This window comes from Drosophila arizonae, chromosome 3 (assembly GCF_054131065.1).
Source record: "Drosophila arizonae isolate 15081-1271.41 chromosome 3, UAZ_ARI_1.0, whole genome shotgun sequence".
Lineage (NCBI taxonomy): Eukaryota > Metazoa > Arthropoda > Insecta > Diptera > Drosophilidae > Drosophila > Drosophila arizonae.
The window spans coordinates 19,581,327-19,649,943 of NC_142923.1; the positions used below are offsets into that span (position 1 = coordinate 19,581,327).

The window sequence follows — 68,617 nt, forward strand, 5'->3', positions numbered from 1 at the left end:
TTATTTTTATTTTTATTTTATTTTCCAGCTGCTGATTTACATAAAAGACAGTGTCAGTCGGACCACTAGTATATTTGAATTTCATTAGCTACGAATTTTATATTAATTTAATTAGCACTTTTGGCTCTTAATTTCTTCTCTTACTTGGTTCTTTACAGGATAATAATTTAATGAAAAGTAATTGCAGCACGTGCGAACATATCCAAACATGGCTGTTGCAACTTAAAGCTGCCGCAAAATGTGGCACACGATATTGGCCAACAGACCAGGACCAGGCATTCATTTGCGTGTTAATTGTCGAAATGATTCGTCGCCTGACGACTTTAAAAATTGCATGTAAAATATTGTAAATTGTTGCGGTTTGCAGTCAACTCTGAGGGAAATACTCTACATAGCATGAATAAGCGACGATTGTAAAGATGCTTTGAGTTGTAGGCAAAGGATTGTTCAAAAGAAGTTTTCATAAAATTCCAGTTATTATAGAGTAGCAAATGAAGAACGACGATTCTTTTTTTTATAAAATTTTAAATATATATATATTTTTGTTATATAAATTGTTTTAATTTCATTTAATATTTTTTTTTATTAGTTTTAATTTCTATACAATTTTCATATTTTAACTATATGTATATCATAATTAATTTATTTTTTAAATATATAAAAATTAATTTGCTATTTTATTTTATATTTTTATGTTTTTTTAAATTTTTAAATATTAATTTACTATGACGCTCAGCGAAATTGTCGAGTTTCTTTTTTTTTATAAAATTTTAAATATATATATATTTTTGTTATATAAATTGTTTTAATTTAATTTATTATTATTTTTATTAGTTTTAATTTCTATACAATTTTCATATTTTAACTATATGTTTATCATAATTAATTTATTTCTTAAATATATAAAAATTAATTTGCTATTTTATTTTATATTTTTATGTTTTTTTTTTAATTTTTAAATATTAATTTACTATTTTTTATTTTTTTGTTTTTAATTATCATAAATTATTTTAATGTTTATCTATATTCTATATTATTTTAAGAACTATTTCCGCATTATGAGACCACACTAAATATTTTTATTTAATGACTCCCCACTGTAGAGCATTAAAGTTTCGTTGCCTTGCAACACATTAACCCAATTATTTGCTGGCATTAAATTTCACAAAAATGTCGCATATTGTTTTTATTACCATTATTGCCAGAGCTCTGTGGAGAGTTTGTTGTTTTTTTTTTTTTTTGTTTTTTTTTTTTCGCTCTGCCTCTTTTGCTTCTGTTGTTGTTAAAACATTTATTGAACAATCGTCGCGCGCCATGTTAATTTTTCCGGCATTGTTTTTTAATTTATTTTTCAGTTTATATATTATAATTACATAAATACATATTACATGTGTTTTCCTGATGGTTTTTTGGTTAAATTATTGTTTATTTATTGGCTGATTAGATTTAATGATTTTATAACAAAGCAAATAGATTTAATTACAATTTGATTATTTAATCGTCAAAGCTTATTGGTGGAACGGCATTTATTTCATATTTATTTCAGCAGCATAAATCCGCTCTGAACCCATTCAAATGGCAATTCAGGGTATATTAGTTATGTTACAATTTATGTAACGGGCAGAAGAAAGAAGAGTATATATTTTTCTTATCAAAATGACGAACTGAGTCGGTCTTTCTATTGGTTTTTATACATGTATGAAGATCATTATTATTATAAATATACTTTGTATTTTCCTTTTAACTTTTATTTCTCTTAAACTGTCGTATTCATTCGCATAAGGTCCATTATACCCTACGTTTTCCTCTGACTTTCAGGATACAATAAAATTATCATTCAACTGTCATCAGCAGACGCGTCGTCGCCCGTGACAATGAAAAAAATGCTAATGCAAATAAAAGCCAGATAAAAAGATGGCTGAATCGCTTTCGGCCAGCAGCTGAACATCATTATTCACATGGCAAAAGTGAGCATTATCATGTCCAGCAGAAGTAACAAAAAATATGAATAGATAAAATGCCAGCGAGTCAAAGCATTAAATAAGTGAAAGTGGACACACACAAAAAGGCAACGAATAATTATGGCAAAGTACGAATAAAACCAGGCACATACAAAAAAGGCAGAAAATGCTTTACCTGAAGAAGCAGAGGAAGGTAGCTAAAGCCACTTGAGATGGCAAATGACAAGCCGCACTTTCATCACAATATATATACATATATATTTATTTTTTTGTAGTCGTCTTAAATGCGCTTTGTTTGTTCTTGTTGTTGCTGGACATTCGAAACTTAAATGGCTTAGGTTGGCACTTAAAGTCTTTGATAAATGATGTTTAGCTACTGCAAGATAAAGTCAACTTGCTAAGGCTTGAGCCACAAAAATGAACAGAAAATATTGACTTAAATATCTTTAAATAATCTCATGGGATTTTGTATTAAAAAAATATTTAAGGAGATTAAAAGATTTGCATTTAATTTAGTTTTGCAACATCCTGTATCTGTATATTAAAAGCAAAATCTGTATATTTAGTCTTCAAATTTTACTCGGTAGAGTACTCTACAATTATATATTTCATTTTTATTTAAATATGGTTGCAGAGTTTATAAGAATTTCTCTTGAATTAGTTTTGCAGCATGTTACAGACATATAAATATATATAAGGGAGTTATTAAATTTTTTTTAAGGAAATACTAGTCAAAGGGTGCTCGATATATAATTTACTAATTTTCAACAAATATCAAATTATAAAAGTTTTCTATTTCCCTCTTCTTTTATATAGTTCGTATTTCGACATCACCAATAATTCGATATGCAAGTTTTAGCTCTTCAGATACTTTGACTATCTTGCCTTTAAGCTTATACAACTCCTAAGGCCATAAAGCAGCATTAAGCCCAACTGGCGGCAACTGCAGCTAATGCCAACCCAAATAGGACAGCTACAATGCCAACAAATTATCAGTTTCACATTTCACTTTGTGCAATCAGTGAGTGACCACAACAACAACTCACAACTCGAGGTTAACACTTGCACCAACAACAACAACAACAATCGTCCGGACAACATCGTAAATGACGCTCAGCGAAATTGTCGAGTTTGCAGTTGGCCAAGCCAAATGTAATGCAATTAATTGATATCATTAATATGGCTTAAACGTGGCCAAGATATACACACAGCTATAGCTATACATACCTTATATACCTTATATACTATATACCGTAAACTACTAAATATGTAAGTGTATGCATATATATCTGCCTTATCGGCTTGCGTGTTAGCTAAGCTGCTAACTTGTGGCATAAGCGAAGTGAAACGCAAGGGAAAATTAAAGTTTTGGTATGCGACTGCTTTTCTCTTCCTTTTTTTTTTTTTTTTTTTTTAATTAATAAGTGCGACCTCTTAAAGTTTCGACCACAGAAATTTAAATGCAATTAAACTTTAATCAATCGCCAAGCAAGCTGCGATCAATGCATCAACACGAACCAGCGGCCACCCCGATTGCCCCCTGGCCGCTCCTCGGGCTGCTGCCAGCGAGCACAACAACTCACACTCGCTCGCTGGCTGACTGACAATGCGAGCGACGGCCACAAATAACCGCAGGATAACTTCATTTGCATGCAACACACACACATGCCCACACGCACACACACACACACACACACACACACACTCTGTGTGTATATGTATTTGTACTTATACGTTACATGGCCAACACTTTTCATTGCATACTTTTGTGCACTGCCGCGGCAACGCGCATAAAATGTTTTTCATCTGCATATAAGTATATGATATTTATATATCTATAAATTCACACATATGTATAAACGTGTATATATGCACATATATGTTTTATCTGTTGTCTGCATTTACATTCAAAGAATTTTTATTATTGTTGTTCACTGCGTGTATTACAAGCCGACGCATATATGAGAAAAAAGTTGAGTCTTTTATTAACAGATAGTTAAATATGCAAAATGTAAAATGAAAAGTGCATTGAGGAAGACGAATAGCAAATGCTCTATATAAATAAAGAAATTGCCTATAAATTTATAATGCTCTAGAAATAGTAGAAAATTTGTTATGAAAGAAGACGAATATCAAAAGTTCTTTAAAACTTTATTATTAATAAAAAAAATATGAAATGCTCTTAAAATATATATATATACTATTCAACTAAAATAACTATAAATAAAATAAAATCCTATTCAGCTTAAAAAAAGTCTTTTTTTTTACTTTTGATTTATAAAATAAATATAATAATTTTTAATAAAGTATAATATAAATATAAATATTTGAAAAAGCGTAGTAAAAAATTAAATCCACTTTTATTCGCTTTATTCACAAACAGAAAATAATAATTAATATTTATATAATTTTTTTTAGGAAATATATCCTTTAAAATGCCTCAATATAAATATTATGCTTTTCGCCTCCAATAAACTTTTTCTCTCAATATTTTTCATAGACTTAATCACGTAACTAACCAACTTCATTTTGTTGTTCAGCCTCGAGTATTTATGCACTGGCGCTGGCAGCAAATAAAATGCTTGCAAATGAATAAATAAATACAAATTAAATAAAAATTGTGAACTTTTTACAATAACAACGTCACATAATTGATGTCCAGTTCATTCGTAGAGGATGTGCAAACATATAAGGAAAATAAATAAAAAGTAAGCAACGGCAAAAGTTTAATGAATCAGCCGCGTAATGAAGCGTCTTAAAGAGAAAATCCACATAAATATGATGTGAGCAGAAAATTTGCATAGAATTGACCAAAAATTGACCATTAATAAATAAACTGTTGTTGTATTTGGCATTTTCGAAAAAGAAACGAAAAGGGTTCTCGGGACCATACGATTTGCATGGAACTCTCATAAATTAGACACTAACTGCCCCTTTCGGCTGGGTTAATGGGCAAACGTGCGATATATGGCCCAAGCGGACGTCAAATAAAGACAGAGACTGCAAACTCGAGTCCGTTGTCCTTAAACTTCAGCTTAAAGGCGAAGGGGGTTGCCGCCACTGGTGCTGCCACTGCCGCCTGTTATATGTCACATCATTATCGACATTAACAACAAAAAGCACTTTATTGCCTTCATCAGGCGGCAGGTGCAGCAGCAGGCGCTGCTTGGCTGCCAGGGCAACCCAAGATGCAGCTGGTGGCGGGGTGGGGGTAGCCTGAACTCAACTCAACTCAGCTCAGTTCAGTTCGGCTCTGCTCAGATCGGTTCACTCAAGCCTATAACGGTCTATTCGCAGAGATAACGGCTCTGGAAACCGCCTGCCAGCGGCTGAGTCACGGCAATCAATAGCAGCAGCAACAGCAGCAGCAGCAGAAACAACAATTCGCTGCAACTATACACTGATAATAATTGCCACGCCCATAACGCCTTTTGCGGTGAATAGCTGGCGCCTGCAATGTGCATGTGTGTGGCTAAAGCAATATATCTGAATGTGTGTGTGTGTGTGTGTGTGTGTGTGTGTGTGGCACATGCAACACTGTGTAATAGGGGTCCACTGCTCAAAAGGTCTGCGGTGTCTATGTGTCTGTCAGTGTGTGTGTGCGGCTGCTATGTAGCAGCACGAATGACTTTCAGTGTGATTAAACTTGAAGAGAGAGTGAGAGGGAGAGACAGAGCCCTAGAACTTGAAGGTAGCCAGCGTCAATAGCAACTACTTAATGCAAATTACGAGACATCAGCTGATAGCAGCTCTATAACAATTTGCAGCTTAATACTAAGCTAAAATATGTTGCCTAACGCTTAACCTGGCATTAAGTATATTTAATTTTCTAAAATTAACCTTTGCTTTGTGTACCAGGATTGGTTAACGTAGAGCAAAATGTGTTGGTCTATGTGATAAGAGTGTGAATTAATGCTTCTATTTAAGGAATTCGTTTTCAAATAATTCTTGCCAATATTGCTGTCCATCTTCTCTTTTTCTCTCGCTCATTCTGTTTTCCCTATGTCTGTTACTCTCTATTTATTCCACTCTCTCTCTCTCTCTCTCTCTCTCTGCCTATCTCACTGTCCCTCTCCCTATCTCCTTCTCTCTTGATGTCATTATCAATATTTCTATTCATCTCTCCCTGTCTCCATTTTCTCCCTTACTCTCTCTCTCTGTCTCTCTCCATTTTTCTCTCTCACTCTCTCTCTCTCTCTCAGCTTCGTTGCGTTACTCTTTTTCTCTATCCCACAGAATTTAAAAGCTTAATTATTTTAAATAGATTTTTGTCTGTCCACTTGACCTCGACAAATTTAATATTCAATATTGTTTTTCTCAACCCAGGCATAGATTGCCCATTGAAAAATGATCTAGTAAAACCGGACGAGTTGCGCATATTAAAAACTCTTTTTCTACATTTAACCCAAGCGGCAACAAGAAAAAAAAAAAAAATATGACTGTCTGCTGCACATGTTTGTAAATCAGTTTACAAAATGCTGCTAGCCTTCACATCAAAGCCATAAAAAGACAGAGAGAGAGAGAGAGAGAGAGAGAGAGAGAGAGAAAAGTAAAAAAAAAAAATAATAAAAAAAAGAAATGAGCCCGAGTCATAAACGGAAATCAAGTGAAAAGGTCAAAATACAAAATACTCGCAATTTGCCAGGCTCGCTCACTTGCCATGCAAAATGCTGCCCACAATGCGACCTTTGGCCCCTGTCAGCCGCTCCAGCTCCGCCCGCTGCTGAGCCCCTGACCTGGCGTTAATTTATTTGTCGGTTGATTACAACGCGCTTCCGGCAGACGACAGCGGCGGCAAAAAAGCAAATTAATTTTTATGTCTCTATGTTTGGGGCGCTGCAAACGTTTTGAGTAATGTGACGGGCACCTCCTAAGCGGAAGTGTATTAATTTCCGACCCACACAGCAAACGTGAGACCTGAACAAGAAAAAAAGTTGAGCATGCACGTAGTATGCCTGCCAAATCGTCAACAACAACAAATCAGAATATTATAAATGAATGAAATGGATGAGCTGGACAGAATTTTCAAATGCAATTTGATAATATTTCAAATTTAAATATAGAAAATCGATTAACAAATACCGAAAATAGCTGCCAAATGAGAGTTATAAATATCTGTTTGAGATGAATGACTTTGTGCATAAATTAGCAATGGCTGTGAGGAAATTACTATTAAAATCGAAAAGTATTTAATTAAAGACAGATAATTGGAGTGAGCAGAATAAGCTAAGGTAACTGTGGCTGGGATAAGATTTTCATTAACGTTAATTACTTTTACTAATGAAATGTATTGTAAATTGAAAGATTTTGTTTAATACATTTTATGGTTCAAGTTTATGGTTTAATATGATAATGCACTCTGTTAATCAGGCTTAAATACAATAGGAATAAAGAGATCTTAGATATTGTTGCAGATGTCAAAATTATTTATTCATTTATTTGAGACAATGGAGATTTTTTATAGAAATTTGTTGATTAAACTAAAGTCATTAATTTCTTAATGAAGCATAAATAACTGTGACAGATTATTGACAATGTGATAGAAACGAATGCAAAATATAAATTGAAACGTGTAGAAATATAAATTGTTAATTAAACAGTTTAAATATGAGTAATAGAAAAAGTACAGTAAAATAAAGTCTGCATACAACAAATATTTACAGATTCAGGAATGGTCAACGAGGACTTGCACTGCAGCCTACTCAGAAGATTAAAATTGCTCGTCGTCCTCATAACGTATATTTTTAAAAAGGGATCCGTCACGATATATAATTATAATAATATAATAACAGATGTAATTAATAATTTTACTTATAACGAAACATATAAAAATATATGCAATAAAATAAATAATTATAATAATAATAATAAATAGTATAAAATAATAGCTGAAAGTTTTCTACATATATATAGCTTTCGCCTTTATTTGCAAACAATTCTTAAATTTAAATTTGTTAAGCAAAATAAAACATATGTATATTAACATAAAAAATGAATTTTTTTTCAAGAAATTTCCACTTAAAAAATTACATTTTCAAGAAAGCCTTAAAGCTTTTTAAAAAACATTCCCGAGTACTTAGTCTCTGTAGAGAATATTTGCTTACATCATATATGAGTGTATATGTGTATATATACATACATTTTTTATTCGGTAGAAATCAATCATTCGCTGTGATTAGCTACATACTGCTGTCTTTCCGCATCGAATTCACAAAGGAATTGCACGTCTGCTCTTTACGATGCCCAAGGAGCCACGTAAAGTGACTTTATAACACACTCAAACGCAGGAAAACATACGCACACATACAGACTCTCTCCCACTCTGACTGTCTCTCTGCGGAGACTTTTAATGCGCCAGCTATAAATGTCAAGTCCCGTGGGTAGAAGGTCATGACAAAGAGGCAAACGTTAAACCACAGCAGCGCACAAAGCGCCAAAAGAAAACAATAATAAACAACAACAAGCACAACAATAGCAGCAGCAGCAACAACAATAACAATAATAACAAAGCAAATGATACACACGCACACACACACATACGTAGAGAGAGAGGCACAACAGCGCAACATTAAGAAATTTGTTGAAACGAATGCGTTTTATTTAATTTTTATTGCTGCCGACGACGCTTGGGCTAAGCATGTGTGTGTGTGCGCTAAGTGTGTGTGTAAGTGTGTTTGTGTTTGCCATAAAGCATTTAAGAATTATGAGCAGCAACAAGCAACAAGCTGCAGCAACCGCAGCACCACCATGGTGGTGGTGGTGCACCAGCAGCAGCAGCAGAGCAGAGAAACAATTAGCTGCCGCCGCACAAAAGTATGCTACGAAAAATAACTGAATGCCTGCAGGAAAGGCTGCTAGTACATGAGTGTGTGTGTGTGTGTGTGTGGCAGTGCAAAGTGCGCAGATTGAGACGTGATGCCATTAAAGTGCATGAGCGTGACCTGCCAAAGCAGCAGCCACGCCTCCCTCGCCTCAAGCGTTAAGGCTTATGATTAATGTTGGCAATAAGGCGGACACAAACAATAAGTGGGCGAGACAGAGAGAGAGTAAAAGAACGAGATAGAGTGAGTGAGAGAGAGATAGAGGGGTCAGCTGACTTAGACTACAGCTGCGTGAAAAACCGCACAGGATGCAAAGGATGTTGCGCATGTTGAGGCCAAGCCGACAAAGTTTTGCATGTGGCAATAGCAACAGCAACAACAGCAGCAACCGAGCAACAGCTACACCGACAACAACAGCAACAACAATACCAACAGCAGGCAGCAAGTGCCAACTGCACATGTGCTGCAGCCGGTCTCTGCCGCTAGAAAATCCCTCGGCTCGCTGTATGACCGTTGGGCTTCAAATTAAAGCGCAACATTTGCCGCAACGCTGCGTCATGCAACTGAAGTATTTGGCCGCAACAGCAACAGCAACAGCAACAGTAGCTCTATCCCTCTCTCTTTGTGTGTGTGTGTGTGTGTGTGTGTGTGTGTGTGCCTCTCATCTATGACATTGGTGGGCGTGGCGCTGTTGGCAGTTTTGGTCATTTCATTCGCTTGGGTTTGTCTGTTTGCTTCTAATTAAGCTTAATGTGCTCACATGCTGAACATTTAAAGCAAGTATTTGTTTGCCAGCTTGTTGCCGCTCTTGTTGTTGTTGTTGCTGGTGTTGTTGTTGCTGATGTTGGTCATGTTGTTGCGTGCAGGTTTTGGCTTATTTAAACTGTTTTGGATTTCGCTTTCGGGCTTAGCCCTGCCCCACAGCACACAATTAACGCAAAACTTTAAAGCGGACCTAAGCCAAACAAAAATTCCAAAAAGAATTTCGCATACATTTTATGTGCGTCAGTGAGTTAGTCAAAGGGTTTGGCCACAGAGACCAACACAACAAAAGAACTAGAAAACAGAAATGAAAAACAGTGGAAATCTATCGCCAAAGAACTTGCCATGAAAATACTATCGTGAGGAGATGTAAATTAAAGCAAATTAATATGTGAGCAATAATATGATAAGTAAAATAAAATATTAAAATTGCTAGAAATTATTTTAATTAATATTTTATGCATTATAGTATTGCATGACTGTGACTTTTATACTTTTTTTTTTAAATTCCTTTTAATTGTATATAATCTAATAAAATATTTAATCTACTTTTATATTTTTGTTTAATTTGAATGAAGGTTTTATGAATTTTATAAAATTATTATTTGTATTTTTATTTCTTTCTCATAATTTTTTTATTATGTATATTCATGTGTATGTATATTCAATAGTATCAATATACATTTTTTATGTATTTATATACGAAATTATTCTAATATTTATTTTTGCAGATTTTTAGCGAAAAAATCTATCATTCTTTGATTGTTTTATTTTTAGCTTACGATACATACGAATATTTCAATAAAATAGTTTATTTATATGAATGTTTCTGTTCATATGGAAAATATAATAAATATTGTGTTAGGGTGTTGTTTGCCCTCTACTAATTATAGTTATACTAAAATATAAATTTTGTATATAATAATTTGGGAAATAATATATATAACAACTTTTATAACAAGGCTCATGGACACGTGCACTATAAATCTACTTCTCAAATATTACATCTCTACAGTTCCTAATAAACTGCAACTTACTTTTTTTTAGTATTTTCAAGCTGAAAGAACTTTTGCAGCGCAAATGATGCGGACAAAAAAATAAACAGAAACAAAAACATTCCAGCATAAAACTTGAAGGCGTCACAACTTACGCGAATTTCACGCGAGTTCAGCAATGCCACGCCCACTCCTACCGCAAAAGTTTCGTGTCTAAACAGCAGAAAGGCAACGCCGTCCAAAAAAAAAATATATCCCGAAAACAACGAGGGCGTGACAACGGCGAAGAGCAGAAGAAAATAAAGAACAAACTCAAACAAGTCTCGAGTTGAAATTTTATTCTCTGTGCGACATGAAAACCTATTAAAAAATTGTGGTCTCATTTCTTGAGGTGCACCGGAATGGGCGGAGCACGTTTTTTACGAGTGCACTGACCCGAAAGCGAAAGTTACACAATTGGCATAAACAAACGGAAGTATGCTCAACAAGATGACGTCTAGGAAATTCAATTTTGATATATGACAAGGTCGAGGATCTGAAAAGTTAAAATACTAATGAATATAGAATGTGCGTAAAGCGAAAAGTTTAAATGATAATAAAGAAATATGTGTATAAAATGAAAGAAATTTATGTGGCAGAAGTGTCCATCACGGTATGTCTATAGCGACAAATAGAGAAAGAAAGTATATGTGTGTGAGAGAGAGAGAAAGAGATAATATGAGGGATAAATAACAAATAAAAAGAAAGTTAGATAAATAAATAAAAGACGACAGACGCGGTGAGAGAGAAAGAAAGAAGGAATGAGTGAGAGATAGAGTGAATAAGGCAGAGGGAGCTTGAGAGTGAAAGAGAGAGATAAAGAGATAAAGTTAGGGAGAGATTGAGAGAACGAGATATTTAGAGTGAGAGAGGGAGAGGCAGGAAGAGATTGAGAGAAAAAAATTTAAAGATCTAGAGAAAGTGAGAGTGATAGGGAGTAAGAGAGTACATAGAAGAAGAAAAGAAGCGTGCGAGAGACAGAAATAGATGGCATCACGGAAAAAGAAGAAGTAGAGATAAAATAAGCATGCATGGCAATAAATACTACAATTATAATGTAGGGATAATATTAGAGTAGGCCCCATGTTAAGAGCACACTTCTTATTGCACTCCAATGGGTATGAGAGTGAGACAAACATGGCTGTGGCTGAACTTGATCTCGGGTGTTGCTGGGAGAGAATGAGATAGCAGGTAGACCTCTTGTCGAAAAGAAATTGTGAGTTGATGTAATAATAAGCGGGTAAGTGAAGTACATCAGAAGTACTGGGAGCTATAGAGCATATCTATACAGGGGTATAAATATGGAAAATCGTCAGAGCAACCTTCAAGATATTTGACTTCTTAGATTACACAAACAAATTGCAATTTAAATTTTAAAGATTCATAAATTTACTTATTCAAGAATCTAAGATGTGTGTGTGTGTGTGTGTGTGTGAATGTGAATGATTGAATGTGTGGGAGTGTCCGTGTGTGTGTTAATTAAAACCGAATGCGGCTTTTAATTGAAATTAACCTGGCGATGGATGCGATTGCAATGCGCATTTGTCTGACAAATGTGTATGCGGTTCAAAATGCAACACATAAATCACAAAATGGCGGTAATAATCAGACAATGCGCACAGACACAATGACACATAGAATCGTGTGCATAAAGTGTGTGTAATGTGTGCTTGCGTGTGTGCTTGGATTTCAATCTCTCAAGCCAATTGACAATTGCCACAATTCAATTGAAAATCTGCGCGATTTCCGTTAACGAGAGTTGAAAAGGCGCCCGGCAACAAAACGCATAAATAACTTGGCATAAATACTTAAAATTTATGCTGTGAGTACACACACACACGCACCCACACACACACACACACACACAGACACTGCCATACTCCCACACAAATTGCACACAATTACAAAATGCAATGGAAATTGATTTATCACGCAGACAACATTTACGGTCACGCATCCAACATAAATTTTCATTCGCTGTCTTTTTGGGGGGGGGGGGGGGGGCAGAGCCGAAAATCTTTGTTGTTGTTGTTGCTGTTGTGAAATTGTTTTGTGCCGAGCATTAAATGGCAATTTCATATAGAAACCTTGCTCTATATATATAAATAAATGTATATATGGCAGCTACTATATGGCCCTTACACTGCGAGAAAACAAAAAATAGACAGTTGTCTGTGCGTAACCCCAAATTAAATAACAATAAAATTTATAAAATATATTTTTCGAGTAATTTGCGGTCAAGCACGGCAGCAATTAAAGTCACATTAATTGTTTGCTACACATTTTTTGCGTGACATTTAGCCAAGTATTTAGCAAATTTTGTGGCGAGCACATTTTAAATTTATTATAATTAAAATATAATATTAAATAAATTTAGTGTTTGTAAGCGACTTTTGGGTTTTTCTCTTTTTTTTTTGGGTTTTGCTAATTGCTTCAGTTGCGGTAATAAATACTACATTTAAATACAATCAACAATTTCCATTTAGTTTATTAGCATTTTTAGTATATTTTGGAATATGAAGTGTGAATATATGAATTAAATAATTAAAATAAAGAAATAAATTATTTTAGGCTAAATAAAATATACAAAATTAATTTTTTTGTAATTTTTATATTTATTAAAAAGTCTACCAACTTCCTGATAATTGAAATTAAAGTTTCTTATAATTCATATGCTAGCATACGATTAATCTGATCAAGTATGGAATTTTAAAAAGTAATAATTAAGACTAATTTATCATAATAAATGAAATTAAAATTATTTAATATTTTTCAAAGAGGTAAGGCTCGCAGTTTTATTGCGTCTATGTTATATGGAAAATAATTTTAAAGATAACATATATTCTACACTGCGAACATAGAATATAATGAGCATATGAATATATATTCCACCCAAGCCAAAAATATAATTTTCCTTATAATATTTAAATATTCGCCTAATAGGACTAGCCTTTTCATTTCATTTAATGCATTTTATCTTTAGCATATTTCACATATTTAGCATTTAGCTTATCATACATATTTTAAGATTTCAAATTTTTTCTTGGTTCTATTATATGTAAATATTTTTAGTTTATTTTAGCTTCAGTTTATTTAAATTTATATAAAAATATTTAAAATAGTCAAGAGTTTTTACAATTTTGCTTACATTTTGCATATTTAATTTTTTTTAGAGAAATGTGAACCTTTTCAGGTACTAGTTTCAAAGCTTAAAGTCCCGCACAATTTAGGCGTGGACCCCACTTAAAGTTTACGCTTCATTACAGCTCGTTGACTCCTGCTGCAGTTGATTTTCGCAAGTCAATTTGAAAAGTGAGTACAAACATTTTGACTGTCGCTCAAACCTGTCGCAGCAACAACAACAACAACAGTAACAGCGCAGGTGAGAGAGAGAGACCCTCAATTGCGCACATTACATGCGAGATTTACATGCCAAAAATTCATTAGCACTTAAACAATGACAATTTATGTAATACATATATAAAGGCACGTCGTTTATTGTTTCCGAAGGGAGAAGGCCGACTCAACTAGGCCTCAATGAAGTTTGCATATATGTATGCATGAGTGCATGCATATGTATGCTTGTAAGACCTGTGTGTGTGTCTGGTAAATCTAGACGGATATTAGATTACATTCTGTTCATAATTATTGCATCCTGAGGTAACAATGCGCATTGCATTATGCATTTTAGATGGCCAAAACTGTGAGAATTCAATTTGAAGCAGTTGAATGATTCATTGTAAGATTCATACACACCAGTTCGCTCATTCATTTATGCAGCTGCTTGTGTTTACATTGCTGACATTCTCCACATTGGTATTGCTGCCTGAGGTATGAATACGCATTGTAATGTGCCAGACGAACAGAAGAATTCAATTTGAATGAATTAAATGATTTGAGCAAGTCATTAAACTCTTTCAGTGATTCATTCATTCATTCATTCGGTTATTCACTCACTTCTTGCTGTGTGCTCATTGTCTGCGTTTAATTCGTTTTTAAATGACTCTGTCGCAGTGTCGCCTCGCCGCATAAATCAGTGTGCCAGATATTAAGTATACGCCGTGCGGCACAAGGCTTGCTTTCGACACTTTTCCATTTTCAAATGTCTCCCAAGACGCCACTAAACAAATTAGCGTTAATTTAATGACAGACATTCGCCCATTTTGCGACAAACATGCAATTTATTGGCTTCCTCGAAAGAGAACCAGGAAAGAGAATTCTGTTGAAACGTTTTCTAGCCCTCCGAGCGAGCGAGCATTGTGAATTGTGAACTCTGTTCGTTTTGTTTGGGCTGTCCATAAATTTTATTAGGCTTCCAGATGTGCGGGCGGGCAATGTCAGCAGCAACTGTTGCACAGGCGTGGCTAAGCGACTGAACGAATAAATGAATGACTGAATGAGTATATTAGCCAACCCCTAGTGAATAAGGCCACCGATCAACGAGATTGTGTGCGTTGAGCTGCTGCGCTCCCTTTGCCTTAAAGAGATTCCCACTTGGGTAAATTTAACAAAAGTTGTAGAATACAAAGATATGTATTTATAATATAGGATAGCCCAATAGAACTATTTTATAAATATTTTATATTATATATACTGATATAGACTGTAATATAATATTTTAATATATTACTTTACAAGCTATAGTTATACATATGTATTTACCCACATGTCATGGAAGTCGATTGGCTCACGTGACTTTAGAGCAATTTGTATCCGAATGTAGCATCATGTGGCAGTTGCACAGCTCCATTGCAACTGAATAATAAATCTTACTCACTCTCTCTCTCTCTCTCTCTCTCTCTCTCTCTCTCTCTATCTCACTCTCTCTCGCTCTCACACAGCTTGCACTCCCACTCTCGCTCACCTTTTAGAGCAGGTCATGCACCAGACAGCCAACAACCTGCCAGACTGGCTGAATTTTCGATGCTGCTCTACTTAGGAATCGTGACTGGTCTACAATAGCTTTTACAATTTACATGCATATTTTCAACTTTGGTTGAGCTGCCAGAAAATTTAATCATACCAACGAAAAAAAAAAAATTGCTAACACGGAGAAAATATGAAAATTGAAATGCAGGCAACAGCGAAGACGCTACTTTGCCAAAACTATTCAACAACTTCCAATGTCGAGAAATTATTAACAACAGCAACAACACAATGGAGGGGAAAAGAGAAGTTTAAAGATGCAATTACCCGACTGATTGATACACTGTTGAACTTGAGTTGTACAAATGAAATCGCTTACTATTTACTGAATAACGTTATTATTGAATTGAAACTCAAGCCATTTGTAGATTCTGATATATATAAATTTGTATATCAGAGAGAGTGAGAAAGAGAGAGAGACAGAGAGAGAGAAAAAAAAACATTTGCTTGAACAGGTCTCTCAGAAAAGTATTGTAAATTAAATTAAATGAATTTATTAAAATTCATAAGTAATATTTATGACAGTTGGCCTAGGTATACCTCATATTTGGCACATAGTGCTCCACTTCTATTAAAACTAATTTCCCGATTTCCATGTCCAACCGTCATGCAAACCCAACCTGTATATTTTAACTTTATAAATCAAGTTAAAGACAATTAAAAAATTTAAAATTGAGAAGATTAAAAAACAAAAAATTAAATTTCAGTATGTAATACCACAACAAATATACCCCAAGTAAATGCAAAACAGGGTATTAAAAAAATGAGCAAGAAAAATAATTTGAACCAAGAAAATGCATCGAAGTTTTTGAAAGCATTTTTCGCACAGGTGTGCACAAATTCTCGCACCTTTTTGCGGGCTGGCTCTCAGCTCTCAGCTCTCCGCCCGCAATGCGCTGTAGTGTTTCGGCCTGTTGGGCTACAGGTCCTGGAGCCAGCTGACTGTCAAGCATGCTCTACAAATTTCTATTTGTTGGGCTGCTGTACATAAGTTCAGCTGGTCTCCTTACCCGCATTCCCCCACCCCATTCCCCTCTTTCAGTGCAAGGTGCATTGCTTCGGCAGCTCCTTTTTCATACCTTTTGGCAAAGTGCAAACTTTTGCATACAACTAATGTGCACTTCCGCTTTGCACGCCATTTTGTTTTCTTGCAAAACTTGTGCTAAAAATGCGATGTTCTTCGATATTATTTTCTGTGCTTCGAAATTTCCAATGGGTCGCATTGAGGAACTACCAAGAACTGAGCTCTTACGGGTGGTCGCTGAGCTATGCGCATTGTGTATTGTAAAAGTTTTGCCCTTTTTTTTTTTATTTGGAAAAATAATAACAATAAAAACATAATACATAAATTTTTAACAGAAGGCGACCTTTAAGGCTGTTATACTATTTTCAATAAATTCATTTTATGTCATTTATTACTACAATATTGCAAGTAATTTTAATTAGTAAGTAATCTGGCTGTCTCCCCGTCTATCTAATAGTCTGTCTCTCCATCTGTCTCTGTCTGTATCTCTGTCTGTCTGCCCAGCAACAGCAAGGAACGAATAAGAACTACAGAAGATCATTAATGATTTTTATATTTACATATTATTCATTCATTTGGTATTAGTATTTGAGTAAAACGAAGCTAGAATACCTAAAGCAGCAGAGAGTGTTCCCCCACTTGAAGATCGACTGCAACAATCCTGACGCCTCGTTCAACAATCGAGAGCGACTTACTGTTCGAGTGAAAGTCACCCTATATAAAGAGCAGCAGCTGTAGCACTTCTTCAGTCAGTGGGGATCAGTCGTGCAGTACAATAAAGTGTTGTGAATTCTATATCGGTCAGCTGAGCATTAAAGTTTTGGAGAACATACTGAGAGGAAATATTTAGACGAAATACCTAACGGAAATACTGAGAAAAAGTAATACTGAGATGAAATACTTAGAGGATATACTGAGAAGAAATACTTGGAAGATATAGAATAAATATTTGGAGAAAATACTTAGAGGAAATACTAATAGAGAACCCTCAAGGTTTTCTCTTTACCAGTGACCTTGAGGCGTCAAAGATCGATGCGTTCATTCATGCGGACGGAAGGACAGACGGATGGAGAGACAGACGAACAGCTCGTCGCCCTGATCCAGAATATATATTCTTTGTGGGGTCTGCCACGCCTCCTTCTGTCTATTACATACTTTTAACAAAACTATTATACCCGGACTTCCCATAGAAAATGGATTCAGAGCAAAATTAATGTTAGCTTTCTATAAATTCATCTATCCAAACAAAATCTTAGACATAAATTCATAATAGTTCAAACTCCAATAAATGCATTCGAAATCACATTTGTGAGCCGTAACAATTACTTTATAGCCTCAATGCTTACTTATATAGCTTAACAATCATAAGCTATTGTTGCTGTTGCGGCTGCTGTTGCAGTTGTTGGATAGCACAGAGTCTTTAGTTTTGCATAGATTTATAACGGATTTAAGCGTAAGTTAAATTGCATAATCAGGCTCACAAGATGTGCTCAAAATGTGCTGACCTTTTAGCATGAATGCAACTGAAGATATTTGATGGTTCTACACTCAGCCGCAATGCGTAATTATACACATATGCACACCGACATACACACACACACGCACACATAAATCATAAGCATAATTGCAACACTCGAGCAATATATGAGCTGTTGGGCCAGACCAAGCCAACCGTTGGAAATGCTTTGGCAGCTAGTCGAGCGCTTTACCATTGCTTAATTAAGCGACGCCATGCGGCGCAAATGGCAGCGACTATGACTGCAGACACACACAGACACACACACGCACACACATAGATGTACATACATATATTCACACACATATGCACACAATCACACTCGGCCTTACAATTATTAGCTCGACTATAATAACAGTTTTTATTTCATTGCCACAAAAACAAGCAGCGTGAAATTAACACGAAGGCATCGAATGTGTCTAAAACAGTGACTGTGAAAGCTGTGACTGCGATCGTTGCCGTGACTACATTGTATGCGATAATTGAACTCAGAAAATGTAGTCACATTGTGTGTGATAATAGAACTTATTGAAGATAACATTAAATATATATTTAGAGAAAATTACAAAATAATAAAATAATAATAATACAAAAAAATACATATATTTATATATCTACATAATTAATTCAAAATGTAAAAGAAAGTGATTTCTTCTAATTTTAAGATAATATTACAAAATAAATAAAGCTTATTTCTATGCCAATAATACATTTTTAAGATCTGAGGCTTTGTCAACAAAGTTTTCTACACTCACACGATTTTAAGGCTCGACTATTAGATTGTTCCTTTTATTTTGCTCTTCTACATTTTTCCCACCATTTAATACATAAATGCTTTTCCTAAAAAATCTATTCTCGGCCTTTTCCAGTCTCTGTTTTGCCATCAAGCCTCACTTCTTGCGGTAGGCCTTGCGTCTACATTTCATATTTTGCTTTAAGCTCGACTTAGACAGGGCACTTATGCAGCAGGAGAGTGAAAAATGTTCACTGAGAGGAAAAAGTTGCCATTTTTTTTTTTTTTGTATTAAAAAATATACATTTTTTCCTTATTGCTATTTTGTATTCTTTTTCTGTAGCTCGCATCTGTCTCGGGTAGAGTTTTTTTTTTTTTTTTTTTTGTTTGCCATGTTGCAAGTCCCCTTGGACTTTTATTGACACTGATAAGTGTGCCCAGAGCACAGCAAAAGGTAAGCAAAGCTGGCAATTTAAATTGAAATTGTTTGCCGCATCGCAACAGCAGCATACACACTCACTCACACACACACCGCATAAAAGAAGAAAAAATAGTACAAAATCTAGGAAAATGCTGGAGAAAAAATCGGCAGCAGAAAAAAAAACCTGCCAGAGAAAAATTAAGTGAGACAAAGTGTTTTGTGACAATGCAGCAACAGCAACAACAACAACAACAACAACAGCAATGCAAGCCTCGACAAAACCCGTAGACCAAGCGAACGTCTAAAGTTTCGTATGGGGTACCGAAAGGGTTGCAAGTGGGGGCCCTGTGCGTGTTAATTCCCTTTGGGCAACAGTTTTATTGACTGACCGCACACGCACACACACACACACACGCAACATTGAGATCCATTCAGATGCGAATCGATGCCTTCGATATGCGTGTCCTGATTGTTTTTGTTTAACATGCAGCTGCATCTACATCCATCTGCATCCAGCAATTGAATATACCCAAACATATACTCGCAGCCAAGCTGACAGATATACATTTATCTATACATATACATACATATGTTTATCTATATATATATTGGAGCTCGCATTGAGTTGTTAACCAATTTCGGACATTCCCTGCATTTCTTCGTTGAAAATAAATGTCTACCATTTCCAGGACTTTTTTGTTTTTGGTTGTAGTGCAAAGATTTTTTCGAGAGTTCAAATTTTTTCGTTTGTAAGAATTAAACGAGATACTTGAAAGAAGTGTATCAGAGAGCTGTAAACACCATTCATGGACTTTATTCGCTATTAATACAATCGATCATTTAAGCGGATAGCATGAACAATGTATAAAATTTAACTTTTTTTCAATTTTTAAAAGAGACAGCACATGCTAAAATATAAGACGGTCTCAATATATTAATTTTCTTCTTAAAAAAAAATCCATGGATGATGGCAGATTAAGCCCAACTTGGTTTAAAAATGAAGCCATTTAATTTTAAAAAATGAATTCAATAGTTTAGTAGTAATAAAAAGTTGATTTATTTATTTTTATCAATTTGGCAATCTAATATGTAAATCAATATTCAACAGGCAAATAAATTCAAAAGCAAACAGATAGTGGAATGGCAGAAAAAATGGAATATTTATAGAAAAAAGAAAATCCATAAACATTCCCCATAAAGATAAATAAAGTAGAAAAGTCAAGCCTGATTTTATGCATTTCGATTAGCAAAGACAAAAGAACGTCAAGTCGTAATACAAACATATATCTATAAAAAAAAAAAAAATCTAAATAAAACAAACTCGTACATATTCTCTTCATATTTAATTAAAAACCATAAATACAAGCTCCACAGATATTTGACTGTTTATTTGATCGATTCGACTGCAAGACATAGCAATCTATGAAAGTTAGTGAACCCAGCGTATTGGGGCCAAAGGTTTTAATAAAATGCCTGGACATGAAGAGCTTGTGAGGCCAACAAGGCATAGCTCTCCCACTGAGCTGCCACATAGCCTTGTTTGTCTACTTTTGTGAACATGTCATAAATAAAAAGAAAATGAATCCAAAATGCAATGACTTAAACTATGGGCGGTCATAGTTCAGACAGCATCGAACAGCATTTGCCATGGGACAGAACAGACTCATATGACGAGTCTCAACCATTGGCAAAAAAAAAAAAAAAAAAAAAAAAAAATTGAAGCCAGAGCAAAACTAAAATATACCAACTGCTCATAATGAAAAAATTTTGTAAAGCCGAAGATTATGTGGGGAAAATAAACAAAACGAGAAATGTAATGCGAGTGCAATATGGATAGATAGCTACAACTAGAAAGAAAAGCGACTTATGGAATACTTATAGCAGATGAATTAATGTTAGTTTATTTATTTATTTTTATTTTATTTTATTTTTATTTTTATTTTATTATTATTTTTTTTTCTTATTTAATGTTGGAATGTATACCAAAAGTCAATACTTAATTCAGTCCAGTTGTTAAATAATTTAATGTAATTTTTTGTTAATAGTCAAATATTTTTTGTTCAATTTATAATATTTTTTTTAAGCCCACAATCATTTTTTTTTTTAACTCTCCTACTTTTTGCTATGAATAGAAATATTAAAAAATAGGAAATAAATAAAATAGACCAAATATATTTATATTTATTTATGTTATATTTTGCTTTAAACTTTGGCTATGAGCGAGCATTGGATGACTTTTCACCAACCTCAAAAAAAAATTGATGTTAATAGAGACAGTTATTAGCTATGCCAGGGACCGCATAAAAATAGTTAAAATATTTTTTGTGAAGGAAAAAGATATTATTTCATTGTAAGCGGAGTGCGTCTACGGATAATAAATTGTTATAAAATGCGTCCCTCTTTCGAGTAAGGCTAAGCTCAGTTTTGCACAGCAGGCATAAGGCGGCTGTGCCCGAATAATGTATACTCTACATTTAGTCCATCTACTATGATAAATAATTGGCTGAGAATCTTGGCAGTAGATTATATGCAGGGCCGTATGACAATACATTAGAAAGTTCCTTTAAAAGGAGCTCAAACTTAATTACAAATAATACTTATAGTAGAAGAAAATAGAATATGATATGATAAACTTGATCAACACAAAATCGCATTCCTAAGAACTAAATTTTTAACTAATATTTTTCTTAAAAAACTTGAAAACTTTATAATATCAAGAAGTTGATAAAAATTCAACGCCGTTATTATTTGCTTAAGAAACAAATATAAAGGAAATACAGTAATATATAACACATTCTAATATATATTTACGTCTTGATATTTAGCAAAGTCCTTGAAAGAAAAAGCTTTAAATATGACGTACAGAGAAATAACGTAAGGGAAAAGAGAGAGAGAGAAAGAGAAATCGGTATAGAGTCAGAGCGAAAATCACATTTTTAGCACAATTTTCAGATTGCAACACAAATTAATTTCCTTTGAGAATTGCCCCTTGCGCAAGTTTATCGAGTGTCCAGGCCAAACGGCTGCAGTCGTAGCTGCAGCAGCTGCAGCAGCTGCAGCTGGCTGGCATTGCCACAGTTGCTGCAACTGGCAGAGCTACTGCTGCAGCAACGTTTATGTATATTGTTGCAGCTAGTAGAGCAGCTCCGCTCGGTCGCCTTTCATTCGATAGCCGAGTCGGAGAGGTTTCAACCATGTCAGTGCTTGACTTCATACATTTTGGAAAAATTACGAACTTTAACATGCTGTTGGACTTGCCTGCAACTTATAATGATCTCCGTGAGGACTTGAGCTGTTTGAGTGTGTCTGTTAGTTAGGTTATTTAAATGCAATTAGTTTGGCCATTGCAGGCAAATAAAAACTCGTGAATATCTGCGTGTGTGCAAAAGTTGTAATTAATTATGTAGTTAACAACGCGCATACGCAGCGTGGTACCAAGCAAGTTAATGCTGAAATTACGCTGCACCGGCATTCACTCTAAATGCCTTTCAGCATTTTCAAAACATATTCTGAATATACAAATTACGCTTTATTTATGCATTACCTTTTTAATACACTTTCCATGCGGCAGGCAGTCTGCTTAGGGTATGCCAGTTGAGTTAACTTTGGAAAGGAAGATGAGAAAAATTAGCTGAAAGTAAAGTAAAGAGATTCTATATTCCAAATTGCATAAATAAAAAATTATTATATAAACTGTAAACTTTAAACAAAGTAATAAATCATCATATTAATAATACTAATAAATAAAAGTATTGATAATAATTAATTATAATAAAAATGTTGATCAGGCAATATTAACATACTGAAGCCACATGGCTGTTAATATTTGATCGAAAATTGATTTAGCTCATTCAGTCAAAGCCCAAAGCTTGACAAAAACTTCTTCTAATATGATGGAATATATAGCAAAAGCTATAGATTTTTCCAGGACTCAGTTGCGCTGATAGGGATCTCCCTTTGGATCAACATTGTCTTTAATGTTCTTCATTGATTTTATTTGTAATGCTCAATCATGAATCTGGAAGTTGCGACTATGCTCAGCAAACGTCGTGGGCGTCATAACAAATTAGAAAATTTATTTGAGGACGAAAAGCGTTATTAAATTCTAAGAAGAATGTTCCTGGTTGATAAGAAATTTAAATAAGAGGCTTCGCTTTTCGGAGCAACAAGCAGTTAGGCAGCTCAAACAGCAAACATCAATTAAACAAGGCGGTACTGAGAAGCTTGATTACCTTCTTAAGGTCATTTTAAGGCTATGTCATTGATTTAATCAACAGTTATTGCTATGCATTACTGAGTCTTCTTTTAGTCTATGATAATATAGACGTATATAATAATATAATAAGCAAATTTGAAGAGATATATAGTGAAAGGGACGCAAGGAGAAGCTAGACAGTTACCGCGCATCCATGTATTTATCAGTATAACCCTTTAGATGGTAAGAGAGAGAGAGAGAGAGAGAGATAGAGAGAGAGAGATAGAGAGAGAGATAGAGAGAGATAGAGAGTGAGAGATAGAGAGAGATAGAGAGAGAGATAGAGAGAGATAGAGAGAGAGATAGAGAGAGAGAGAGAGAGAGAAAGAGAGGGAAAGATTGAAAGACATAAAGAGAATGAGAGAGAGAGAGAAAGAGAGAGATGGAAAGATTGAAAGACATAGAGAGAATGAGAGAGAGAGAGAGAGAGAAAATAAAAGCATATAAAACCTTTATTCAACAATACAAAAAAAAGAAAAAATTAAAAAAAAAATAAAATTGATAAAATAAAAATAATCTAATATATAAATAATAATATTTATTTAATTATATATATAATTTATAATTAAATAATCCAATATATATTTTTTAATTATATCACCGATGATGAAAGGCCTTCTAGGCCTTTAACTGCAGCTAATCAGCAAATCAGAGAGCAACACAATAAATGATAATCTATTATTCAAGCCATACTTAACTATTCTCTATTTAACTCTCAGAAGTATACACTATATATATCATGTATATATTGTAACAATTAGCAAAGAGTATTCACATTTCGTTGTATCTGATTTGAGAGTTCATCTTTATGCTTGTTTTTTGTTGTATCATTAACATGTGCATAATTATATGCAACCAGATGCCAAGTGGCTTGTCGGCGGCACAAAGACAATCTGTGAGTCGTTTCCTGTTGGCCCCATTTATTGTTGTTGTTTGTTCGTTTGTTTGTTTGCCTGCCTGCCTGCTTGCTTGTTGTTGTTGCTGTTGCCTGGTGCTGCTTACAAGTTCAACTCCTGTAAATATGCTCCACATACACACACACACACACACATACAGAGTGGGAGAGACAGTCTCGCAGAGCGACAGACAAAAGTTGGTCTGGCTTTGGGTCGGCATTCTACCGACAAAATCATACATAAATATTGTTTTTATATGTTTATGTGAGCTCTCTCTCGCACTCCCTCTCCCTCCCTCCCTCTTTGTCACTCTGTATGTGTGACTGTGTTTGTGGGTATTGCCATTTAGATTTTGCTGCGCTGTTGTTGTTTTAGTTGGTAATTATGAAAGTTTTTTGTGCATGCTACACAGATTTAAACAGGCAGCCCCCAGGCAATCGGAAGACAGGTATATGAAAATATGATTATTATTATAGTCGCCCAAAAAACATATGCACATATATACAAATATACACATATGTATATATACATATGTATGTATATGTGTGGCTGTTCATTAAATTAATTAACCTCAGGTAGCGGCCCAAAGACTTTACTTAATATATTAATGGTGCTTAATATCAATGTAAGCTAGTTAAGTCTATTAATTATTTAATAATGTAATAGCTTAATAGTATCATAGCCCTTTGCAATGGAAAGGCTAAAAATTAAGGGATAGGTTAGGTTCCTATTAAAAAAGCTTAGCGAACGAAAAGCTTTTAAGGCGTCCCATAGGGTTGGTGTTCTGTTATGTGCTAAAAACTTGCTCTGCTTTGTGCTTTCGAAAGCTAAAGCCAAAACGAGAGCGAGAGGGATATACTCTTTTTTGCACTAGATATAAAACTTATTTCATTTACTTGGCTACGATTTTTGTTACCATAAATGAATATTTATATAAACCCATACAGATTAGGTTGGGATTATAAATGTTTTATAAAAGAAAATTTTGGCTAAAAAAAAAAAATAAATAAATAAATAAAGTGAATGTAGAAGAAGAAATCAAAAAAGTATAGAGAGAAAATGAGAATGGAATATATTTTAATAATATATAATAAATATATACAATAAATACAAATATACAATAAAAATGTCGATAAAGTAGAAACAGAAAGCACATTAAGCAATATAATGAGAATGAGTTCGAGAGAGAAAGATAGAGAGAGACATACACTGAAAAAGCGTTAGCTGAGTGAAAAGCGTTAGCTGAATGATTTATTGGCATGAGCTAAGCTGGTCGACTTATCTAGATATTCGCTAAAATATAAATATTAGATTGAATTCCACTCAAGGGAGTCAAGGAAGACAGAAACACGAAAAGACAGAGGAATAAAAAAAGTGAGAAAGAATGAGAGATTGGTGAAGAGGTGGTAAGTGAGGAAAACAAAAAGATCGATAGTCATTCAAGGACATTTCGACAAACTACTCAGCTTACATATCTATAATGTCCTTCATAAAGAACAAATAATATTTAATGCTTTATTGAAAATGAAGAACTTTTACAACTTCTTCATAAAAATTGATTTGATAAATCACCTAAATAATACCGATTTTCAGCATATACCAAATAATTACTAAAAGAGGAGCAACGAAAAGATCTCGCCCCATCAACTGACAGTTCTCGGCTGATCGTTGGCGTTATTTGGTCTGTTGGCTCGGCGCATTCGCGTTCTCCCAACCGCCGCGCAACGCGCCCGTGTGTGTGTTCAGATTTATTTTTAAGCTACACACACAAAAAGTATATGCTCTGTGCGGGTGAAGTGAAAAGAAGGAAAGAAAAATAGCAAAAATTATACATTATTAAGTTAAACGGGATTTTCCGAACCAACAAAATTGAGTCACATTTTGGTAAATCAATTTCAAATTCAATTTCAACTGAGCAATACTATAAAATCGATCCAAAAAGTTTCAAGTGTTTCATAAAGCAGTGATCTATATGTATATATAGATGTAATATATTTATACTAAGCATATGCAGTGCGCTGTCATAATCACATATATAAAATATTTTGGCAAGCATTAAAAATAATTCAATAATTATTCATATTTTGTGGTTTTGTTCAAATTGCAACACAATTGTTAATTTATAATATTACAGTGAAGAAAAATCAATTTCTTAGCTAGCGAAAAATCAAAAAGAAATCATCAGTTCACATAAAAATAAAAAATTAAAAAAAAATACAAAATACAAAATAAAGAAGAATACGTAGAGTTAAAAATATCAACGCCACGTATGCTGTGTGCTGGCCCATGCCTTTGGCTCGGATTTGTATTTGGACGGACAGCCGAATAAATTCTTTTGTTGTTATTGCTGCCACGAGGGAGTGAATTGATATCGTGTAAGTAAAATGTAGAACATGCGAACAGCTATTTACATTATATGTATCTATTATATATTTAATGTACTTATTTGGAATGCAGCATCTGTTTGGTCTCACCGAATATTCGAATATCTTGTTTAGCGCTTGCAATGCATTTATGAATTTTCGGTTCAATAATTCTTAATAGTTTTAGTTGTCGTTGTTGTTGTTGTTGTTGTTATGCTTGTTGGCCTAAAGGCAATTCAATTAAGCTAAATTTAATTTCATTGCCTGCTGGCTACTGAGAATCGGGGCCAACAACAATAACAACAATGGCAACAACAAGACGATCGCATCGACAGATCCAACTACGTGTGCTTGATCTAAATATAGAAGTGCGGGCAAGGAGAGCAGCAAGCAGCATCATGCCCAAGCAAACTAAATGAATTACCCCACTAACGCCGGCCCCAACCGTTCCCATATACTCCCCCCTTCCCACCCATCAGCCACCACACCTCTTTGCGTCCCCTGCCTGTCATTTGCTGGCAGCTCACAGGCGTTTTTCTGTTGTTTTCAATAATATTTAGCAACACATTTTTCATTCAAACAAGCGAAGCGTCGCACACACAATAGCCACAGTTTCTTCGATACAGTTACTAAGCCAAAAATGCCGCTAAATCAAATTCTTTTTGCTATATGGCCGCATAAAATTTGATATACAATTAAATTATTATTATTATTTGGCTATAGCTTCAAAACTGTTCAAAATCTGTGCGAATATTTTTAAAAAATATATAAGATATTAAAATGTTTTTTATTTGATGAAAGTATATATAACACATATAAGTAATAAATTTATAATATAAATATGTTTGAAATATAGTATTAATGTATTAATGTATGCAAAACAATTTTATTTTGAATAATTAAAAATGTTTAATATAATTACAAGTACAAATAGAAAAAATATATGGAACAATTAATTAAATATACATCAAATTAATTAATTTATTTAATTATTACACAGAATTAATTCTAAACAATTTAGATTAAGGCCAGAGCAACATAATATTAAGATTGATTAAAAATTTAATAAAAACATATAGGCCAATTTAAGATAATAATACATAAACTTGCAATTATATTAACGAAATTTGTTGTGGAGCCATTCTCTTTTTTTTTGTATTGGAATATTTTAAATTATTCCGCAACAGTTATAAATTTGAGAATAACCAAAACAATAATGATTAAAATTAATAATTTAATTAATAATATAAGGTAGTTTTAGTCATGTAAGTTAAATACAATATATTTCTCTAAGTTATACATATATACTTTGTCTAATTTAATTCAATTTTAGTTTTCTGACTTTACCCTAAATATATGCTGTCTACAACTAAATATATATTTCATTTTATTTACAACTAAATATACAAATGTTTAATGCTGTTTTTAGAAAACCTGCATTGAGCAGTGTTAACGGATAGAATAGCAAATACTGTGTACAAAGCCAAAAAGCAATTACACTTAAACATTCAACAGCTTGGTCTATGAAAATTTCTTAAACAAATTCGCTGACTGCTCAACAAATTGCTTACACGCTCGAACATAACGTTAAAAATATTAATGGCGAAAACTGAATTGTTTCTGCAGATTTGTTAACATTTGTTTTCCTTAATTCACACTAATAAAAAAAAGGGAGAAGAAAACTGTAGGAAGTCTGATCCGCACCTAATTTCCAGCCGGATGTGGCTCATTAGCAAATTTTGTAGAAACCGCACGATTTATTGCCAAGTGTCAAGGAAACTGCGCTGATGACTCAGCTGTGAAAGGCGAAAGGCGAAAGCTAGAAGCAAAAAGAAAAATAATCAACGAAATTTCTTTTTGAGACCCCAAAAGTGTCAAACACAATTTGACGATAGCAAGCGCTCTCTCTCTCTCTCTCTCTCTCATACTTTTTCCCTCTTAATCTCTCTCTCTCTCTCAGCAACTGTCAAAGCAACTAGCAAAGCTTGCGGCGCATGCGTCGCTCACGAACAGCTGTTCACTTCGCATTTAACAACAAATGCAAGTGCGAGCGAGAGAGTTAGATACATATATCAGAGCATTTTATTATATACGTATGTATATAAAAACTGGCATAAAAGTGTTTGAAAACGAAAATCATTCTGAAACAAACATGAATATGTGGGAGTAATATTTGGTGTGCATGTTTTTTATATTATCGCAATTTGTTTGTAAACAAAGCTCGTTGTTTTGATCGAGCATCTGAATTCTTTTGATTTTTTTGTGTTTGTTTTTTTTTTTTTTTTTTTTTTTTTTGTGTTTTTGTTATATCTTTAGAATAAAAAAAGGCCATGTGTTGAATTGAAATTGTTATGTTTCTAGTATAGATTTTATATTATCAAATGAGTTTATAAATTGCGCTGCTATGGACTGGATCAGTTAGATGAATGAAAATTAAAATTAAAATATCCAGGGTTTCGGGAATAAAACTTGTATCTTATGAAAAGAAAAATAAAAAAAAAAAACACGCCTGATTAAATTATATCTTTAGACTGTTTATACTCTTTCACCTTCATTTAAATGCCTTGAATTTAAATAAATATTTAAATATTTATGTATATATCTCTCTCTACTTTTCTATTATATATTCCATCTAAAAATAATTTCAATAGCTCGAACTCAAAGTCTGAATTCAAAACAGCTGCTCCTAAATATCCTTATCAGCTACAGCAACCCCTCAAGTGACTGCCTGAACCCAGCTGCCTAAGCCAACGGGCAATTCGACAGCAATCGATAAAGTGAAAGTTCTCGGAGCTTGCGAAAGCTCAGCTCGTTGTATATCAACACATTTTTACGGTTGCCACGTGAAAAGCTAACAAAGGCTGCACAGTGTGCTTTTGTGTGCGATTCCTTAAACGCGTTCACGTTGCTGTTGGGTTCAGTTGGCCTGCGTGGAGACCACAGAAGAAAAATAATAATACAAATACTAAACTAATAATAATACGATTCGTGACTAGATAATGCAAATGTAAAGCCCCGTTAAGAATGCTCAAAGATAAAGCCAAACTCAAGTGTTAAACGGCTGCTGTGAAGAAAGAATGAAAAAAGAAAAAAAAAAAAACGACGAACTGCGTCTGAAATTTTTCACACGTGTGTGTGTGTGTGTGCGAGTGTGTGTGTGTGTGTGTGTTGTGCATGTGCATGTTTCAGTCTGACTGTGTGTGTGCGTGTGAGTGCTTATTACATATGCCTGGGTAGGTCAATCGGTCAGCATTTGCTGTTCCAGGAAAATGCTTGCGGGCGTTGAAAACTGTGCTATGCATTTTTCCCCAGCGACTCATTAGATAAACGCGCAAATTAGTTTATAGCCGCGCGCACTTGACCCCGATACGACTAAATGCCAAACGACAAGCCACTACGCCCCCGTCGGCCGTCGGAGGCGGCATTTTAAGCAACTTGAATTTCAGTGACGAATGCCAGGACGGCTCGTGGCGGGGCGGGCGGAGTGGGCGGGGCAGTAGAGCACTGGAGTAGCTGTCATTCAATGAAAGCCAACAGAGACAATAAAAAGCCTTCGTTTGGCATTTGCCTAGAAACTTTTTGGATGGCTGCTGCAAAGCTTGACGGTGCTTTTGCTGCAAAGAGAGTGACAGCCAGAGAGCGAGAGAGAAAGAGAAGTCAGAGCGAGTGTTTGTGTGTGTGCGTGCGTGAGAGAGCCTTGTAAAGTTGATTGCCCATTTGACAGTTCAGTTTGGCCAAAAAATTGTTGCGACAACAAAGAAAATGTAAACATTGCGTATGTTTTTGTTTTGATGCGCATGCACACACACACACACACACACACACACACACACACACACACGCACACATGGACTGACTGTGTCAAGGGTTTCCATTTTATATATAGAGCGCCAATCAATGATAAGTTATCAGCCAGCATTAAAGGCAATGCCATTCGCCTGGAACTAAACAAAATTCGATAATTCTAATGAATATGCTGATAAGGCGGAACAGGCCACAGGGAAATAAATCAATAATTAAAATAAAGCATTAATCAACTGCACCGAACCCCCTCCCACAAAAATACAAAACTGATAACAGACTTCAACAAATGCCAAATTTTAAATAATTTAGTAAACAATTTAAAGCAACAACAAGAACACAAAACGTCCAAAACGCAACAAATGCACCACCGTCTAAAATAAATAATAAAAAAACATTAATAATAATAATAATAATAAATAATACATAATAATCATAATAAAAGAAGGAAATAAAGTAAATAAAACCAACGGAAAGCTGTTGCGCCGCTGAAGCATGAGTGTGAGCCAGCTACAGTGAGCGAGCACGTGAGTGAGAGAGAAAGACCAAGAGAGACAGAGAAGGAGAGAGTGAGAGAGCACACCATTTGCATGCGGGCATATGTCAATGGAAGACTGAGACTTGGCACACCTGTTGGACGGCTGTTGTTGACCGCATTTGTATAGAGTCGTTCTAGCCAGCAAAGTGAATGAAAGCAAAAATCAATTTTGTCGTGGGAAGGAAACTTCAAATATGAATACAGGTACCAAATGACATGGCTTATGCGTAATATTCACATTTCACATTTCCACTCGCCCCATCGACTATCGAATCGCCCAACACATACATCAAACTTTGTCAATTGACAATCGTTCATTAAACACAATCGAAGATTGATATGTTCGTTGAGGGCATTGAATGACGCTGATAAGCAGTTTATATGTAAACTATCTAGAAAATTCATTTCCATATTTGTTTTAAAGTAGAATAGGGTATTGATAGTTAATTATGCAAAATTAACTAATAAAGCTGATAGAAAATGTATGTAAATATACATATTTTTATAAAAATTGATAGCTTTTCAGCATAACTTTAGCGCATTATATTTATGTTCAGATTTGTTGTTTATTTGGAAGTATTTTTTTCTAAAAGACACCTGAACGATAAATCTAATAGCGAATTAAAAAGAAATTGTACAAAAAATAGAGCACAAAATAAAAATAATAAAATAGAAAACCATTTGTTTAAATAATTCATATTTTGTAAGATTCCTTAAATAATTTTTATAAAAAAACAATCAATTGAATACGTAATACTTTTTTATATTTCTTTTTTTATTTTGTCAATAATTTTTAAAATTAAATCTCTTAAAAAAAAAAAAAAAAAAAAAAAAAAAAAACAAAAAAAAAATATTGAAATAAAATATTTCTGTTACATCAAATATATAAATTGATTTTTCAATGATTTTTTTGAAACAAAATGTATATACATATATTTTCGGCTATTTTAATTTATAATTTTATTGGATTTGGCTATTAAAGTATTTATTCTTATTTTTAGTATTTTTAAAAATTTGTATTTTTTCAATATTAAAGGATTTTTTCTTAGACCTTGAAAAATTTAAAGAATAAAGTAGCCAAGCTTTGCCTCAATATAGAATATTAGTATATCTCTCTTTATAATTTTGAGTAGACAATATTGTTATATAAATAACGAATAAACCAAATGTAAAACATTTTTTATATATTTGGAATTCACTCAACGAAATGGTTGACTAGGCTTTTTTAATTGCTTCAGCAAATAAGCATATATATATTTATTTGATTTATGATCTGGCGAAGAAAACTTAAAACTAAAAACAAAAATAGCCAAGTTTATGGTCTTAAATCAAAACTATAATTTAAAGACTAGAATATAATTATAACAAGTAAGAAAGCTCTAGTCGAGACTGCTCGACTACGAGATCCCCTGAACCCTTGGAGCAATAGATATTTCAATAATTTTTCGCGTCTTTCAGCTTACACAAGAAACACGCACACACACACACACAGGCATACATACACACACACGCATACAGACACACATACACACACACACACGCATACATACACAAACGCATACACACACATACACAAACACATACACACACATACACACACAAGCACCCACGCATAAACGCATGGGCTGCAGTGTGCGCTTACTATGAGAACTTAATTGTTTAATAACTTTTTTTATGGACGTACGATCTTCATGAAACTTTCAGATTATGATTATAACATATGCATGGATATGCATGTAATTGCCAAAGCAAAAGTCTCTAGTATTTGAAATACGCTTTTTACAAAAGTGAGGGTGAGGGGGTGAATTTAACGGTGGGGGGTAAATTTTAATAAAAACCGAAATTGTATAAATTGCATATAAGCATACATTAAAAATTTGGAGACTCTAGCAATAAAGGTGTAGAAGATATAATTTTATAACTGGTTTTCGATAAGGTTTTTTATCGATAAAAAAAGATCGGGATGAGTTATCGATTTTTAATGATAAACTTGATATGCGCGCTGTAATTACGGACATTTTAAAAAAAATTTGAAGTCTCTAGCTCTTATATCTTCTGAAATCGACGCGTTCATACATACGGACAGACGGACAGACGGACAGACAGACGGACAGGGCCAAATCAACTCAGCTCGTCACCCTGATCAAGAATATATACTTTGTGGGGTCTGCCACGCCTCCTTCTCCCTGTTACATACATTTCAACAAAACCATTATACCCTGATTTCCCATTGAAAATGGGTTCAGGGTATAAAAATGATTAACGATTGCATACAGTGCACTGCAGTGACGAGCAAAACTGTAACACAAACTCAATGTTGCAACTTCAAGGGTCTGCATTTTTGCTTCTACTCTATGGATGTTTAAGATCTTTATTTTATTTTGTTAGTATGTTAGTATGATAGCTGTCTTACCTGAATTTGAAATCATTCGGTTGGCTGGAATAATTATAAGAAAGAAAAATGTAAAGAAAGTCAAATGTTACAGTTTTGCACCTGGGTCATTTTCATCCATAGAGTAGAAGCAAAAAAAATACAGACCCTTGAAGTTTCAATGTTGAATTCATGTTACAGTTTTGCTCGGGACTGTAGTTATTTAATTTTTTTTTTTTTTATTTTTTTTTTAGCTTACTTTTTTATTTATTTTTTTTTTTTTAGCTTTCAGAGAACTCATAATCAAATATTATTAAATATTCTGGGCATATTAACCGCTTACTTAACTCAGTTATCAATGCCTTCAATTGATTATAAGATAATTCTAGGGAATTTATGGCCCATCGAGGTTTTATTTCTATAGCAATCAAATAACAGATCTATATTCATATACATATTTCACACACAAACTCATAAAAATCACATAATAACTAAAACTAACTAAATTGAGCACTAACATTAATCGTGAACACATTAAAATTAGGAGAACATAAGGAGCATGCAACGTCAACGCAGCAAAAGCAACAATCGCCAACAGCCCAGGGACAACAACAACAACACCAGCAGCAACAACAACAGCAACAGCTCCAGCAACAGCAACACCAACAACACCAGCAACAGCAACAACAAATTAACAAATACGATGCCTTGGATAGTTCTAGTAATAAATTAAATCATAAAAACAATAACAATAAGGCTAAGGATAAGGATAAAGCTAGAGACGCGTGCAAAGATTTGTCACCCAGCTCCACTGATGAATCATGCCTGACCAAACAACAGCAGCCAGCCAACAACAGCAGCAGCAGCAGCAACAACAGCAACAGCAACAGCTCGCGCAATGGAGCAACAACCTCATCATCCCAGCGTCGACGTCAGCTACAATTTCAGCGGCAGAAGGAGGCGAAACTTTATGACCACTGCGATGAGCCGACAGCAGCAGCAGCCACAGGGACAGCCACAGCCACAGCGACAGCGACAGCCTTAGTCTCAGCAACAACCACAGCGACAACAACAACACAAGCAGCAACAACAACTGCCACAACGACCAGTCCAATGGGTGGCGGAGAGTTGGTCAACTGCATAGCCTACGATGATAATACACTCATAATCGAGCGCAAGCCATCGCCCACTTCGCCGGCCTCAGCCAGACGCTATATGAAAGCGGAGACACAAACCCGCGGCAGTCGCAAATACAATCGCAAGTCGAGCACAGCCAGGAGTGAGCTGGAGGTGATAGTTGTCAAGCCCGAGCATCGTCATCAGCATCGCTCGCCAACGATAACGTTGCCGGTGCCAGCAACATCAGCAGCAACATTGGCAACAGCAACAACTCCAGCAACTCCAGCAACAGCAGCAGCAGCAGCAACAACAACAACAACAACAGGTCCCACTGTGCTACAACAAAGGTATATGCAGCTCCAGCTGGAGCACGATAAGAAATTCATTTACAATGCAATCCAAGACTTTGATTATTTGGAACATACAAATTCTAGGAATTCTAGGGCATAGTAAGTTAGCCAACGATAACAACCAAACAAAACAAAACAAAAAGCCACCCCCAAAACTAACCTCAATAACTATCGTATACTAACTATCGTAAAATATGTGTTGTAAATCTCTGTTCTTGTCCCACTATGCCAGTTTATATGTGCCTGCCTGTGTGTGACTGTGTTTGTGAGTCTCTGTGCTTAAGTCGAGCATGCTCTAAGCATGCTATAGCATATGATCTAGGATATATGTATGTATATGTATGTATAAATATATGGATCTTGAGTCGGGGAATAACTGAATTGGGTTTTATAGTGAGTTTTATAAGGAAACAAATATGTTCGTATAGCTAATACCTAGCAAAGAAAACCGAATTGATATTCTAATAAAAATTAATATGAATATGAAATTAAAATGAAAATTTATAAAATTTTTTTTTTTAATATTCCATTTTTTTATAATTATATATTATATATATATATATTTTATGATCCTTGAATCTATTAAAGAATATCTGGAATTATTAACTAATAATTTATATAATATTTTTTTATTATTTTATTTAGTTTCTAGATTTCTTTAAGTCTGATATATTATTTAGCTACAATATAAAGTGTAATATTCAGTTCTACAAAATTAAATATTTTTATAATAATATGTAATTCCATTGCTGCATTTCTTATTCAATTTTGTTTTATATAGACTTAAAACGTATATTATCTTTTATTTATATAACGATTTATTTTAAACTTGTTTTATTTTTGTATTTTGTTAAATATTTTATTTATTTAATTTACCTGAAAATATGTATAGATTTATATATTTATATAATATTTTTTTAAATTGTAATTTAGAATTTTTATCAAATTTTTAAATAATAGTTTTTCGTATTAATTTATTTATTCTATGAATATTTTTTATTATTTATTTTTACGTTATTCATTAAAGTTATCCATTATTTTATATGTTTAAGTATTGGATATTATTTTAATTTAGACATAATTATTTATAACTTACTTATTTTTATCGTATCTAATCATGGACAATTCATGGTGTCTATTGCATGGCTGGTGAATCAGCAATGAGAATTGGGATTTTGAAAATGTTGAATTTTCATGTTTCAGTCTTACGGTTAAAAGTTCCCCAACAATTTAAAGCCCAATATCGAAAAGTCTTTAAAAGCTACAAATTTTCTAATTGCTGTCTATATATGTACTCTATATAAATGCAGATTTTTCAGCGAATATACAGATCTAAAACTGACAATAAGTAAAACACATGCTGAGGATATTTTGTCCAGAAAATCTATATTGAATATATATGCATTATTATATAATATATGTTAAGTATGAATAGGTATTCGGGATCGTCGTTAGCCCCTGTCAACAAGTATTTTATATGTATTGTATTTCCTCCTCGCCGAACCGTTGTAAAATTTTTAGTAAAACTTTATTATTTAGCAACTGCATCCAATGAGTATTTAGTTTGAGTATGAATATATATACATACATATATTCTGAACATTCCACTAAAGTACATTATATTTGCTTTATCCCAATTGACACCACAGCTGCAGTCCCCGCGAGGTAATTGCGTTCAGCGAGGAGACCCCAGCGAGCAGCTCCAGTCGAATCCGTGCGGCTGCCAACAATACCGAACTTGCGCTGAGCACGGTCACTAGCCAGATTGTTAACAATACGACCTATAAGCTTGACTTCAAGCAGCGTCGACACAAAAGCAACAACAACAACAACAACAACAACAACGGCAGCGAAGCGCACTCGTCGAACGGCGGCAGCAAACGGCAGCGACGCAAGTCCAGCTGCAATTCGTGCGGCGGCACCGCCAGTCAACGCCTCACGCCAGAGGAGGCAGCAACATCAGCAGCAGCAGCGGCAGCCGCAGCAACAGCGCAGTCGGCGGCAGCAGCGACAGCAGCGGCAGCGCAGTCGGCAGCAGCTGCGGCAGCGGCACTTGGCTGGCAGCAGCAGCCGCAGAATAGTGTGACCAGCGCTGGCAGCACCAACAGCAGCTACAGCAGCGGCGCCCGGGACGAGGAGAGCAGCTACAGTGCCGTGGGCGGCGACAGCAGCAGCAGCAACAGTTGCAACTGCGACATCACCGGCGACAACAGCACCTTGCATGGCTTTGGTGTTGGCGACATCAGCAGCTTTATAGGCGACGACGACTGCGAGGAGGACGAGGACGACGATCCGGATAATCCGGACGCAGCTGACATCAGTTCACAGACTTTGCGCACAGCGGCAATTGTTGCCGCCGTTGCGGCAGCAGCCAAGGAGCAGCAGGGAGCAGCTGCCACAGCCACAGCCACAGCAGGATCTGCTGGCGGCGGCAATACCGATTGTGAGAGCCTCAGTGAGCGGCGACAGGATGTGGATGATGATGCGGACGATGAGATTCGAATTATTGCAGGTGCAGTGCGCAGTGGAAACGATTCGCTCGAGGATGTTGGCGATGTTGATGACAATGCGGATGTCATTGTAAGAAGGAATACACGCAACCAACGGCCCTCCATACGGAGGACATGTAGAATAACCGAGGAGGACGACGACGGCGCTGAGATAACCGACGACGACGACGACGACGACTACGACGAAGAAGACGAGCCCGAGGGCACAACCATTGATATTGATGATCAGGAGCAGCTGGCACAGCAGCAACACGACTATCAGCATCACGACGACGACGAGGAGGTCGACGACGACGACGACGAAGAGGCTGACGAGTATTACGAAGAGGAGGAGGACGACACTCAAGCATTCTCACCCTTCTACTCCAGCTCCGCGGAGCTGATCGATAATTTCGGCGGCGGAGCCGGTAAATATTTCAACATCATGGACTTTGAGCGAGGCGCCGCTGGCGGAGGCACCTTCACGCCCAATGGCAATGGAGGCGCTGGCGCCGTTGGCGGCGACATGTCCAATGCCCATAATCCGCAAGCGGATATGGGTGGTGGCATCAACATAATGGGTAAGTTCACCATCTCCTCAGTACCTCACTAATTCGCTCTTTGAGCCGCTAACTATCGCTATCAATGCCCCATCACCTGCCCCCACACACCTGTTGCCTCCCACCTGTGCAGGCATCGATTCCATGGGCATTGCAAACATTCCGGAAACTATGAACGGCACCACAATCGGACCCAGCGGCGGCGGTGGACAAAAAGCTGGCGCCACCGGCCAAAAGCGTCCGCAGCGACGCGGCAAGCCACAGCCGGATCGACCACAAAGAGCGCTCTTCTGCCTGGGCCTCAAGAATCCTATTCGAGCGCTTTGCATACGCATCGTGGAATGGAAGTATCCTTTTTTGAGTAAACATAAACTGGATCATAAATTCTAAGAGCTTTTTTTAGGCTGTAAAAGGGCTCAATATGCAGACCTCTGGTTTGAGTACTTTTTGATCATTCGTATTCACTCTGATAAGCAAGCACACTATGCTCAAGTTGATGCTCTCCTAATGTACTGTGTATATATGTACATGTGTATGTTAGAATGAGAGAATGAGCATAGCTCTCAAATAACTGTTGAGCGTTTCTTGATGCTTGCCCACGATTGAGTGAGGACTTTTAACAGTTGCTTGCCAGTAAGTGTCTTTCACTCACACTTTGAGAAAAAACTCAGAAAGCAACCGATTGCCTTGGTTCTACAACGAGTATTTTTTCCCCGACCGTTAGGTCGAGTTAAATGTCACAAAAAGTCTGTTGTGCGTGTATTGATCTGTATTTATGCATTGCTGTTTCGTTCACTGATGCCACTTTTTTTCCATCAGATCTGGTTCTCTCCAAAAGTCAAAGAGCGAGTGGAGATTTAAAATTTTTTTTTTTTACTTTTGAGAAAATAAGTGAGGATACTCATATGCATATATGTATATATGACACAAAATCTCTAATAAAGTCCTCATATTACAATAGAGCTTTCTTAGTTGCCTTTCCTGCTAGATCTAGCATTTTCTGCATTAGAAAAAGGCCAGCACTAATCACATCGATAGTGTATGTGTGTGCATGTGAAGACCCGTTGCATTGCTTTTGAGTTATTTCGGCCCATACTGATTCTTATTGTGTGAGTGTCAATTGCTTTGCTACCTAACGATGCTGCTTAAGGCGCTCAACAAGAAAATCGAAAACAGGCGAAAGCTGTTGATCAGAGCGAGAGGGATTGCTTATGCGAACAGACTGTAAAGAGTAAAAAAGTTTACAGCTATTCGCGAGGCTATGAGTATAAGTAGTATTTGTAATTTGGAGTGTGACACGATTGAGTGACAGTTCGAGTCTTCTAACTGTGGGAGCTTGTGTTTGTGAGAGTGGGTACACTAGTCTCTCACTGATCGCACTCTCTCTCTCTCTCTCTCGATCCTCTATTGTTTGCTCGCTGCAACGGAGAGCAATAAAATACCAGTGTGAAATGGAAATTAAAAGCAAGAGGTTGTGTTGTTTGAGTTTTCATCTAGAACTAGAAGGCGCTACAATTTTCTACCTAACGCTTTAGAGCTTTGTTGGATAGGCTTCTAATAAACTTTTTTCATAATGCATACAAAAACCTTTATTATACATTCAATATTTGTTTTGTTTAAAAATGAATCATTATACAATTTTAAACCATGCTGATTTTCCTTAACTGAAATCAATCTCTAGACCATTTGAGTTCCTTATTTTGTTAACCATATTTGCCAATTGTATTGCCTTGGCCGTTTATACGCCTTATCCGGGCAGCGATTCGAATGTGACGAATCAAACCTTGGTAAGTGAGATGGGATCTACTCAAAGAGCCCTCAACTATTTAATTGAATACAGCTGATATTATGGTTTATTAATCTATAAATATCTATATTTCTTTCGTCTGTCTTTTATGCATCACCACGCCTCATTAAATCAACTCTCATTCAAACATATCATAATACACACACACACATAATACACACACACATCCACCCACACGAAACGCCAACAAAATTACAAAAATCGAAAATTAGGAAAAAGTTGAATATATATTCCTAGTTATATTCACAGCGGAATGTGTTATGAAGATTTTAGCATATGGTTTTGTGTTACATAATGGTGCATATCTAAGAAATGGATGGAATTTATTAGATTTTACAATTGTAGTTATAGGGTAAGCATATAAAATATGCCAGTTAAAAGCGTTGAGCGCCCAGGCCAAAAAATATATATATATTCGGCCTAGTTTTAACCATTTTCTATGTTACCTTATATCCAATTCAATCGAAACTGAGACACGTATGAAATTGTCTGTGCCAAATCACATTTTTACAGAGCGATAAGTACAGCACTGTCCCATCTGATGAAGGATGCCTTCGATGTGAAAGCGCTACGAGCCTTTCGTGTGCTGCGTCCACTGCGACTTGTATCGGGTGTACCAAGTAAGAGCTTTCTGCACGAAAACTGAAAAAATAACACACAAATGCGACGAATCAAAATTTAGAGAAATAAAAAGAATCCATTTATGTCCTTGTAGTGCAAATTAAAGAATAAACTACGGTCCATTAACGTAGTTAAGATGCTATACAGAAAATAAGTCGAGAGAGTGCAAAATAAAATAAATATATTTAGAGTAGAAAAGTATTTAGTAGATTTGATAAAAGTATAATAATATTGCAATCATTTTATTATCATTAAGGAAAAGCAAAAAAAAAAAAAAATAAAGTTTTTAAATTAATTGTATTTCATAATTTATAAAAAATGTTATAATATCTTTGAAAATTTCGGTGGTCCGTTAAAAAATATTTAAAAAGTACAAAAATGTGTAATAAATAAAAAATTTATACATTACTAATTTAATAATTTGTAAAGAATTTTATATTAAAAAAAAAAAAGAAAAAAAAATAGTTAAATTATTTAATATGCAATAGAATAAATTTATTTTAAATTCTTAACAAATTTATATAATATATCATTTCAGTTACAAAAATTAAATTCTCTCGACCTCTCTGACTATCAATTTCTGTGCAGCATTATAAGCTTTTGTTGTGTGTGTGTAGTGTAAGCCGCACTTGATGTTATTGTAAACCCCAAGCAACCACTCTGTTTACCCCTGTCTAAACATACGTAAATTGTCTATTGGCTATTCAAACGCTTTTCGCAGGTCTACAGGTTGTGCTTAATTCAATTTTAAAGGCCATGGTGCCACTGTTTCACATTGCACTTCTGGTCATATTCGTTATCATAATCTATGCCATTATTGGTCTAGAGCTATTCTCTGGTAAATTGCATAAGACGTGTCGAGATGAGGTAACAGGTAAGCGTTAATACCAAAACTAAAAAAAAAAAAAAAACAACAACAAACAGTACAATCTTTATACGTTGTACGAATATCATTCAATGTCTTGAATGCTACCAGATATGTCGCATTAAAATTCAACGTCCTGTAGCTCTATTACTAGTAGATTAGTGCACGGTTTTGCGGACAAGCACACAACCCAATTAGAGCCACAACAGTTAAAATGACAACAACATTCAGAACAAATTAGAACACCGTTTCCACACATCCATACTAAGAAAGATATGCCAAAAATATTTAGCAAAAACCCACAAACCCACACAAATATATAAACATATATATAGTTATCTATATTTATATATATTTTTTATATATATTGTCCAATTTTCGCCGAGCTAATAAGCTAATCTACTAGTCAATAGAGCTGTTGAAATTTTATATAAATGGGACTACTGAGCGTCATATTCCGCAATTCAAAAACCCAATCAGAAACAGCACACAAACACAGAAACAACAACACAATGAATCATAAACATGATCATACGCATATATCATATCATATCTCATCTCACATAGTACAACTCATCAACTAATGCATGAAACCTAACGAAAAACAAACCAAAAAACAAAATATGAAAAAAAAAAAAAATCCCAAAACAAATAAATCGGAATCTAGGTGAATACGAGGAAGATGTGAGACCCTGTGGCATAGGTAGGCTCTGTCCCGAGGGCATGAAGTGCTACGGTAATTGGGCCGGACCCAACTCTGGCATTACGAACTTTGACAATTTCGGACTGGCCATGTTGACCGTCTTCCAGTGCGTCACACTCGAGGGCTGGACGGACGTCTTGTATTATGTAAGTAGTCGAAAGCGAAGTAATCTCAATTGAAGTGAATATATCTAATTTGCACTTCTTACTTCAGATACAAGATGCCATGGGCAGCGACTGGCAGTGGATGTACTTCATTTCCATGGTCATCTTGGGCGCCTTTTTCGTGATGAACTTGATTCTCGGTGTGTTGTCCGGCGAGTTCTCCAAGGAGCGTAACAAGGCCAAAAATCGCGGTGATTTTCAAAAGTTGCGCGAAAAGCAACAGATCGAAGAGGATCTACGCGGCTATCTCGACTGGATAACCCAGGCCGAGGACATCGAACCCGATGCCACGGGTGGCCTGATGCCCGATGGCAAGAGCAAGCAGCCCAATGACATGGACTCCACCGAAAATATGGGCGAAGAGATGCCCGAAATGCAGGTCACGGAGTCACGTTGGCGCAAAATGAAAAAAGACTTTGATCGGGTGAATCGACGCATGCGTCGCGCCTGTCGCAAAGCGGTCAAATCCCAGGCCTTCTACTGGCTCATCATTGTGCTGGTGTTCCTCAACACGGGCGTGTTGGCAACGGAGCACTACGGGCAAGTTGATTGGCTGGACGAATTTCAGGGTGAGTTCCAAAGTGATACAGGTCGAACAACATAATTCAATATAATTATATGTATAAATAATGTTTAATCAAGATATTTATGTTTTTAATGTTACTGATGCATTTGAGAACTTTTCAAATTTCTGTAGAGTTTATTGTAATTTATTTTTACAATAATATTATTACGGCATTTGAGAATACATAATCCTTCCTGTCAAATCCATTTAAACTAAACAAAAAACAAAAAAATTTTTTAAATTTGCCAACAGAAATTATAAAGAAATGGGATGACTTTCTCATCTCTCTATCTATCCTTATTAAGGACTCTTATGTAGGCAGAAAAGGGAAACTGGATGCTCTATCTCACATTTAAACGAAAGAGCAGTTGAAAGCGGAGCTTTGCAGTTTCCCTCTTACTATGCATCTCGTAAAAATAGATTTATGAATAATTTAAAAAGCAAACAATCTGATTTAGATCTTCAAATATCGTATTAAAAAAAAAAAAAAAATAATAAAAAAAAATAAAATAAAAAAAATTGTTTAACCCGAATTCAAGCCGTAAATGAAGAAATATTAAATCTTCTGCTACAAACTTGCCTCAGTATAAATTCTTACTCATTGCATTATTTTTTCTTAAGGACGATTGGTCCCATCAATAATTATTATTTGTTATTTATTAATTTATTTCAGCAATTAAAAAAAAATAACTAAATAAATAAAACTATTAAATTTCTGTCTACAATTTCTTCAGCTATTTTTAACTTATTCTATATATTTTTTTCCGATTTTAATAAACTATTTTACGGCTTCTTTATAGAGTACACAAATATAGTGTTCATTGGCCTCTTCACCTGCGAAATGTTGCTGAAAATGTACAGTTTAGGCTTTCAGGGCTATTTCGTGTCACTGTTCAATCGCTTCGATTGCTTTGTGGTAATTGGCAGCATCTCGGAGACGCTCTTGACCAAAACTGGAATGATGCCGCCGTTGGGCGTCTCGGTGTTGCGTTGTGTGCGTCTGTTGCGTGTCTTCAAGGTCACCAAGTGAGTAAAAATTCAATTCAAACTCAATATAGAAAGAATTATTTACTTGACTTTAATTATCGAATTTCAGATACTGGCGTTCGCTTTCAAATCTAGTTGCTTCCCTATTGAACTCAATACAATCAATTGCTTCGCTATTGTTACTGCTCTTCCTGTTTATTGTGATATTTGCATTGCTGGGCATGCAGGTTTTTGGTGGTAAATTTAATTACAATGAAGAGGAGAAATATCGCACGAACTTCGATTGCTTCTGGCAGAGTTTGCTCACCGTGTTCCAGGTAAATAATTCAATATAAAGAAAACTTTTTACAATTTATTTAATAATTGTATATCTTTCGATGCAGATAATGACTGGCGAGGATTGGAATGCGGTCATGTACGTGGGCATAAATGCTTATGGCGGAGTTTCCTCCTATGGCGCTCTGGCTTGCATCTACTTTATCATATTGTTCATTTGCGGTAATTATATATTGCTGAATGTGTTCTTGGCCATTGCTGTGGACAATTTGGCCGATGCCGACTCATTGTCGGAGGTGGAGAAGGATGAGGAGCCGGTAAGTAGTGGAAGTAGTAGAATCTATAGAATCTGATTGATAACGTGCTTGATCTATCCTTAGCACGATGAGAGCGCCCTGAAGAAAGAACATAGCCCCACGCCCACCATAGATGGCATGGATGACGAGCACCTGAGCATAGACATGGATATGGATATGGAAAATAATGATATGGACGATGATAAGTTGTGTGCGATCTCATATAGCTGTAGGCATTTTATTTGATATTCATTAACATTTTCTAGGGATCACGAAACACTCTCCGATGAGGAGGTGCGCGAAATGTGCGAGGATGAAGAAGAGGGTATGTTAAACTGTATTAAATTCAATGCTCTAAATAACTAGACTATAAGGAATAACTAGTATAAGTATCTGAGTATTAAGTGGTTAAGTAAGTTAAGCACACACATATTACTGCTTTGGACACTTACTCAACAACCATATTCGAAAGAGATATACCTATACATATATACATAAATATATATTGATGATATTCATGCTACTGCTACGCTTTCATTTGCTGCCTTGGAAAACACAAAAAAAATCAAAAAAATCAAAAACAACAAAAATCAATTTGATATTAATCGAAAGACTCCCATTCTGAAGTATCAGCACGTGTTACTGCACGACCCCGGCGTTTATCTGAAGTCAGCATGAAGACGACTAAAAAGCCCATGCCACGCGACAGTGCATTTTTCATTTTCAGTTATAAAAACAGGTAAATCAACAACAACAACTACAACAACAACATGCACAACAACAGCAACAACAAACGATTATACGCACACTAAATACAGTTGTTTGATTCATGTGTGTGCTAGCATAAATATATATGATACTTATATATACATATATCTCTATTAACGTTTTTTATGCACAATGGTTTTTCATTTACTGCATGCTGGCATTATTAAATATTTAAATATCTATTTATATATATATTTGATATTTATATATAATTTATATAAATTCACTTGATAACTTGCATATCGAGCTCAAAATAATTGCATATTCCACTGTACATAAATTAATTTTCTATATATACGGCCAAAGAAAAACCCAAAACAATTTCTGAAGCTAAAAATATTTTGTTTAAACACTAAACACAATCTTTTTTTATTTGCAACTACTGTTTTAAAAGTTCACAGATTAAAAAAAGAAAACAATATTTTATCAAAAAAAATTTTTTTTTTCAATATCAATTTATTTAGATTTTAAGCAATGATATTTTTTAGTTTAGTTTTCATTTACTTTAAGGAGTTTTTAGTTTAGTTTTTATTTACTTTAAGTTTTTTTTTTTTTTGTTTTTCTTCTTCTCATAAGTATTTTTGATATTAAGTTAAGCAACTTTGTTATTTTACCATGAATATATATGTGTTTATTATTTTTTCCACATTGGCATATGATTAACTAAAAAAAAAAACTAAACAAAAAAAAAAAAAAAAAAAACAAAACAAAACAAAAACCAAACAAAATTTAATTGCATATAGTGGATGAAGAGGACATAATAACGGCACGCCCACGCCGTATGTCTGAGGTTAATACGGCCACGAAAATTCTACCCATACCGCCGGGCACATCATTCTTTCTTTTCTCACAAACGAACAGGTTTTTATGTTTTAGTTAACCCATAAAAGATTAAACAGGCTGATTATATCAGCAGTTTTAATTTTAGTTCATTTCTGTGTGCTAAAAAATTTATTTATTTATATTTTTTATATATTTATTTATAAATATATTTTAATATTGTATTTGTCTTTTGCTTAACAATTTTTGTGTATATCCTAGTCATATTCCATGTGTATGTCTGTATGTGTATGTGTATGTGTGTCTAGTGAATTAGATTTACAATGGCTTATCCTAGAAAAAAAAAAAAAAAAAAAAAAAAAAAAACTGTTTTTGTCCTTAGTTGTATAAGAGTTCTTGAAAGACAAGACAATAAGACAAACTCTTTCTCTTCCTAGCAAATGCTTCAAAATGTTTTTATTTTATAATTGTTTTTCTGACTTCTAACTGCATGTATTTTGTTTGCTGTTTATTCCTATGTTAATTGTTAACATCTAAATTTGCATAATTATTAAATAATATTTAATTTATTCACAGATTTCGCGTCTTTTGCCATTGGCTCTGCAATCACAGCAATTTTGGCAATATCATCCTCTGTTGCATCATGTTCTCATCCGCCATGTTGGCCGCTGAGAATCCGCTGCGAGCGAACGATGAACTGAACAAAGTAAGTAGCTCCCGATCCGAATCTGAATCGAACGTAAGTCTGGTTCCAGAAGCGTTTTCGTAGCGAGTGTTATACTTTAATCACAATTTCTATTCTGTGTTTGTTAAACCACTTTCTTTTCATGTTGCCATTGAATCAACTATTTTACAGGTCCTGCTTAAATTTGATTATTTTTTCACGGCAGTTTTCACAATAGAACTGATTCTGAAATTGATTTCATATGGCTTCGTGTTGCACGACGGAGCCTTCTGCAGATCCGCATTTAATCTATTAGATTTAGTTGTGGTCTGCGTCTCATTGATATCTGTTGCATTCAGGTAAAACCCTAACAACAAGTAACAAATATCTAAACGCTACTCTAACCCAGTAGCTGGATATAAAATATAATATATTTTTAATGGAATATATAATCATAATCGATTTCAACTGCAGTTCGAATGCGATTTCAGTCGTGAAAATTCTACGTGTTCTTCGAGTTTTGAGGCCCCTGCGTGCCATTAATCGAGCCAAGGGTCTAAAGGTAAGACACATCTGTTCGTTTTGCTTTCACAGTTATCTCGTTATCAAATTTTTGAAATTCACCTGCTTCTATTAAAAACTATAATATTTCTTTAATTATATTTTATTTTATTTGATCAAGTTTTGTTCTTATAATTTCTATAAAAATTAAGCTACAGAGAAAAAAGTGAATTAATAATATCAGCTTTCTAATAATTTTTCTTTTTAATGCGAGCTAATCAATTTTGACTTTACTTATTGCAATAACCCCATACAAAATGCAGTTAATATTCAATATAAAAATAAAAAAAAAAATGAGTAAAGAAATCAGTTGAAATAAAAACCTTGAAATGCTGGGTGTAGGGTGCACCACGATAAAGCTCTGCAAAAAAAATATATAATATTAAAAAATATATACATATATAAATAAGCTCAACAACTACTGTTCAATTTTGAGTTCAACTTTTCTTTTAACACCTAACGAAAATGGGCGTGGAATAAATGCTATGGGCGTGGCGCTTAGGCACAAACTATGTGCCATACATGTTGATACTAAACCAAAATGCAATTAAAAAATACAAAAAAAAACAAAAACAATTTATGGCCACACATTATATACATACATATAAATAATCATACATACATATCTAGCTAGCGTATGATTTATCGTCTTTTACAACTTATATAAATACATATATACCGTCGTATCACATACAGCATGTTGTTCAATGTGTCATAGTCGCTGTTAAGACTATCGGAAATATTGTGCTCGTCACATGCCTACTGCAATTCATGTTTGCCGTGATAGGAGTCCAGTTGTTTAAGGTATGATTTTGTTCTTAAGTGCTTATCTCTATTAAGTTAAAAAAAAAAATGCAAAAAAATACTTGTATAAATGGAAAGAAGCCTATATTATAAATTATTTCCTAGTTAATTTAAAGACATTTGCTTAGCTTCCATTTTTCTTAAAGAAAATTAAGCCAAGTTTTAAGAATTCTCCCATAGTAACTCAATTGTATTTATAAAGCTCTTTCGAAGGACTTTATTTGTACTATAACTGCACAAACATGCAACAGTATTGTTTTTTTTTTTTTTGTCTCTCAAAATTATAAATAACATTTTGTTGTTGTTTTCAATTTGTTAATTGTTCCAGTCTCCATACTTAACAACTATTAAAAAACAAAAAATAACCTTATTCCTTAATTCCTCAAAATTATTTTTGTTGTTTTCTAAAATTGATTTCCTTGCCTATTTTTCAATACTAATAGCTAAACAGTTATACAAAATGTACAAAATAATATTCTATGAAATTTACTTGTAAATAATACCCTATATATGCTGCCCAGTAATGCTTAATAATGCTCAGCATAACTATATAAATATATATATAAATACAATTTATTCAATTAGAACTACGACTATATAGAGCTGGGAAGAACAGAGCAGACAATTTAGTTGGGCTAAATCTTCATAATCATAAATTAGGCTGGTTATACAACACACACATATGTTTTTCTTACAGTGCACAGGAATTTCCGTAAACCTCTACCTTCCTCTCGTCGACATGCAGACCTAACACAACTCACACTATTAAAACAAAAACAAAAATCGTGTAAACTTGTCAACTCTTATATTCCACACCCATTTTCTGCGTCAACATGTATAAGAACTATATATAAATGTGATTGTAAGATCATAAGCACAACAAACACAAACAAACACACACACACGCATACACACATACAATATAATGTCAAAGCACATTGAATTTACCCAATATTTATATAATATCTCAAGCTGCGATCAACCTTGCACCCTAGCATCAAGGCAAAACCCAAACAACCAAAGAGTAAAAAAAAAAATAAATATATAATATTATATATCTAATGAATCTCGATTAGAAGAATTCTGTTGTAGTAACAAACCCGCTCATAAAATACACATACTTCTTCATGCTCTAACATATATTATTATTATTATTATTACTTTTTTTTTCAATTTATCATTTTCATTTAATTTTTAATTATATTAATTTTTATGATTTTTTCACCCACTGTTCGTAAATGTCATTAACCTCTCATGATAATTGTATAAAGCAAGACACACAGACTCTTACTCACATTTACGTGCACACACATACATACACTCATTTATTTATAGCATATACAATACAATACAATTTTCCGAATTGAAAAACCCCTTACAAATGAATTTTCCTCTTTTTTCTCTTTTACCGTTTCGGTTTTTGCTCAAATGCATTTGCTTTGGCAAAAATGTACAAAACAAAAAAACCTAAAATTGAACATCAAAAACACAAAACCAAAAAACAAAAAATAATAAAATCAACAACTTTTGATTTCAATGAAACTATTCCAAAAATGTGGGCACAATAACAACCAAAAATTCCACTGATTGATGCTGCATAAACACACACATCCAAAAATAATAATAAAAAATACATACACACATATACACACATTCGAATACAAATCATACACGCCTGTCAATTCGATTGCTCCTAAACAAAAAATACATATATTTATACACTGCGAAAAAACCTGTTACAGTACGTGGTCAAGTGCGTAGTAGTCGCAATTAAAACAATTGGTAATATCATGTTGGTTACATATTTATTGCAATTCATGTTCGCGGTTATTGGAGTACAACTCTTTAAGGTAATTTCTTTACAATTTTATAAAAAAAAATAAAATAAAATAAAAAAAATTATATTAAAAAAATAAAACGTCTGGTAAAGGGTAACTAGAATCGGCTTTATATGTGCGCTTTTATTGACAGAATTTACTCGCTGCTTAATATGTGTGTGCTTTGAACTCTCTTGATGTATCTTCAGCTAAATTTCTATAAACAAACACAAATCAAAAAGGAACTTTCTTTCTGTATGTCTCTCTTTCACATTTGGGATATTAAAGTATGTTAGGTATATAAGCTTTAAATAGTTATCTTCCTCACTCTTTCTGTCTTCTGATCCATTGATTTAGCTACAACATTGGTAAATTGTATGAAAATATAAATTCTCAAAACTCATTAATTATACAAATAACACAAAGATAACTTCATTTAATCGTTGCAAAAAGCTTTCCAAAGCTCGCCTCGCTAGCTTTTACTTAGCTTTCTAACCTCTAAAAACACCTTATGTACGATCTGTGAACCCCGTCCCGCCCCAAATGAGTTTTCTAGTCTAATTAGCTAAGTAATTTCCTCAACCACTCAACCCAACTGAAGCTAGTCCAGCTGCTCGCTAGCACTTTGTACAATATATAAATATATATGTATGTATTATCCATTTAACAACTCGATAGCCCTTGTAACCCTTGTCTGTAAATATTGTGTTGTCTGTGCCGACAAAAGAAAAAAAAGCACTCTATATATATGAACATATTAACCTTTGTGTATGTAAAAACTTTGTTCATGAGAGACACCCTGTATATGTACGTGTATATAGACTAGCTTAGTCTATTGTATTTTGCTGCATAAAACATATAATTAGGCTTTAGTCAATACTTCTATCAAGCTGTTTTAGCTAAGTGCGCTCAGCTTGTAACTGAAAAGAAAAGAAACAAACAAGTTTAGCTAACTTTACATAAGTTGAAAAATTCCCCAATTTCATTTTACCATTTTAATAATAATTGCAAAAATCTTTTGTGGCGATCGAAAAATTTATAATAGGGTAAATTTTTCTCCTGCTCCGATGGCTCCAAAATGGTGAGAGAGGAGTGCTTGTAAGTATATTTAATATGATTTTGAATATTTAAAAAATATCATATATAAATACTTTTAATATATTCAAGTGGAACGTATTTGGTCTATGAGGGCGGCGATATGAACAAGCCGCGTCTCAAGGAGCGTGAATGGAAAAATAACGGTTTTCACTTTGATGACGTGGCCAAGGGCATGTTAACGCTATTTACCGTTTCCACCTTTGAGGGTTGGCCATCGTAAGTACATGGCATCAGCTGTCCAATATTTACGCAATACTAAATGAAATTTTGGCTTTCCCAACCAGCCTGCTTTACGTCTCTATTGATTCGAACAAGGAAGATGGAGGTCCAATACACAACTTCCGTCCTATAGTCGCTGCCTACTATATTATCTATATCATTATAATTGCCTTCTTCATGGTCAATATCTTCGTCGGTTTCGTTATTGTCACATTTCAAAATGAGGGCGAACAGGAGTACAAGAATTGTGATCTGGATAAGAATCAGCGTAATTGCATAGAGTTTGCATTGAAAGCGAAGCCGGTGCGACGCTACATACCCAAACATGGCATACAGTATAAGGTCTGGTGGTTTGTGACGTCATCGTCGTTTGAATATACCATATTTATATTGATTATGATAAACACGGTCACACTGGCCATGAAATTCTACCAGCAACCGCTCTGGTATACCGAATTGCTGGACGCACTAAATATGATATTTACAGCGGTATTTGCCTTGGAGTTTGTCTTCAAATTGGCAGCTTTTCGATTTAAGGTGGGGTTTTATTTAATATATAAAAGTATAAATTTATATAAAAGTATAATTTAAAAATTTGTTATTAACTTACAGAACTATTTTGGCGATGCGTGGAACGTTTTCGATTTTATAATTGTGCTGGGCAGCTTTATAGACATTGTCTATTCAGAAATTAAGGTTTGTGTTAGATTTCGGTTTGATCTAGAATTTTAAATGTTTATTTAAGTATTGGTTGTTGATATATTTTATCTACCTGTAGTATATGGTAGAGCTATATGTTGAAGGGAGTGTAGGGAGGAGATTGAGAGGGATATATGTGATATAAGGGAGAGGTGGATATAGGAGATGGATAGTGGGGAGAGGGAGAGGGGAGGTGAGGGAGAGGAGAGGTATGGAGATTTAGGAGATGGAGTATTTTGATATGATAGTAGGAGGAAGGAGAGGGAGATTGAGAATATTTATATTTTATTGTAATATTAAGAATTTCTCTTTCGATTTATATTTCTAGTTTATATTTATATTTCTCTTTCTCTTATCTTTCTATTCTATTTCTCTTTCTATTTATATTTATCTTTCTCTTTCTCTTTCTCTTTATTTTTCTCTTTCTATTTCTCTTTCTCTTTCTATTTCTCTTTCTCTTTTCTTTCTCTTTTCTTTCTCTTTCTCTTTCTCTTTCTCTTTCTATTTCTATTTCTATTTCTCTTTCTATTTCTTCTTTTCTCTTTCTCTTTTATTTTCTTTTATATTTATTTATTTATTTTATTTATATTATATTTATTATTTTATACTCTATATTCAATATTTTTCCTATTCTTTTTTTTCAGAGCAAAAACCCTCCGCAGACCCATTGTGATATAGTTGAAGGCTGTAAGGCGAAGGTCAAGGAGGTTCGTGTTTTCCCACAATTTGCCAGCCTAAATAGTTTTCTAACAATTGCCTTTTCTTTTCCAGGCTGGCTCAAATTTGATTTCCATAAACTTCTTTCGCCTGTTTCGTGTCATGCGTCTCGTCAAGCTGCTGAGCAAGGGCGAGGGTATACGGACACTGCTGTGGACCTTCATTAAATCCTTTCAGGCACTGCCCTATGTTGCGCTGCTTATTGTGCTACTCTTCTTCATTTATGCTGTGGTGGGCATGCAGGTGAGTTAACCATGGCCTTAAAGTTAGCTTGATGATATCTAGAGCTTTACATTTATATTTTTTTATTGTCCCCCCTTTCCCACTGCAGATGTTTGGCAAGATCGCTATAAATGGAGGCACGGCCATAACGCGCAACAACAATTTCCAAACGTTTCAACAGGCTGTCCTGGTGCTCTTCCGTTCCGCCACCGGCGAGGCCTGGCAGGATATTATGATGGCCTGCTCAGCGCAGCCGGAAGTGAGATGTGACGAGCTGTCGGATACGCCAAATGCCCAGTGCGGCTCATCCATTGCATATCCCTACTTTATATCCTTCTATGTGCTGTGCTCCTTTTTGGTAAGTTTTGCAATATTATAGCAAATCTTTGCATAGCTTTAGTTATTTGTTTTCCTTCAGATCATCAATCTCTTTGTGGCCGTCATTATGGATAATTTTGACTACTTGACTCGGGATTGGTCTATCTTGGGCCCACATCATCTGGATGAGTTCATACGCCTGTGGAGCGAATACGATCCGGATGCCAAGGGACGCATCAAGCACTTGGATGTGGTCACATTGCTGCGCAAGATATCACCGCCTCTGGGCTTCGGTAAACTCTGTCCGCATCGCATGGCCTGCAAGCGTCTCGTCTCCATGAACATGCCCCTCAACTCCGACGGCACGGTGCTCTTCAATGCCACGCTGTTTGCGGTGGTGCGCACTTCGTTGAGCATTAAAACGGAGGGCAATATCGACGATGCCAATGCCGAATTGCGCGCCACAATCAAGCAGATTTGGAAGCGCACAAATCCCAAGCTGTTGGACCAAGTCGTTCCGCCGCCTGGCAACGACGATGAGGTGACAGTGGGCAAATTCTATGCCACGTACTTGATACAGGATTATTTCCGGCGCTTCAAGAAGCGCAAGGAGCAGGAGGGCAAGGAGGGTCATCCCGACAGCAATACGGTCACACTGCAAGCGGGCCTGCGCACGCTGCACGAAGTGTCGCCGGCACTGAAGCGCGCCATCTCCGGCAATCTGGATGAACTAGCCGAGGAACCGGAGCCCATGCACCGCGTAAGACTACCAGGAGATCTCTTGGAATATATTCTCACTCTAATTCTCAACCATTCTCTTTCTCCACTAGCGCCATCACACGTTGTTTGGCAGCGTTTGGAGCTCCATACGGCGCCACGGCAACGGCACGTTCCGTCGCAGCGCCAAGGCCTCCCAGAGCAACGGCGCCCTGACCATTGGCGGCTCCTCGCTCGCCGCTGCCGGCGTTGGCGGCAGCACCATGGTGCTGGGCAGCGCCGATGCTGGCGGCACAGATTATCTCTACGACAATCTCAATCGCAGCGTGGCCGACGGCGTCAACCACATCACGCGCAACATTATGCAGGCGCGCCTGGCGGCCAGCGGCAAGCTGCAGGACGAGCTGCATGCGAGCAGCGGGGGCGAGCTGCGCACCTTTGGCGAAAGCATCTCGATGCGGCCGTTGGCCAAGAATGGAGGCGGTGCAGCATCCACTGTCACGGGCACTTTGCCGCCGGAGGCAAATGCATTATCTTATGAGTGAGTATTGGGCGTGGCAGGTGGGGCGGGGTAGCCGAAACGTAACTGAAGGAGGGTTCTAGAGGGGCATAGCAGCGTGTGGCCTGCACATGGCTCCAGCTATCTGCTAGCCACTGAGAGTTGGTGTTTAAATTTTATTTCATTTTATTTTGTATTTTAATTTTATAAATAATATCTCAATTAGCCGCACTTTGAAGCTGTCAAGTTCTTGAGTTGTTCCATACCATACGATATACTTCCTGTTACTATGGCTTGCTGTTTAGTGAGAACTATTCTGTTTGATTTCATTTGATAAGAATATATATTTTAATTATGATTATTTGGCCACGATTTTAAATGGCATTTTGTTAAACACTTAGTGCGCCTTAAACGTTTTTGTAATGAACAAAAGGAGCCCGGCCCAAACAGGTTCCTCTCAAAAGCATTTCATTGTTGCAAATTAGCGAACTAGTCGACCAAAAACCAAATTTAAATTAAGCAAAATTAAATATATATACAAATATATAACTATAGATGATATAGTTTAAACAAAAGTTAAAAAGGTTCCTAACAAAAAAGATATATATATATACGAACAACCAACACTGAGAACCGAAGACGTACCGTAAAACAGCAACAACAAGAAAAATTTACTCAATTCCCCGAACATTAATTTCAGCAACCGCAATCGTGGTATTTTATTGCATCCATATAACAATGGTAAGCGCAAAAATGCTGCAATTGCAACAACAACTACTGCAACAACAGCAACAATTGCAATTGCACTAAAAACAATTACAACAAAAACATTAAACCTAGTTTCTTTAAATTTTGTTAACCTTTCTAAATAACAAATCTTGTTTGTTTCTTTGTTGTGGCATTTTTGTTTTTTATTCAGTTTGAAGTTATTTTTCTATAAAAAAAAAAAAAACACATTTCTCCATATTCTCAATCAACTGTAATTATTCTTTAATTTGCGCATACTAATTAAATTTAATTTTTGATCATTTTCAGTATATATATATATATACAAACTCATCAAATTTGTAGCGCAGTATTTGAATTATTTTAATTGTACATTTCGGTTTACGCCAAAAGCCACTAAAAACAAAAATCAAACACCTAAACAAAACAAAAACAAACAATTCTGAGTTGTGAGTTCTGAATTTTGCCTGCGGCATGCCAAAAAAACAAAAACAAAAAGAAATAATTTAAATTAATTACATTAAAAACTAAAAACTAACCAATGCGCGCAATTGTAATGAAGCAACAAACTTAAATTTGTTTTCAATGTATTTTTTGGCTGTTTGTTAAATGCGGCGAAAATCAATTAAAAACATTTATATTATACAACACTCATCTGTATGGTTATCCATATTGATTCGTAGTACACATTAATAGTCATAGTTAACAATGTAATTGTAGTTAATATTGTAGTTTAGTTTTGGGCTAATCTAGAAACGCTTTTGCTGCCAATTATATTTATTATATCTATATATAAATACATGGTATACTCTGCCAAATCTCACAGTCACACCAAAACATCTTCTAAAACCACGATTACATACAGGAAAGCATTATTATTAAGGAGATTAATTAAGTTATAATAATATATTCAATAATTATTAAAAAGTATGTTACATTTTCCTAGCTAATGTAAAACAATTTTAGGAAAATAATTACTATAGTAATTACTTTGGTAATTGCTAAAATGTCTTTAGTTATAAATAACTAACATTCCAAAGGAAATAGTTACTTATTTGGAATATTGTTTCCCCAGCATAATTCTTCAGTAATTTTTATATGAATAATTACTGAGATTTTCTGTTATTCAAAAAACAATTTCTTCATATTTTCTCAAGTATATCAAAAATTATACTAAGCAGCTGAAATTACTTAAACAACGTCGACAGCTACTTAAATAACTATGTCTATCGTGCATAATTACTGCAGAAATTATTATCATTTATAAAAATTATATACTTTAAATCAGAGACTTTACAGTTATATAATTTTCTATACACTATTACTCAAGTAATTAAATTAGCAAAAATAATTACTCCAATTACTGAAGTAATTAAATAAATAATTGTTACTCAGTAATTATGTTTTTCAGCCACAAATAGCATGGTAATTATATATAGTAAATAACTATCAGCAGGTTTTGTAAGAAAGTATATTTTTATTTTTAAGTTCTTTACAAATATAATTATTTTAAAAATAATATATTTCAGAAGTTATTATACAAATATGCCGATAGTCTAAATGAAATTTTTGAAATAAAACAAGTGTCAGTATATAGGATATTTTAGTATAAATTAAGGATTTAAAACTTATCACGCTCAGTTAGGAGGTCCCCCTTTAAGATGAACGATTGAACCCAACTAACATTTAACTTTTTCAGCTTCAAAGCGTTTGTTTGTTAATTTAACTAACAATGCACATGGCTCCTTTTGTTGATTACAAACTAACAAATTGAGAATTGATCGAATTGACATTGATAATTCTTTTAGTATTATTAACATAATAAATTAACGAGAAAAGCTAAAAATATTCCAAATTTCCTACTCAATTTCTATGCCAATAATTGTGTTGTAAAAGTAATTTGTTTTTGTATAACTCTTTTTTATAAACCATCTTTATTATAGCATAAGTGATTCGAGTTTAAAAACAACCGAGTGCTGAGAGTCGAACACTGGATGAGTCTCAGAGAGTTCGAAGCACCTATTGTAGCTCTCATTCCGAATGGGCAGAAAATATCTCGTGTTTATTTGTATTGCTATTTTCTGCGACGGTTTTTCCTTTTTTTTTTTTTTTTTTTTTTTTATACAACAAAAAACATTCCCTGAGTGTGTATATATATATATATATATATATATAAAACAATGTGAGCTTTACGTAAGTGCTTAGACCTGCGTGGAATCTAAACATAACACCAACAATCAACAACAACAACAACAACAGCCAACAACAAGAACAACAACAACAACAACTGAACAACAATCGTTTAAACACGCAACAAAGAACGAATCGAATGAATGAAATAGAAACTATAAAAGGTTACCATAATCAAAGTATATCCACACAAAAACTTAATCGAAATGATATTGGTGTCTATATATCAAATAAATATATACATATAAATATATTTATATATGTATATGTACTCATATAACAGTGTTGTTGTGCCCATATGTACTCATTTATAAGCTGGCCTGGCCGATTGAGCGTACCTATCAAAATGTGTGCCTTGCGTCCATCAAATATATTTTATAATCTTACAATTATACCCATGCCAACGATATATATATATACATACATATATACTTAATTATTTTTTTGATATGCTAAATATTCAAAAACCCAAAAAAAAAAAATGTTTATTAACTGTTGTCTTAATGTTGTCTAAACGTCGCTTCTATGTTATTTATATGTCGGGGTGTCCCATTAGGATAAAAACACTGAGAACCCAACTACAAGACTCTGTGTATACCCACATGACACTCACACACACACACATTAACACTCACACACACATACTGCTTGGTTTTTGATTGAGCTTGAGCTGAGCCGCCTGCTTCATGCCCATGTCGATGCCTTAGATAATGCCTTAGTGTACCGCCTTTGTAGAGTCCAAAGCGTTAGAGACAAGCATCAGATATTGTATATGCCTCAATATATATATAGAGAATTCGTTGCTTGCTTTACACCGTATACATAAATACATAAATAAATATATATAGATATCTAATCAACTTTTGTTTTCCATAGAACATGCTTTTATATGCATATATATGTCATTTACATAAAGCTGTACAATCTAACATCTAACATATTAATAGCTTGTATTATTGAATGCTTGAACTAACAGTCAAATGTAATTTAAGATATCTTATGTATAGTATATAGACTTGATGATCAGATTCGACTGGAATAGGGCTGCAGTAATATAAGAAAAGAAATGTATATATAATCCTTGGGTGTTGGTATTTTCAATGAGTGAAGTAGAGGCAGAATTTTAGGAATGTTTTTTTTAAACTAATATAACTAATCAATTTCTTAGAGTGTATTTGTAAGCAATAATTCATATACCTAATTTCAGATATATTGTTTTTTTTTTTTTTTTTTTTTTTTTTTTGAATTATATTTTGAAAAGCTGATGTAAGTTCTGTAAGGGATATGTGATATTTCGGCAATTGTTCAGTCTATTACAACTTATAGACTTATAGCTAAAATTTTAAGACCAAATTCTTAAAACAAAATTGAAACAAGTTCAAAGGAAGGAATATTTAAAGAAATTAAAATAAATAAAAATAAAAGTAGAATGCTCAACTAGTATTGGAAAAAAAGTAAGCTCCTGCATTACTTAAAAAAGGTTTCTAGGTATTTTAATACCAAAAGAAAATTTAGTATGCAAAGTTTAGTTAGTTCAGTTGAAATGATCATCAAGCACTGTACAAAGACCTATAAAAATACTATACTAATAATCCCCACGCAAAAGCGTATATTCTTCAGCAATTCGAGCTAATCAATGTACTTTTTTATGTATTTATATTTTATGCAATTCATACATATAGTCTACGCGGCCAATGGTGCTATTCCTGGCCACGAACGCATGATCCAATCGACACCAGCTAGTCCCTACGATCAGCGTCGTTTACCAACTTCATCTGATATGAACGGCCTAGCCGAATCATTGATTGGAGGGGTAAGTGCAATGTCGAAATATTTCCATATTTCTATATATTAAATGTGTGATTTATTTAGGTACTCGCCGCTGAGGGTCTGGGTAAATATTGTGATTCAGAATTTGTGGGCACAGCTGCACGAGAGATGCGTGAGGCGCTGGATATGACGCCGGAGGAAATGAATTTGGCTGCCCATCAAATATTGTCGAATGAGCACTCGCTGAGTCTCATTGGCAGCAGCAATGGCAGCATCTTTGGTAGCGTCGGTGGTGCTGGCGGCGGTAGCGGTGGCGGTGGCGGTGGCGGTGTTGGTAGCAGCAGCATTGCTGGTGCATTCGGTGGAAGCGGCAGTGGACCATCGTCGTTCTCGCCGCGAGAGGGTTCGGGCACTTTACAATCACCACCGATACCAGATAATCGTCTAAGACGAGTTGCCACAATAACGACCACTAACAATAATACTAAGTCTCAATTTAGCCAAAATAATAATACGAATAATCTAAATAGTAGAACAATGTCACCCACACAACAACAGCAACAACAACAACTATCGCCTCAACGTAACTTTGGCAGTGATCAGGGTAATCCTGCCTCCTTCTCATAGCATACAAACTGTAGTCCATATATGCAAAATGTCTTCTTGATGGAATTTTAAAGATAAACATTTATGAACATTTTTTTTGTATCATTTTTAGCAACAACCAAAGAAAACAAACTTATATAACATAAAAACAGCACTAGATATAGAATATTCAAATCGAAAACAAAAAACAATATAAGCCCCATTATGTAAAATTTAGAAAAATACATACAAAAAAAATTAAAAAAAAAAAAAACATTTGTAAAACTTGTAAAAAGCATAGTATATGTACTTACTTATAAAATGAATGGTTTGCCTTTTTGATAACGTCTATGATGGTTTGTCGTCCTTTATGAACCACCAGAAAAAAACACTGAAAAAAAAAAATTAAATAAAACCTAAAATAGTTATTACAAGCAAAATATTGTACAGGAAATATATATATTTTTTAAATATTGATCAACAAAACAAAAATCACACAACCTATTTGATTAGTTCTTATAATCATCAAAAAAAAAAATTATAATAATAATAATATGAAAATTCATCACAATATGTACATCAGTATGCCCTTTACTTACATTTGCTGTACGTATTTCAATTTAGACGCATTTTATTTTTTAAGTATTTAATAATTGCGCAGATAAAGCGATACAAAATATGGAATTGTTTAATATGTAAAAATTGTAAACCTAATGGAAAACCCAAAAACCAAAACCAAAATCATATAAACTAATTAATTTAATAGCGAATTTTCAATGAATGAACGCCCAAAACTGAATAATGAATTGTTACGATTGATTTTATAAAAATAAATGAGCAAATTAAAAAAAAAAAATTATAACAATATTGGTTTTTCTCCTCTTTTTGCTGGGAATGTTCAGTTGAAGTGCCTAGGCGGGAAATACACGGAACTCCAACTCAGTTTACTTGCATGGTGAAAAACACATGTTCGGACATATATATACATACATACATATACTTATATATGGATGTTTATGTACTCAGTAATTCAACGCCTGTAGGCTTTGGCAAACTTTTTATTCACTCACTCATTTATGAAGATTAAAAAGAGACAGAACGCTAGCGCAAATTGCAACTCACTCAATTTATTATGAAGTCTCTTCGAATAGATTGTAGTTGACGTACATATGTGCGTATGTATGCATGCATGTTGTGAGTGCAGGAACGAAGCCCTCTTACATATACTCACACACGCATACCCACAGCTAACCACGCGCTCTGCTTCCCGCCCAGCTTACACTGCGGCTGCTGTGTGAGCTTTAATACGGGGAACTAATTGTTGATTAGTTGCTTCAAATGAGTACTGTATAGGTTTATTCTATTTATAGAGCGTCATTATTATACCTTATGGTCTTAGTTGCTAAAGCGTTAGTCTGTATTATATTAAATACATTGTTTAAGAAATATTTTAAAATATTCTAAATTGAAGCAAGCCCAAGTTAAAAATTTAAATAAAAAATTAAAAAAAAAAAAAAAACAAAGAAAAATTAAAATAAAGTAAAATAATTAAATAAAAAAATAATAGTATTTAACATTAATTAAGCTTTATGGTATACAGGAATATGTTTTTTAAGTATAGAATCTCTACCACTCGTCAGTTACCAGAGATAAATTCGCACAGAGTAAAAATCGACAGGCGAAGGGACAAGCATGGCTAAATAAAACTCAGTTCCCCGTCTATGGGGTTTATTACAGCTCCAACTGTCCGTAACATAAGCTTTTTGGAGAAAAACTTGAGGACAATAGGTTTATATTGGAGTGGCAACATAATTTCTTGAATAAAATTTTAGGCAAAAAATACCAGCGGTAGATTGAGAGACAGATAGGTTAAGTGGCGTAACATAAAGTTAAAGATTAAAAAAAAAAAAAAAAAAAAATTATTCTTTTTTTTTTTCTTTTTTTTAAGCCAATGGCAAGCATAATTATTATAAATATAAATATAAGTTAAATGTGTATATTTATATATTTAAGCAATGCTAAATCACAATTTAAATTAGATTTGTAGCTTCATAAAAAAGCAAAGCAACGAGACTATGCACTGCACTGCATTTACAACATGTACAAATGCTGCATCAGCGCTTTAAACAAAGCCATAAAAAGCCAATAGTTTGGCAACAAGCTGCTGCCATGGCAGAGGCAGCCAAACAAACTTAATTAAAAACGAGTAAGCATCGGGTGCAGACGACTGCAGAATACTCGTTTATGATTAAAAAAAAAATAAATAAATAAACAAATAAATAAATTTATACAAATCAATATGGACTATATGATACCGAAAAGTGGGTCAGCAATAACCGGCCTGTATAACTTGACCCTATTAGTAAAGTACAATATATCTCGACCTGACATTGTCATAGCTGCAATATATAAATTTGACATTCAATTAAATTTCCAATTCTCTAGCTGCAGAGCCATCGAAACATGAACGTTGCACAAATACCAACATACAATCCTTTCCTCTTCACTTCTCTTAAATTGCAGTATTTGTTGAACTTATTTAAAGTTGATTTATCCAGTATTTATAGCATTTAAAAAAAAAAAGTAGAATAGTAAGAAATTTCTCTTTTATATATTTGCTCTATTTTATTTATTTACAACTCGAATTTGACCTTCTGTTGCTGGCAGCTGTACGTTTATAGCTTGACCAGAACGTGTTAATCTGCCACACCAAGGATTTAGTAGCACCCGCTACCCATTGCCCTCTACCCTGTACCCTCTACCCGCTAACCCATCCCGGTTGCACTTAAGGCAAAACTTTGCACAGTCAACCGCAAAAACACAACACACAGATCGATTTTCTGTCTTGTGCATTTTCTTAACAACACTTTTCCTTTTTCCCCATATAGTTTTTGTTGCTGTTGTACTTTACGTTCGTATTCTCCTTCTTTTCGTTCTGGACTCTGCACACTGCAATTTGGCTGGGGCTTGCCAATGCCATTGTTTGACTTGGGCTAATACGAGCTGAGCTGAGCTGCCTTTGCCGTAGCCGTTGGTTGCCTTTGCCTTCGTCTGTCTCTCAGCTGCTCTTCTCTAAGAATACAACTGAGATTTCCGAGACGTCCAGCACGTTCGATTCGAACGGTGACTCGGTCCGAAATGTACCAAGATTAAATATTTGCACGGTCAAAATCATCGACAGCTCTGGGAGCTCTGACAGCACATGGAATATGCAACTAATCATCTGATGTCTACAATGTGCCCCACCATAAATATTTCACATGCTCTCATGTAAACGCTCTAATGCATTCTGTGCAAATATTCAAGCAGTGTGTGTGTCAGTGTGTGTGTGTGTGTGTGCAAGTGTGTGCTGTAGGGTAGCCCTTGAGTATTTAATCAAATAGCTAAAGTAGCTGCAAAATTTGTCCAAGGGCTTTTTACAACATTTATTTTCGTAGTTCCTGTATTAACACTAATGAAAAGCAATGCCAACTTGATCTGAAATTAGTCTTACGAAATGTTACAACAAAGCTAATGAACTAAAAAACCTAAAATGAAATTTCATTCTCGTGCTGTAAGTCGTTCAGTAAGCATCTAGTGAAAAGTTCTCTGAAAAAAACTGGAAAGTTTTATTTATTTTTATTTTTTTAAATGTGGAAAAATCAAAAGTGTATTTTTTTCTTGTGAATTGTGAAGTGCTGCCGAAATAAAGGAAATACAAGCGATGCATAACTAAAGCTAAGTGAAATTTCTTTATATATATTGATATATTTATAACATATTTAACAAATCCCGTACGAAACTTTCTAGAATTTCTCATAACCTTAAAACAAATTCTCATTTTGCTAACTGAAATCTTTATCGCTCTTCAAGAAACTTTACGCAATAACTATTCAAGTTTTATGTGACTTTTTTTTGGGTAACTTTCTGGCAAAAAAAAAACTTTTCCCAATGCAATTGCTTATTGCAGGCAGTTAAACAATCGAATGGTGTTATGACAAGTCTCACTAAATGTCGTCGGCAAGTCTGCATGATTTAAAAGCTGATTCACAGTCAGCTGATATAATTGTGCTGCTAGCCCAAAAGAAAACAACTATAAACTGGTTAAATGAGTAAGACAGAGAGAGACAGAGAGAGACAGAGAGAGAGACAGAATGAAAAAGAGAAAGGATGAAGGGACCATAGTCATAGTTAAACGGCCCATTAAACAAGCTGCACACGGCATTTAGTGTTTGCCGCAGGCCTAATTGGCCTCATTATGTGCACAGAAATTGTGTTGCTCATTTGCGATTAAACTCACGTAGGGCATAACTAAAAAAAAAAAAACAGAAAAATAAAATACAAAAAAAAATAATAATAAAGTGGAAGTATTTAACCAAATACAAACAGGAATTGAATAGCAGCAGAGTTCATACGCTAGCAGGGGAAGTATGTGCTAGGTTTTGGCAAACAAAAAAAAAAAAGCAAAAAAAAAAAAAAAAAAGTCAAACAAAATAAAATCAATTTTAATTTTTTTGACAGTGATTTCATGACATTTAATTGTAGGCCTACTAATATGTCAAAATAATTCTGGAACTTAATTTGAATGACTAATGCATGCAAAGGGAAAAAAATAAAAAAAAAGCAAAAGAACTTTGTAAATTAGTAAATAATAAATAATATTAATAAATCAAATATTAAAAAGCTTAAAAAAAAACTAAATAATATATGACAAATTAATTACTTAATATTTCTAAAATTCTAATTTTTTTTTTTATTTAATACTAGCTTATTTTTATGTGTATTCATTATATATATTTAAATTAAATTCTAAAATTGTAAAAACATTATTAATATTTAATTAATTTTTTATTTAATATTTTATTTAATAATATTTTTCTTTAAATTCATATTTAGACATACTCTTGTAACAACTCCTTTCACACCACAACAAATTTTCGCTGTCCCATTAGGTTTTTATAAGAGTATAAAAAGGAGCTAATTCATTTTTTTCTGCTACAAATCAAGACCACATTATGTATGATATCATCTCCCATAGACAGTCAGTGGCATGGTTGAGTTTGAACAGCAATTTTTGCACACACACACACACACTGCCGTCGGCATTATCTCTTGTGTGCTTTTATCAGACCAGACATTTAGACGAATTCAGCGCACGGCATTAACCGCATTTGTATTCTGCCAAAGAACCAGCTAATTCCACGTATGTACATACATATAGCCGCAGGTAAAGCAATACCAACAGGAGAACAAGAGAGAAAAAAGAAGAAAGGAAATTGTGCATATTATGATGAGTGAGAGAGAGAGAGAGTGGGAGAGAGAGAGAGTGGGAAGAAGTAAAGCAAATTGGTACCAGTGAAGTATTAATTACCTTTGCCAAAGGCGCACAGAAAGAGTGTTGATAAACGGGAGCAGATGTTGCCAGCGGCAATTAACAGTGTTAATAAACGCTTCACACACGTCGACATGCAGCTTTTTTTTAGCGCTTCTCCTATTAAATCAATTATAAACACTTAAATTTTCAATATATTTGAAAAAGAAAACCAAGATCTCCAATTTTCAATAAGCATTTTGGCCTTTGTCGCATTGTTCAGCACTGCCAGTAGCACATTCATTAATTTTAAAGTCGGCCCTTTTTAAGCACATGGCGTTTCGTTAAGACTCGCTGGGCCAACTAGCCCAAGGTGGTCTATTAAATTTGTATATATTAATATCAGTAACGAAACTCATTTTCCATAGCGGTTTCTTGAGCGGCCAAAATTTTCTTTTATGCTTGCTAAAAATGTTTGCCATTTGAGATTATGAATAACTAAGCTAATCCTCCAGCTGTGCTGTGTTTTGTATCTTAGCATGTCAATGTATGCATTCTGTAATATATATGCAGAAGAGGCAGCATTTTAAATGGAAAAAATACAGTTTAGTATATTTAACGATGTTTAGTATTTTTCAACACTGCTTAGTATTGTTAAAACTTTGGTTTCTTTGCTACATTTTTTTATCGATGAAAACATATTCGAGATATTTTTATATAAATGCAATATTTAATTTCAATGCAATTAATAATATAATTTAATATTTTTTATTTTTACTTCTGTTAATAAAAACAATTTCTTATTTTTTCATTTTTTATTTGAGTTGTAAACAAATTTTTAATAATATTTATATTTTATTTATTTTCTAATTTTAATTTTTAATTAAACAATATTCTGTGTCACTATTTTATTTATTTCCAACTGTAATAATTTGTACATTAAAGTTTTAATTTTTATATTTATTTTAAAATTAAAATTTTTGATTAAATAATTTTTTGTATCACTATTTTATTTATTTCTAACTGTAATATTTTTTAAATTTAATTTTTATATTTATTTTCATTAAATTAACTTATACTTATTTTTATTTTGTATGTCAGTTATAATTTGTTTTATTAAACTTTTTAATTTTGATTTTTATTTGCTTTACCATTAGTTTTTCTCAACATTTCTTACCTTTCTATGATGGTCCATCGCCTTTCTCTTGCGTTAATGAAATACAAATTTATACATATATTCAGAAGGTTCAACCCTAGCTTAGTTTTCTACATTTATTAAAATTTTTCAACTAGCATAAATAACGGGTGAGAGAATTTATGCAATCATTTTTGGCATTTAAGAACCATTTTGTCAACAACGAAACGAAAAGAGAGACAGAGATAGAAGACAAAATTATAAGCAAATGCGATTTAACATATTAAAGCCATAAAACGCTTTGGGCCGCGCTTGCGTTGTATGCCCCGCCGGGCGGGCAATACATGCAACATTCGGTGGCAGCAAACGCCAAGCGGAGCCGCGCGAAAAGCAGAGCTCATGCTGACATTGTTTATAAGATTAAAAACAGCGCAACCAACGCAACAGTAAAAAAAAAGTATGAAGTAAAATGTCTGGCTGGCTGACTGCCTGGACGACTTTTCACTCAAGTCTGCCTGGCCTCCCTCCTCCTCCTCCCCCACCCATTCCCGCTACTCAAAAAACTTGCTATAGAAATATGTCACAGCATGTGAAAGTGAGAGACAGCGACAAAAAAAAAAAAAAGAAACCGAGGTGTAATATCCTGCTTGACAAACACAACAACAACAGAAGAATATGTGTTGTGAGCACAGGATGCCAAAAAAATATGTATATGTATCGGGCCATGGCAAATGCGAACGCACTGCAGGTGGTCGCTACTCAGGCAGGCAGCTCCTTTGCACTTTCTTTAGCCATTTCTATTGCGCTTTATTAAAAAAGAGAGACCAAATATATAGTATATATCTTTATACCATGATTACTGATGTGTTCTGCTTGTTGACCAAACTGTCCAATTGGCAGATCCCAAGCGGCGCAATAGCCATCTATCTGCAGCTATTGACTAACCAAAGCTAATCGACTTGGCCACAGGACATTTGCTCATTTGTTTAGACGATTCGTGTCTGTCAATATGCCAAATTGTGTTCGCACCGCAAGCAACAGCAGCCCCTATTGAGGACTGAGCATTCGATTGTCTTGCATTAGCAGCCTCTAATCAGGCATAGGCCATGAGGGTAACTGATACATGAGAATTACATCAATTGAAGTGAGTTTTCCTTATCTGATCTATTCATTAGGCGTTGCTGCACATTCTATAACATTTTAATTGTATTACAAATATTATAATTGGGATTGCTACGAAATACGTTACTCGCTAAACATTTTTTGTTTGTATTTATATTTACAAGTTTTGTTTTTATTAAAAAAGTTTTTTAAATATATATATTTATTGTACAAATTTGGTGTCTTTAATAAACCATTAAAATGATCCTAAATTTAAACTTAGTTAAAAATGGTTTCGCAAAAATAAAACTTGATGGCAACGCTGTAAAATACTTGACAGCTGGTCACACTTAGTTTAAGGCCTTCTGCTATAAAGCATATTCTCTAAACTGTTGTATTTCTATTCCCTTTCTGTGCATTCGCTATGAAACCACAAGACCCTATATACATATACATATATCTTTAAAAATCTATTATGTTTGCTCCCCTTTCCCAAATGTTTAAATAAAATATCCAATGAGTTTTTGTAATGCTAAAATCGTTCGATGCAGCAGTCTCTATAAATCACATTAAATATTTGATAATACATTTTTCGTCTCTTTTACTCTTTCACAAATGCTTCTATTTGAAATTCCCTTTAATTTTGCCAATTATTTTATGCTGTTAATCTATTATAATGTTTCTTTTGTAAAAAGTGAGCCTCAGCAGAAAGTATTTCGTCTAACAACTCTCTCGCCTCTACACAAATCCAATATTTCAGCAATTCTTTTTCGCAAAAATCAAATAGTTTATCTGCAGGCAAATTGTAAAAAAGTGAAGAGGAACTACCAATAAATAATACAAAAGTTTAACGCCAAATGTATCACAGTGTAGGGCATACAAATCCGCTTATACTAGCAGCCGCCAGTGCTGAGGGAAGGGTGAACTATGAGGGGGGAGGAGGAAAGCAGCAACCAGTTAATCCAGGCAGAACGAGCCAGCGAGCGGGTTGCATCAACAGGAAGTCAGCTAGTCGGCTAGCAACAATTCAAGCAGCCTTGGCAAGAGCCATCGCCATCCAGTCCATTCACACATTCATTCAGTCAGTCTGTCCCTCTGTCTGTCAGTCAGCCAGTCAGTCAGTCGTCACTTCATGTGCTCGCTCGAAATGAAAAAGAATGATGCAAGTCGTAAGTGACGGTGGGTAAAATTGCAAAAATATGAACGACGCCGACGCCAAATGCATTTAAGAGTGATTCGTTCAGCTCGTTCAGCTGCTTCAGTTGCTTCAGCCAGTGCTTGCTTCTCATAGCGTTGATTCTTCACTTACAACAAGAGCAGCAGCAACAACAAGAGCAACAACAACAAGAGCAAACAGCTCGTTGACTGTCATATTAATGCCACGTTGAGACAAATTTAGCGGCGAGAGTTTGTCACTTTTCAAGTCGCTGGCGAATTGCTGTTGCCTTTGGATTGAATTTGTCTTTGAGGCGCCAATAAGCTAATTTGTCGCTTTACAACACTCTAATTTCATTTAAAAAGTAAACTCTTTTTTTGCTCAACTATTGAGATACTTTGTGCAGCTAAATCAGATTCTCGATACAGTCAGAAAGAAGTAACTGTAGTTCTCAGGTATTTAATATTAACTAAAGTTGCCAATAAAACAGCTTAATCTGTATATTATGTTAGCCGTCTTGCAGATCTCATATTTACATAGAGGGGTATTGTACAAAT

General features: G+C 34.5%; 1 protein-coding gene across 15 annotated transcripts; it reads left to right on the forward strand.

Annotated features, from left to right (window-relative positions):
* Positions 1 to 29,537: 29,537 nt before the first annotated feature.
* Ca-alpha1D (Ca[2+]-channel protein alpha[[1]] subunit D) lies at positions 29,538 to 60,235 on the forward strand. 15 transcript variants are annotated; one of them, XM_089466222.1, is made up of 34 exons: positions 29,545 to 29,719; positions 30,599 to 31,255; positions 33,967 to 34,990; positions 36,541 to 37,346; positions 37,404 to 37,961; positions 38,074 to 38,287; positions 39,622 to 39,727; positions 39,960 to 40,099; positions 40,261 to 40,367; positions 41,090 to 41,242; positions 41,901 to 42,082; positions 42,150 to 42,669; positions 43,466 to 43,691; positions 43,762 to 43,969; positions 44,036 to 44,245; positions 44,309 to 44,430; positions 44,491 to 44,549; positions 44,837 to 44,963; positions 46,349 to 46,478; positions 46,629 to 46,795; positions 46,911 to 46,998; positions 47,694 to 47,801; positions 50,664 to 50,716; positions 50,786 to 50,932; positions 51,001 to 51,472; positions 51,548 to 51,631; positions 52,279 to 52,341; positions 52,406 to 52,594; positions 52,683 to 52,931; positions 52,992 to 53,651; positions 53,722 to 54,149; positions 54,808 to 54,848; positions 58,706 to 58,836; positions 58,896 to 60,235. In XM_089466222.1, exons 2-34 carry the CDS (start codon positions 31,246 to 31,248, stop codon positions 59,418 to 59,420), a joined length of 8,307 nt encoding a protein of 2,768 aa, XP_089322348.1. In that variant the 5' UTR covers positions 29,545 to 29,719; positions 30,599 to 31,245; the 3' UTR covers positions 59,421 to 60,235. The 15 variants fall into 15 exon arrangements, with proteins under 15 accessions (XP_089322354.1, XP_089322352.1, XP_089322353.1 ...); XM_089466220.1 differs by having other exon boundaries at positions 36,541 to 37,961; positions 44,852 to 44,963; XM_089466221.1 differs by lacking the exon at positions 47,694 to 47,801 and adding an exon at positions 49,544 to 49,651 and having other exon boundaries at positions 36,541 to 37,961; positions 44,852 to 44,963.
* Positions 60,236 to 68,617: the final 8,382 nt, after the last annotated feature.

Excerpts from the sequence above, each read along its gene's own strand:
- Ca-alpha1D (XM_089466215.1), top strand. Across the intron at positions 40,368-41,089 it reads ACTTGTATCGGGTGTACCAA|GTCTACAGGTTGTGCTTAAT; the intron begins GTAAGAGCTTTC and ends CGCTTTTCGCAG. Across the intron at positions 44,964-46,348 it reads ATTTTCAGTTATAAAAACAG|ATTTCGCGTCTTTTGCCATT; the intron begins GTAAATCAACAA and ends ATTTATTCACAG.